This window comes from Liolophura sinensis, chromosome 8, assembly GCF_032854445.1.
Source record: "Liolophura sinensis isolate JHLJ2023 chromosome 8, CUHK_Ljap_v2, whole genome shotgun sequence".
NCBI lineage: Eukaryota > Metazoa > Mollusca > Polyplacophora > Chitonida > Chitonidae > Liolophura > Liolophura sinensis.
This window is the reverse complement of record NC_088302.1, coordinates 35,113,012-35,185,100: the sequence shown is the minus strand read 5'-3', so window position 1 is coordinate 35,185,100 and position 72,089 is coordinate 35,113,012. Positions and strand designations below refer to the sequence as shown.

Below are 72,089 nucleotides of genomic sequence, written 5' to 3'. Positions count from 1 at the left end.
AGGTTACAGCTAAGGGGCACAACTCTTCCTGGAAGGTTAACATACGATATCCGAGGCTTGTAAATCGATCATATTGTACGTATAACTGTGATGTGTTAGAGGTTACAGGTCGATATGTGTCGGAAACGATGCATAATAAAGTGGTGAGATTTGTTGCTCACCATTGGGGATCACTGATAAGAATGAAAAGATCAATCTTGGACATGAATGCGCCACTGGCAAGCAGTGAAATAGGAGATATATACGTTACCGATTTAGCATCTTATCTTTGTTAGGTTGTAACCTTCGGTCTAAACTTCCTGTGATGAAATGCTTCGTTATTCTTCAGAAGACGTAATGTCTGTCAGCTTATCTAGATACCTAACATTTGTACCATCATCTCCGCCCAACCTTACCTTATAGATGAATCTGGACAATTTTTTTCTGGACAAGGTTTAGCATACACCATGGATAAACGGTGTGTATGTTTAAAACGATGTACCGCACATATTTATGTTTTCCTAGAATATGTCACCTTTTCAACACTTCATGTGAATCTTTAAGTCAAAAAAGACATTTGTATACCACCCGTCAATCAAAATGGACGTTCCGGTTCAATAATCCTAAGGCCAGTCTCCTTAAGAGCTCAGCATAAACGTTCCATGATGATGGAAAGAGGCGAGGACTGTTCCAGGCGAATGAATTAAACCCGTCTCCAGATCGGGTATTATACATATATAAATAGTTCGTAATCAATATATGTAGCTCAGTAGCGATTCGACTGCAACTGTCCGTATATCCAACGTGACGATCTAGTCCAACTCGATGAATATACAGGCCCTAGTCTCGGGTTAAGCGGAATAAGACACAATTTTGAAGCATATGATCTCACACTCTGTATATATTAACTTACAAGAGAATTATACCAATTGTGAAACCTGTGGAACTTAGAATGAAGACGTATGATGAAATAATCTTGAAACGCACGTTTGTGACGTTGATTGAATTCGGCACACAATACACAGGATCTGACAAAATTCTACAAATCAAGATATGTATCCCCACAAATGCAGGATCCCTCGGTATATTGCTATCCATGAAAAATAATTTACCACGTCAAAACTGAAAATACCCCTCTTGTCGTAAAGTCGGCGTGACTGGAAACCGTTATGAATGTACAAATATAAACCCAGACATATCATCTGGAGAGTTTGTAGTTTCTAGCGGAGCTGGATATATATCTGTGCCATATACTAGTATGGGTTGTTTAAAGCTGACAGGTCATCAGTATACCGTTTAGTGAATGAGACAGGTCGAATCTGATGAAGATTACACTTTAATATTTTCGGCATGTGGTCGTATTCGTACGAGAACAAACATATGTCAGTCAAAAGAGGGGCATAATCTGTACCCATCGAAATACCACAATACTATTGATATATGTTTCCGTGAATGTTATGTAACCGATCACCTTTCCAGTGCTTATACCAGCAGTAGCTAGCCGGAATTTCGCTTTAGCTCAGTTGGCACAGCGCTGGAGTTCGGCTGCAGAGACCTGAGCTCGAGTCCTCGTGTGACCCACGTAGTGAAATCCTTCAACCATTACACTGGTGCCTTGACCAAACAAGTTCCAAGAAGCGTGAGGCTCTGGCCCTGTGAAGGTGGGTTTGTCTTGGGAGAGGGAAAGGATTTAAGTGGGGAGGAGTGTAATGGGAACAGCTTTCCAGTGCTCATACCATCAGTAGCTAGCAGGGAATTTCCCTTTAGCTCAATTGGTAGCGCTGGACTTCGGCTGCAGGGACCAGAGTTCGAATCCTTGTGTGATCTACGCAGTGAAATTCTTCAACCATTACGATTATATAAATGTTATTAATGAGGTTTTGCGGCTGAGGTATTGCTATAGACTTGTTCCGTTTTGATGGCCATCTGCCCGAGATGGACATCCTAGCCCATAAACAGGTAGATTTCTTTTAATGTTTTAGGTCACGAGCAGAAAAGAGTACAAATGCAAATCATTTCAGCAAAGAGCAGGAACTACTGTGTGATAGTTATGAAATGGTCACACATAACATGTGAAACCCGGCCTACTGATAATTTACCTCTGTGATGGTTTTATTCAAACTGTTGCGTAAATGCTTAAAATGTAACACCATAATATGCAGAGTTAGGTTAAAAAATGCAGTGGTATTAATTGTGATATTCAAATTTCACTACATTTAATAAACATTTATATAAAAACAAAAGAAAGAGACCAAGCATTGCGGACTGTACCAGCAGAATCCTGGTTTATGCATGTACACAATACGAAAGACCATAATATGGGGAGAAAAACCAGAGAAGCGACGACAGTGTGATAAGTGATAAATTGTCACACCTTGCTAATGTAATCCGGTCTCTTGTCAGTCTCTTGTCAGGATTTTCTTCAAACTGTTCCCCAAATACTCAAAAGAAAGCAACTTATATACCTACTAGCACCGTGGCTTAAGCATAATTAGGTTTATTTATTTATTTATTTGAATGTTCATTTCATTAGACAGGCTGTCTTTGCTTCCAGATTTGGCCAATCAAATGAAGAATCGATTTTCAAAATTTCAAAATAATTTTGCAAAAGAAATGATTCTTCACTGGAACTTCAAGGCGAAACAAGTTGTCCGTGTAAAATGTTTCCATAGCTGTCTCAACGATGGCTGTATGATTCATAGTATTTTAGGATGGGTTAAGGATTTGGGTAAAAGTTCACATCTGGTCGAAACGTGAGTGAGATTGTGCGAGATGTGATTTATGAGATTGTTAGAGGTCATTCGCTGGGTCATATCGGGTCATCTTGAAAATTAGCAATCTTAATACTTGGCGAACAGTATAAGAGACTGTTGGCACATTGGGCATCTGCATACTTGCGACTGGATGGGTTGTCATATCTGGTCTTTTCTGCATGTCGGTAGACTGAAGCAGTGAGAAAAATATTTTCGCAGCCTAAGGAGAAACAAAGAGACTGAAAAGAGAGCGGTGGGCGTTCAACATCAGGGAATCAACAGGCCACGTGCTGGTTGGCCTAGTGTCAGTGTACTGTGCGTAGGTGCACGGGATGCCATGTGTGATGTCTTCAGCATGTCTGCCCAGTGAGGCAGCACTGAACATAGTTTAGCTTTAATACAGTTGTGTAACTTAAGCAGTAACTTATACGCTACCTAGCACCACGGCTTTAGCAGAACTGGTTAATTTATTAGACCCCACCGGTCTAGAATTACTCCAAATGACGTTGTCATCACATTTAGTATACATGTACATGAACACAATGGAAAGAGGCCAAGCTTCGGGGATTAATAGTCCACCAGCAGAATCCTGGTTTATGCAGGAAAATAACACAAAAAACATCAGTATGGAGAGTAAAACTAGAGCAACGACCACGGTACTTGTAATGGTTGGGAAATTGTGACATGTAATCGGTGAATCCGGTCCATTTTAATATTACCTCATTTATTCTAACTGTCTAAATGTAAATACTCAAAAGTAACTGCTTACATCCCCTAGAAGTATTGCTTAAGCATGCAGAATTAGTTAAAAATGCACAGATGTTAAATGCAATTTATTAGATGTAACTGTGTAAAAAAATCTCAAGCTCGACTACACTTCAGTCGGTAGTCATTAGTGGTTGCACTTTTTGTGCGCTTAGATTTGTAGAGAACTCTTTCCCTCAATATATCCACCTTCTGTTCCGTTGTTTAGTTGACTGACAACATGCTTTATTTTCTAGTTGCAATAATGATGATAATCATACTTTCGGCGTGGTAATTTTGTAATTATTAAATATATAATTGTAATATTGAACTCTCAATGACGTGTTTTGTAAAAAAAAAATTGGATATATATAGCAGACGATTTTCTCGGCTTAAATACCTGAAGTTTTTTAATTGCCTTACATATACAGCCGTTTACAAGTCATCATCACCTGTCATCAACCATACAGGCTTAAAAAAAAAAAGAAGCAAATTATTTTGCCCAAGGCGCATGTAACACATTTTTACTTAATGCATTAGAAATCCTCAAAGTAACCTAAAAATAAACAGGATTATTTATCACCACGAGGCGATGATTGTAACATAGCTATGCAGTGGAGTGGCCATTCATTTTATTAATGTACATACACGGAATATTAACTGTATGACATCAAGTTATCTCAGCATTCATCGCGTAAGATTCAGATCTGTTTGCGTGATGACTGCTGGTAGAACACAGACATACACAACCCCGTCGTATATACCACTATACGTACTGCGAGTAGTTATCATCCTTTAAGGTTGAATCTCATTTCAATTTAGTTGTCTTGTTTTATTTTATTGTGAATAGTGAGGAATAGCGGGCCAAATGCCGTGTTCAATGATGTTTCAGTCATTTCACTATGTTACATAAGTTATGATACCACACCGATATATTTACGGTGCTGTCTCAGTGGAACAACATGTCAAGAACACTTGACTGCAGGGTCAGGAAGCGATCTTAGACTTAGGCTAAGTTAAAACTTTAATCATTAAATTTTGTATGATCCTTTCCGTTATTGTAACTGAAATTTGTTGTACAATAACTTATCCAGAATTTACGCTGTCAAGCAATATTTTGACCTTGTCAGATTAGAAATAAGAGTTTTAAATTGATTTGAAATTTTGACTTAAGTCTAAGATTGCTTAGTGATCCCGGGGCTACATGGGATGCTTCACGTCTCCCCACACTCTGAGTACAAAGTACAAAGTTTGCCAGTTTTAAAGTCTAATGTCAGGCCCGACCCAGATTTGGAACCTGGTCACCATAGTCATGGCCGGCCACCCTAACCACGCGTTCATCTGAAGACTGTCCGGTTTGGTTTATCAGGACACTCATTCCTAATTGTGCTGTGACACGTCAGAGGTTAAACATTCCCCTATAGACAAACGATTTCCGTCAGGAAAGCATTTATATAGGCTTGCAATTAGACATACATTACAATTTACAGCTGATGAAGGAAATTAAATGTCAATTCCTGCGCAGCTGTAAATTGAACATGCCATACACAATTTGTCTGTTAAAAACAATTTAATTTCCTCTTTCCTGGTGGCATAGTTCCCTGTTGAAAACTTACGTAACGTATTTTTTTTAACACGTAGGCCTAAAAATAAAATAAATAAATAAATAAAACTGATGTCAAAAACTGTATTATAAACACAGTATGCAAACGTGCATGTTATACGCCATTCATTAACTTGTTTTTATACAGAGAACCGTGAGTGAGCTAATCACCATAAATTTTGTACAAAATTTATCTATTCACATCGTATACTTTTCGTATTATTTTCTCTCTCATTTTAAAAACTCTTTCAGATCTTGAAATCTCTTCATTCTTCTTTACCAAGTATTTCGTTTACGTAACGCCGAAATTTTTCAATTGACCCTAACATTTTAAAATGTCTTACTGCACTCATTATACATTTGACTAATTAAGTCGATGTTTTTTTTTATCTCACCTGGTTTATTGAGGTTTAACATAATACACTTTGCGAGGTGCATAATTTGGTATTTCCTCCTATGCACTACTATATATATATATATATATATATATATATATATATATATATATATATATACATATATATATATATATATATATATATAGGTGAGATATGTATGTTATGATCAGCCAGGTGATGTATATTAACAGACGTATATGTATGTGTGGCATTTACAGAGATGCACATTTCCCAGTATAGTTATTGCACAATAAAACCCACGATTATATTAGTAGCTGACCTATGACTATAACGTGAGAAGATAGCAGACAAGCCGTGTATATACATACATGTATATATATTGGTCTGCTCCATATTACTTTTTTCATATGAGAATATTAGATTAAACTTTAGGTATTAAATTATATCAGCATTATCTTCCTTTCATTGCATATCTGTATATGATCAATATGCTTTATGCGTTCAGTTATGTTATGTTTTGTGAAAAAAAAACTTCCGGCTGTAATATATTTTTCTTTCACTCTCTCCACTCTAACAGGTGTGGCCTATTTGAGGAAGTATAGCTTAATTCAACTGTGCACATGCATTAAGTAATACATTACAGAAACATTATCTTTCTTCACACGTAGGAAAGGAAGAACGAAAGTTGGTCGTGGTTTGAAGGTCGCTTTCAATCGATGGGTCTCCCAAGACGTGGCTTAAACTCGAATTTAGGGCAGAACATTTATCGTGTAATCTTACATGAAGTTCGATGGAAACCGCTTGTCTTCCAGCAACAGGACGTATACCATATTTAGGAAAGTTTGCCAATAACATGCTCGGGCCTTTCCGGTTTGCTCTACATTAAACTGAACACCATGGTATAAGAGAAAAATAAGAGTATTGTTTTAAACAACGATCAAATAAATAAATAAGCTTACCTATTTAAAACGGTCCAGGAAACCGAATTGCCTGTAGGTAAACCACTGACCTTTGGTATGTTACTGACGAACTTTACCATGTGTGAGGTACACGAAATATACTTGTGGCATAGACAAGTGGCCTTCAACAAGACTATAACATTTAAGACTGAAAACCGCTCCAAGAGTCCCTCTGACCACTTGCTGTCACCGTGGAACGAACTATAAATTAGAGGGCGCATGGAACTCAAGAAATTCCGCGCATGCCGACGGTCAGAATTAAAGCTGTAATTCTTGTTCTTATACAGGTTATGTGTCACGTCACTTTGTAGTTTCGATTGTCACACAATTTAAGCAGATAACAATTTTAAAAAAAATTAACTAACTCAACTTGTCAAATGACCGTATGCTTCAACCAGCTATTCTAAGTATGACTATAATACATAGCTATTATGACATGCAGCTTTTTATTTTCTCTTTATCAGATCATGAATCGTATTGACTTAATTTCCTTTTCTCTTGCATTCTTGTGTAAGTGTTTGGTCGCTTTACTCCCCAAATCTTCAGCGAATAACTTGTTTACTCCCCAACTCTCCAGCGAATAACTTGTTAAGATATATGTGTGTACATTGGTTCTATTTTAAGCAGGCATTCCGTAGGTAATTTGTATCTTTTTTTCACGGAGTTCATATAGTCATTGGTGTAATGAATCCAGACCTTAAGATATGTTATCATTTTTATTTAATATTCCGAACTTATTCGGAGTTATGTATTACACAAAATTTAAATAAAGCTTGTAAATTCATGATTGAAATTCCTCGTTCTCCGTGTTGATAAATTTTATGTTTCTTTCCTCGTTCGGTTGCTCTGCATAGCTGGCATACTTTGGCATGACGGCCATACACTTCGACATGGCTGGCATGTCTCGACTCCTGGATCTGGATATAAAGGGAGATAAAAGAAGGAGATCTTCACGATGATATGTTTGGGTTCAGCTTTCCTCAGAATGAACCTCTATATATAGGGGGCGCTGGTGTGTGACTTGACTACCGTATATATAGCATGGATAGGGGCCTACATACATGTATTAAATTCTTTCACGCATGTATATATATATATATATATATATATATATATATATATATATATATATATATATATATATATATAAGTAGGTTCAAAGAGAATACGTGTTTTGAACTGATTCAATGCTTTAAGCGAGGAAGAAGAAGCAGAAAACAAAACACATGCTCTAGAAACAAATAACAAGGTACAAACTTTTTAACTATATAATTCCGTAAACTATCTAAGAACATCGCAAAATCAACAACATTTTCGCGCGCTGCGCTGTGATGCACTAGGTATTAAAATATGTGATGACGTCACTGTCATCTAACGCTGACAAGCACATGATCACGCCTATAGGAAAGACACCATGTATCCAGTGTTTACAATATCATTGCATCGACAATTAATGTTACAGACAACGATATTTGCGTGCATGTGATGTGTTCATCACCAGTAACAATTAATATTTGCAACTTTAAAAAAAAGGCATGTTTAAGTTTATTACATGAGTCAAATTTTGCCAGTACGTCATTACTCTAAAAATGAAAGTGATATGATATACATGATATACAGATACGAACATCTCTACACCTCGAGGTCTCTGACTCTGAGGTCTCTGAGGTCGTTGGTTGGAAACCAGCAATGGTCACAGCCAATTTTCAAATGTAAATCTCAAATAACTGAGAAAAATCTTGATGGTAAGTAGTTCCAAGCCCTTAAACTTACACAAGTACATTTCTTTTATGTTATTTACGTTACAAATTCGTGAAACCTTTGTGTATGCTGTAGAATAAACTGATTCTACGATAACAGAAACAAAGAGAGCGTTCATTTCATTTGATACATTGTGGGTACGGTCTGGAACTGACCAATCAAATTCAGGATCGTGCAGATTCAAGTGTCAAACCATGTCATGTTTACCGGGATTCCTTGTATGAGGAAATAAGGCGGCCATGTTAAACGTCAGGGTTGCCGTATCGGTGAAAACTGCAGGGTTTTGTCCCGGACTCTCATACATAAATTAATGGTTTCAAAATCTTGAATGTGTCCATAATTTACATTGTTATAGACATTGATATTTTTCGTATGGTCAGTGTGACCAATATGGTCATATTACATATGATCAACGTACTTCGCTGCAACCATTTCCGTGTACATTGTATCAATGGGTCCAACAAATTCACATCTGCATATACAGATCCTATATAAAAATGGATGACTGTAGATTTTTCTGTCCCTTGTTTCGACCCAGATCAGCGGGATGTTAAGTCAAGAGGCGCGGTCTTGGTGGTCTCTAACTTACGACTCCTGGGGACGGTATACTATTGGCCATCGCTGCGTGAGTCAGTTTTCTGGTCACAGCTATTGCAGCAGGGTCCCGGGAAGCTAATGACCCGAGGAGGGAGCTTTGGCAACAGCTGGTGCCATCAAGTATAGGTGTAATGTAATAAAAACATCATAATATAATCACGCGACCTTCATTTTGGCCACGTGTTTCCAATCAGGAGTAACGATTAATAACGGTGTTATTCTTAAATGCGGCGTTATTGTTTATCGACTCTGGCTACCAGGTCCTTGGCCACTATGGTCGTGGGTTCGAATCCAGCTGTCGATTTTTCGACTACGGCATTGTTAAGGTTTTGTCTCGTATAAGCAACAAGCGAAGTTCAGGGGTAATCCTGTTTCCTCCATCAATTAACCTGACCACCATTATGTAAGGCGTTAATCAACAATGAATGAAATCAAATACAACAGATTCAGTTCTTACCCAATATACACGTTCTTAAAGTATATCACATCCATATTTCCAGTAAACACATTAAAATGGCGGTAGCACGTGCATGTAGTAATTCCACCCTATATGAGTACATGTTGATAATCTGGTACTCCAAATAAATGAGAAGAACTGTCCAGTTGAAATTTTGAATTCTATTTTGTAATTCTAATATGCAGTAGCTTTAAAATACGTGGATGCGTGTCAGTTCAGCAGTAACTAGCAATTGTTACATTCTGAAATAGACAAATGGTTGTCACATCCAGCAATAACTAGCCAACTGTGACATTCTGAAACAGACAAATGGTTGTTGTATCCAACAAGAACTAGCCAATTGTGACATTCTGAAATAGACAACGTGTTGTCGCATCCAGTAATAACTAGCCAGTTGGGACAATATGAAACAGACAAATGGTTGTCGCATCCATTAATAACCAACCAATTGTGTCATTCTGGAATAGACAACGTACTGTCGCATCTAGCAATAACTAGCCAACTGTGACATTCTGAAATAGACAAATGGTTGTCGCATGCAGTAATAACTAGTGATTGTGACGTTCCGAAACAGAGCAAATGGTTGTTGCTTCCAGCAATAACTAGCCAACTGTGACATTCTAAAATAGACAACTGGTTGTCACATCCAGCAATAACTAACCAATTGTGACATTCTGAAATAGTCAATTCGTTGTTGCATCCAGCAATAACTAGCAACGTACTGTCGCATCTGGCAATAACTAGCCAACTGTGACAATATGAAATAGACAAATGGTTGTCGCATCCAGTAGTAACTAGCCAACGGTGACATTCTGAAACAGACAAATGGTTGTCGCATCCAACAATAAATAACCACTGTGACATTCTGAAATAGACAAATGTTTGTCGCACCCAGCAATAATAAACCAACTGTGACATTCTGTCGTCGCAGTCTGCAATAACAAGACAGTTCTCACATGCAAGCATGCACTCGCGTCAGTCAATTTTCACAAGTACTTGCAGTAACCTGTACAAATAAAGAAATGAACGTTATCAGTTTTAACATGGCAGGTGCTGTCTATAACCTGGATTTGAGGCAAAGAGGTATTTGTTTTTTACCTATGCATTAATTACATTTACTCGAAGATCTGTTAGGTTTATGGATTATTGATTAAAGGGTAATGAGGAACGAGAGCGTTCAGAATTCAGGTTTCAAAACCGATAGAGGCCGTTTTGTCTTCGAAGCATGCATGTGAATACTTTAATCCTCATGTGTGTGTTTTTGGACGCGTACAAGGTCTTCTTTGTAATGGTAGTTTGCATTTCTGTATTCCACACCAGGCCCATTGGTTATCCTAACCTGATCAGACCTGGCGGTTGTCACTGTTTCAGACGCTTTCAAAACCAAACAGCATCCTGAATCTAACACGTTCTCGCTACGATGTGAATGCTGCATCCTGAATCTAACACGTTCTCGCCACGATGTGAATGCTGCATCCTGAATCTAACACGTTCTCGCCACGATGTGAATGTTGCATCATGAATCTAACACGTTCTCGTCACGATGTGAATGCTGCATCCTGAATCTAACACGTTCTCGCCACGATGTGAATGCTGCATCCTGAATCTAACACGTTCTCGCCACGATGTGAATGCTGCATCCTGAATCTAACACGTTCTCGTCACGATGTGAATGCTGCATCATGAATCTAACACGCTCTCGTCACGATGTGAATGTTGCATCATGAATCTAACACGTTCTCGCCACGATGTGAATGCTGCATCCTGAATCTAACACGCTCTCGCCACGATGTGAATGCTGCATCCTGAATCTAACACGCTCTCGCCACGATGTGAATGCTGCATCATGAATCTAACACGTTCTCGCCACGATGTGAATGCTGCATCCTGAATCTAACACGCTCTCGCCACGATGTGAATGCTGCATCCTGAATCTAACACGTTCTCGCCACGAATATATATGCTACATCCTGATTCTATAATGTTCTCGCCACGATATATTCCTATAATATTTGCCACAATCATTCATCCATTCATTTTGGTCATCAGTTCATAGGCCATCTGGGTAGGTCAATTAACCGGTAGCACATTACATGAGGAGTCACAGACTAGCCATTATACGGAAGCTGTGTAACCCTAAACCCTGCAGGAGATCTGAGAGGTACAGTGTTTGGACAGGATTTATACGTCTGACCTGTCCGGAGCGGGTCCGGTGACCTTAACATAACGGTCTGTCTCCGGACGGCATTCTAACACGTCCCCGGCAGTTCGGGACGATTCGGGCAAGCTGCATCCAGGCGTCCTCGACGCGCCACCATCACATCTATCGGGGCGGTGAGAGATTACGCTGGCCCATCAAACCACCAACAGTGAAGTTTCCGTATAGCCCGGTGCCAGGCAGGAGTGGGGTTTAATGCGCTTTACAGGCCGCTTGTATTTAGTGGCCAGTTTTGTGTATATATTAACCCGATTCTTTCACATCTGGGTAGAGGGGGGGGGGGGACTTGTTGATAATCACGTCTGAGCGATAATCCGTGCCTTAATCGGGTAAAATATTAAATAACATACGTACAATTTACATAGTTGGGTAACTCCAACCCAGCACGTTCATAGCTTGTCTCAAGACGTTTCACGTTTCTACCTGCCTCATGGGTACTGTTAAGCAATACCGTATGGTTTATGTCACCTGCCAGATATATTATACCTGAAGCTCTCATTAATTAAGTGTTAATCCCATTTTTTAACTTGACGCATTAACTTTCACCCCCCCCCCCACCCACCCCTCCCCCAACCAACAGATATATCGCAGGTGTATTAAATGCATGTGATTATTTTGCATCTGTTTTAACGCGACTTATGAAAAGTTACAACCGGAACATTGTTTATCTTTTAAACAACGTCTTGTATACATATTTTTGAAGATATTTCAATCAGATATGATAAAGCACTCTATTTACATATCTCTGGATGCCGTCTCATTTATTTCAATTACGCTAGGGTTTGAGATGTCATGACATCCGCGGAAATTTGTCACTTTTCCGGAAATACCTTCATGGACGTGTTATAAGTTCTATTTGAACCTATGCGGTCTATCGCTCTCCAATCGCTCCGGTCTCATCATGGTCGCATTTCTTTCTACAGCCAGCAGAATATTTTCTGCCTGGCTGCGTATTTTACCTGTTGCTTACCTGTGACATTGTCGGTCCTTTACAGCCGTCCCTACCTGAGGCGACCAATCAGAAGCCGTGGTAGTAAGCTTGGGTAACATGCTGAATAAACCCGCCTACTGTAGTAGAACAGGTGGGACAGCGCGACTCGACGCTTGAATATAGGCCTACTTGTGTATGCGGCCCATTACAGCGCCTTTATAGGTATAGCGACACACTGGGATTAGGGCCTCTGGTATATCTACCAACATACCTACCTGGTCGTAGTACAACAAAGACATAAGAAGCTGTGTTAGCAAAGAAGGTCGCCACAGGCTTCGTCTGTACTTTCACTGCGGACTTACTCAGACGAATTAGTGAGAGTTTACCTGTACTGACCCCAAAAGTGGACAGTGTTACCGTTTGTCCGGCTGACAACATGTTTGGGATGACTGTACAACGGGTGTAACGGGTTTTTTAACTGATCCACGGTCAGCTCCACAGTATGTGATCGGCACAGTCTGAGGTGAGTTTGTGGCTTGTACTCCGAGCCGGTCGCCCGAAGTGAGGCGGTCTCGCCAGGCGGAGATGACAGTGACGGCGGGCGGACTACAAGCCCCTTGTTCACCAGACAGCATGGTAGTGCAAGTAGGATTTACCAATACATCACCGACTAGAATGGCCAATATTAATTATGCAAAATTTGAAAGTACGATTGAACGACGAAATGACAATCTCCGAGGATTATCCAAGTCCAGTTTCTCGTGTATGGATCTTACCAAAGTGGGAAAGTACAGAGCTCCGGATTTCGCTGTAACGGACGTGTGTGATCGCCGGAGATCCGGTAACTACGGGCCTGGGGAGGAGAAACTGACTTTTTCTACCCTCACCAACGGCAAGGAGTGTAATGGGTATGTGGGGGAAAGAAGTAACCACCCCCGTCTTCAGGCGACGAAAAGCTACCAGCGTAATGGTTGGGTGAAAGCTGGTTTAACCCTTTACCCGCTAAGAGATGTGACAGAGACACAACTAGACACCAGTACGGACACTCGGCCTAACAGGCTTCCACGACAGTGTCAAAGTGCGTCGGAGATTCGTGTGCGTGATGCCTGGGAGACGAACCATGTGCCGACTGGTCTGTCCACCCACCCACCCACCACAAGAAACTGTTCCGATCAGAAGGGGCGCGGAATAGCCACGGAGCCCAAACGGGACCTGGACATTGGGGAATACCTTGCAATGTCCAAACGGTACTACGATGAGTATCGGGCCAAAGAAACCGCTTTCAGAAAAGGACTGTATACCCGTCAAGACTCTAACACTAGCAGCAGTAGTCAAACGAGAAATCAACATCATCATTATCATAAGCATGTATGTGAATCATTGTCTTACACGTCCAAATCGCCCGCGTTCTCCTCTGCATCGTCTTCGTCGTCATTGCATAGAAAAGCATCCTTGTCGCGGTCGAAATCTGAGACAAACTTGACGAGTGTGACTTCGGGTAGTGCATGCGAACTGTTAAGCGAGGATGAGGATGAAGATGGCGATGACTACGGATTTCTCAGCTGGTCCTCTGCTTCTCTGTCCACAGCAATGCACAAGGCCAGGTCCCCTCTCCCCACCCGTCGGATTCTACCAAAACGATGGAGGAGCAAGACCAAGGCTATCACCACGGTGTCCTCAAGCTTGTGGAGTTCAGAGGTAAGTTGTCAAACTTCTTGGCACGTTTTTTAATTTGTCCAGTTCGTCCGTAATTGTGCCTGTTCTGTCTCAGATTTAACCACGTAGGTGTAAATATGTTCAATTTACGTAGGAAAATAATCAAACTTCTTCACAGCCCTCCAAATTAATTCTACCAATTCCCCCCAAACCGTAACCCATGTATACCTGTCTCCCTCAGGGAGGGATAGATATGTTTAATTTACGTTGGTTAATAATCATATTATATACCTTGATTGTTATACAAAACGACTAACATTCCCTTGACAATGTGACGATCTGAATATTGAAAGTTATTCTCTGAATATCTTACTTAATGTCTTCCAAAATGTCCCTGTTAGGAAACAACCGCAAAAAGGAACATTATATGTCAAAAACTTTTCTTCGATATATATATGTATTAGGGCATTTGACTTTCGCGAACTTCTAAATGCAGTATTGTTTTATACACAGTAAGATCGTCTTAAGATCGTTTACAGCGTATTTTATTATTTTTTGGGGAAAACAACAGTGCAATGATAGGCAACAAAACAATGCTGTGTTATCAGTCCGGTCAACATATATACTAACTAAGCAGAACAATCATTTGTCTATGTAGGCCAGTGGGTATAAGTTTACCCGTAAATTCCAGCTATATCTTACAGCGAGTTAGCTGATTAGGTGAAACAATAGAGCTTTATTAATGACACAGGCTGATGAATTATCGTGACTTAATCGTATTTGATTATCGTGCCTATACGTTGTACATTGTTAAGGCTCAAGTTCATTGCCAACACTATTGTCCTACCAAATAACGGAGCAAATACATAAAAAAAAATTCAGATACCATCTTAACATCATTGAGAGTGGGTGAGAGTACGAGTAGGCATTTAAGCAGTCTAATGTTTAAATTCCAGCTATCGCTGATACTATTGTACTAACGAACACATATGTACGAAATGTTAACATTTGTATTCAACAGAAACGCACTTGATCATATGCATGTCCCAACCCGATCTTGATCTTTTGGGTACAGCTGTCGCTAATACTGTGGAATATTATAGAATGTTTAATCGATCGATTGTTGATTATGTCAGCGGTAAATATAAAATGGGCTGTGGGGTTAGTATACAAGTTGAAAACAAAACAGACTTTTCAGAAAAGGCAAGTTTAGCCAAAACTGGCATTGGATGGGTATGCAAATTGCTGACCGATATCTGGCGTCTCTTTCAAGGGTGTGTAGACACACATACATACGTATATAGTGTCATCGTAATTGGGCAAGCTGCCAAAGACGTCAGTGAAACGCAAAGTGATTTAAACTGGTATCTGGTACAGATGGATTAACTCTTCGTTTCCTTTCCTACATCTGATATATACACATTTGTTGCAACTGTGATATGTGGTACTCGTGATTTGATCAAATAATTACCTATGATTTAAAATCATGTTTAATGTACATAAATGTATGTACTGCATGACTGACTGATGTGTGTAGGTATATACACGTACTTAGTGGTACAAATCTTCACAATGGTCATTCGGGCTGTGAACTGGGGACGGTAAAGGGGTACCTTCAGGGCTATAAGTACGTGTATACAGACCATGTAACGCCCCCAGGGAGGCTTCCAATGGACACTCTGCTCACACAATGATTTAATGGGCCTGGGGTAGAAAGTTAGGATAATAACAAACAGTGAAGTATTGTTATGTTAACCCTGAGAATTGTCCCGTTGCCTCGGGGGGTTGCGACCCATCCACTTCACTCAGTTTGTCATCGAACCAAACAAAGACTGTAAAGGTGACAACATGTGTTTTCTGGAGATACCCGCTTCTAAAGTACAGCGTGTGAACGGGATACCGTTAAAATGAAATATTCAGAAAAAGTAAAATATAAAGAGAGACACAGTCGACCTTTATTTGGTGGTATTTAACAAGGTGTTGGTAATCAGAGCTGTATAGAAAGGCTTTTATGATGTGTCTTTGTACGTGGTCATTTGTGTTTTTGGGTCTACCTCGTGCCGCCAACAATTAAGATCCCCACGCAAGAAGACAGCGAAAAAATGAGGAGAATGGGAAAGTAAAGTGTAATGCGGTGAGGACATGGCATATCTGATCGCTGTGGTCGGGCTGAGGATATCACACCTCACGAGGAAAGAATGTCACCCTCATTTTCACCTAGCTAACCACGAATATCTCAAATAGTTCAAATCTTCACGTCAGATAGGCAGGAGACGACATGAATTATGATTTGTGGCGTCTTCTTACGCATCTCCATGACAGACATCTGGGATTTTATTATATCGTGTAAACTCCAAAGTACAGCCAGAAGACACGCTTTGACCTCTATGAGACCAGAATATCAGATTCGCTTTCCTCGAAATTTGAGGCTGTTCGAGTATTAGAGCCAGAAGATCCAAGTCGAACAATTCTTAAGTCGTTGTTAAGCTGTACCTAAGGGGTTAACCGATACCCGTAGGTAATTCTCTCCCTCTAAACCCTTCGCCCATACCTGACATGTGTAAGCCCGTACGTGGAAAGGTCTCAACAACATGCAGATTGTCGTGGGTTTCCCACGGGATCTGCGTGGTTTCCTCCCACCATAATGCTTCCCTCGTCGTATAAGTGAAATAGTCTTAAACGCAGTATAAAACACTAAGCAAATAAGTGAAATACATATATCGTGCAAGCTTTCTGAACTAATCGGATATACGGTATGTTTACCTGTAGGGTGTATCTTACCTGTGCCGTATACGTTTTTGTGAATATCTAAAATACTATGAAAGATGTTTCCAACGTTGCCCTTGTTCTTCTATATTCACACATTTAGGTTGTTAAAACTAATCACATAATAAATAAATAAATAAATAAATAAATAAATAAATATATTTTAACACACACGTTCTCTGAAAAATTAAGTTGTCAAGCAATGAACCAACGGAGGCAATCGAGACACCTAGATTTTGTAAGATGGAGAAAACCGGAGTGCTCGGGGTAACCGAACGCTTTTATACTCTGTATGTACATGCACAATTGGATTATTGCTTGAGCATGCATACCCTGTAATTTGACATATACCCGACACTGCTTGTCCAAGCCGGTGTTGTGTTCCAACGCTGTCCAAAACCTTTAAAATGTCTTTGGACATCTGTTCTACTGACCGCTATTACGTTGCTCATGACGAAGCGATTCCCTCAGAAATCGGTCAGACTGTAATTGATACATTCGGTTGTCTATCGATACCCTGACATCATCTATGATTATAAGTCATAACGGTAATCCTATCCATCTATACAGTTCGAGGCATTCGATATCACGTCTGTATAGAACTGTGATAGGACAATAAAATAAATATTAAGATTGTCGTGGCTGTGTCATTTCTGTCACCGTCCAGTCTCCATATATACTCGTGGGACTCCACTGCAGTCCGGACACCGTGAGAACCTTGCTTTCGTGACCTGTTGTCATATAAATATAGCATATATATACATACATATATATTTGTTCCCATCTAATGTAGTTTATCTGCTCACATCGTATCAACAGTTCACACACATCTGCTTATTTCCTTTAAAAAAAAAAAACGGAATAACTAGGACAGTGTGATAATTCTAATATTGATCGAAATTGAAAGAGGAGATTGTATAGTTTTCGCCATGCATGAAATATGCATAATAGCAGTGTTTCAGATATGATTGCACATGTATTACGTTTCCGAATCAATGTGGAAGGCTTGAATATTATAACTGGTTTCCGTACACACCACACAGATGTGTAAACACAGATGCCGTCTGTTTCGGTGAAGGCTCTTGCACAAACATTCGAGGATGTATCCTGGGCCGCTACTCTGTACACTACAAAAATTAATCCGTTAATTTGAACAGAAAGTCTGTTGCCAGGGTGATGCTAAATTGCATTCTGTTATTGTAACGTGATGTCCAGATTTAACATAATATCCTGTTAGTTTAACGGAATCTTTATTTTGAATTAATAGAATATGTGTGTTATATTTAACAGATTATGTGTGTTGTAGTTAATAGAATAATCTGCTGCAATAGCAGAATGCATTCTTGCATCACTCAGACAACAGGCGCTCTGTTAAAGCCAACAGATTAGTGTTTGGAGGGTATACCTATAGTGTAATTCAGCACACGTTGACCAAAGTATTGGAGTATAACAGAAAAGCTTATCTGTACTTCAAGTACTTTCAGATATATATTTGAACTGAGCTCGAACACGGACATGGTAACATAAAATCTAAAACTTTATGTGCCGGGTACTTATAAAGGTGTATACGTATACCGGTCTAACACTATCACGTGGGTAAACATTTGTAATTGCTACATTACACGCATTGTAATGACAACACTGCGTTCATTTGCATAGTCGCGTGATTAAATTTACTTGGTTCTCCTGTCGAATTCCTGTCAAGTCTATTGATTAACTCGTCATGGCGCGTTCAGATGACCGGATGACTGTAGCTACCGGCCGTTGTGCCCCGTTGTGCCCTTGGGACTTTAATCTAATCCGGGCCGGTGTTTACGGAGTATGTAAATCTGTGTGTGTACGTGCCCTCGGCAGAATACCTCTCATTCCGGCATCAGGGATGTGGATAGGAATAGAGCGCGTCGTGTGCTATAGCCGGACGCCCTGTAGTACCGGTGCATGGTGACATCAAAGCGGGTACCTATAATTGCAACTTTCATGTACACCTTCATGGGACTAGCATAGACCACCGCATGGGTGGGGTCTTCATAGAGCATTGGGTGGGACAGCATAGATCGCCACACAGATCATTATACGAGTGACCATACTCCTCCGTGGGACCAGCATAACATTAGCATAACATTCATCAGAGACAATGTCTACAAGCCATTCTACAGGGAAAAGATGTTTTTGTGTGCCGAAAGACTGGAGCAGGGAAATCATGCTGCCATCGGTATCCTTAGAACAACAACAACGTCAACAAATCTCGATCTGTTTAAAACCTTAAGTGTTCATCTAACTACATGTACACTAGAAGAAAATTATTTATCAATCAGGCTTAGGCCTTTCAATATATTAAAACCTTTAAAAACCTTTATTTTTTTTATAAAAACCTTGATAAAACCTTTTTCAGATTGAATAACTTTCCAGATACAGCATGTCCATTTACATGTTTGCGGTTTAGTTATTATCAAAATAAGGCAAGGACATGTGGTAGTTCAAATTAACTTGTAAACCACACAAATATTTAGTGACCTCTATGCACTGATCAGTGGGTATTAAATTCTTTTCTTAATTGATTTTTAATGAGCAGGCTAAGAAAGTTTTGACTTATACAATGGTTGGTGGTCAGTTTTATTATGGTGGCAGATAAACGACTGTCCTTGTCCTGGCAAGTTGCTAGCTTACTTTCAGACTTGCATTCCACACTGATGAAAGAGGGGTGGTCCTCCTCAAATGGGAAATGGATGAATTACCCTTGGAGTACCATTTATTATCACAATAAGAGCAAGGGAATCTGGAAATTCCCTACAGTCTGGATTGAACCTGCACATCGTGTGTCAGCAATTAGATGTTCATCACCTGACCGCAGAGCGATGCCCTGTGCCCTGCTATTAAAAATAAGATACATGTAGAAGCCGTTGGTTACAGGGTGGGGCAAGGGTGTGTTTGTCCTTCCTCAGTGAAAAAGTGTTTACTGCAGAGAGGGTTTCACCCAGCCATCATTTATTTCCCATCATAATTGTACTGGCTACTCTTGTAAGTGTTTCGCCTGAATCCTGTTACTGAAGTAAACTGGGTACTCCATGCAAACGTGAAAGAGAAGTGGCGTGGCCAAGCGCTATTATACACCTGTACAGTTGATTTACACAGAGTGTACCAGGTTTATGTATTTATTTGATTGTTGTTAACCACACTCAAGAATTTTTTATGGGTAGAGGAAACCGGAGTGGCTGATGTAAACCACTGGCCTTTGGCAAGTTGCTGATGAACTTTCCCACATTTGACACACTGACGTGCACACTGTATAGATTATATATTAAGACAAAGTCCTCTTTAATAGACCGTGAAACCGGTCACATGAGCACTGTTGACCCCTATAAATTGTCACCAAGGCCCCATATACGGTGAGAGAAGGGGAATGCACATTGTGCGTTTTGTCCATCCATAAGTGGTTAGAATAAGGGATCTAATGAAAGCTGCAGACAGAAAATCACGACTTTCCATAAGGTAATGTGAGGAAATATATATTTCCACACATGACCTTAAATCAAATATCTGCTATAAGAAGATGAAATTCTGTCATCTACTGTGTGTAGTATGTGTAATTACATCAACAAACAAACATGCGAGGGACTGGACTGCCGATCGACAGCCATTCGAGCCACTTTCTGCTTGCTTGTTCCCCATTGCTGTTTGATTGCCTTGCAAATATTCTTCCTCTCTCGTATGCAGGTTTCCTTTTTCCACACAGCCTCTCCCAATTTATTCAATCGCACAGAACATGAACTGTAGATATAACCTCTCCATTTGCATCAAGAACGCCAGGGGAAGACGAGTGGAAAGGAGCTCCTTTCGAGATTTTGTTTTCTGTCGTCAAATCGCGCCTCTGTGCTACCACAACACGATTGTTCACTGTTGATATTTTTTGAGCTAAATAGATTTTACCGTATGCCTTGAAATCGACAGAATATTTTCATTTTTTTTTTGGTCTTGGACATTGAATCACATCATTGTCGTAAGCGGCTTAATGTGTCATAAACTATAGATGTCTGCAAATGCCAACTCTCATTTACTGGTCACGACTTCCCGCCAAGAGATATTATGGTCGTTTCCATTGGTCGGCCAGGATTATTTTAAATAGCTATGTGTACGTCACCGCATGCCATACGTGCAGGCTTTTCAGCAGAGGATGAGTAGACCTACGGCTCTGACTAAGGAGAGTAACCAGAACACCTATTAGGAGCACTTCAGAATCTAAATAGAATATCCACATAAACGACAGTCGCAGAATCCATATGACTGAAGACAGCAACGAATGCAACATGTAGTAACGGTATTTTTTGGCAGTTTGCAGGCGACTTTGTCAAGACATTAATATGAACATTTTGGAAAAAAAATGAATAAAAATAAATTGTACTTGTTTGCAAGGTTTTGTCTGCTAATATTTTCCATATACATACGTATGAAATGTGCTGCTTATAATCTTGTTTGCAACTCTCGTATATTAATCGAGATTTCAACTTCTGCGAACATCCTCATGACAAGTGAAATGCCCCGTTGCGTTGACCGAGAACTAGTGTATAGAACGCTTGTTTTGCTCAACTGAAATATGTAAACTAAATTTCAGGAGTATCGCTCCATCGGTAAAGGTTGGCAGGTCCTCGTGACTTATCAGTGTTTTTCAGGGGTATAAGAGGAATGCCGCGCACAATGGAGGACCAACCCCAAGCCGGTATCTATATCAGCGCCGGGCGCTGATGAGGTTATTAGTCTTTGTCATACAAACTCTGACGAAAGATAATTGTATACACTTCCGCTGGTGGTGCAGAAGGTATCAGTAATAACAGCTTTGACATGATCCCCAGTAGGGTCGGAGACTATATCGCGCTATCATCAGATACCAGCTTGTCATCCGGAGACTAAATAGTGATAGCCCTTTTTTTTTCTTTTTTTTTTTTTTGTTAAGCTCGCTCTATTGATACGATTCTATTGATACGGGCAGCCACGAGACCAGGCACGGTGAAGTACAAGACTGCCTCACACTCCAGCTGAGCAATTTCTGCTCAGTCTCCATGAAATCGTTTTCAGCTGCTGGGGTATTAACCGCCTTAGTATTCTGTACCATCCCCTCTTGTCCCCTTTTAATCTTACACAGATCTGTATGTGAGACGGTGTTATCTTAGGTATAGATCTCTATAGAAGTATAATTTATAGGCTCCGTGTGGGGAGATTATGTTGTTTTTTTTTTGAGTATTTGGATACGAGAGGAAACCCTGTCATAACTTATTAATCCTTGTACCCAGGGATATCCGGCTTAACCGTACCTGTCCCAGCTTGAGTTCCTCCTGTAGAAACCCTACCCCTCCTCACCTTTACAAAGTCCACCATGACAACTCTCTCCTTACCTCCCATATGCTGTAAGTTTAAAACATCTCAGATATAGTTTTAGCGAATCGTCTTGATTTGGGTACTCCGTCTTTACCACACATATTCAAATGTACAAAAAACCGTCTTTCCAAGGTTTACCCATGCATATTGCTGTATTTAAAGCGGTTAAAGCATTGGTACAAAATAAAAATGTCAAAGTGATCGAAGCCGGCTGTAACATATTGTCACTCCAAACCATGAATGTTTATGAATGTGTTTGTCGCAAATAAGAGTTCAAACCCGGTGGCAGTTTGTGTGGCATTACTGTTTGATGAATGTTCCGGAGCAGTTAGTCTGTCAGTCACTGAATCATTTGATCAACTTGATCGGCCGGTCAGGGTCACGTGAAACAGAAACACGTGTACCTGAAATGTTTGAGTGGAACAGTCTGTCAGAAGCCCTCAACGCGTACTGAATTCGCCCTCATACTTTAATGCAACATTGCTTTAATCGCTTTATATATAGCTGTCTTGTAAACCTTGGAAAGATGTCCTTTTGTATTTCCAGGTTGACTTTGGACTTTGCTTGTCGATTGCCAAGCTCAGGTTTTAGTAATTGCATTCAGCTGTTAATCTTTGCTACGTACATAGCAAACATGAGTTGAAAAGCTGATTGCTGCAAAACCCAAATTGCCCCTGGGAAAAATATGCAAATGAAGCCTGGCGACATGTTGAAGGCCAAGTAGGCAAGTGAACAATACTGAATATTTGACGTGGCCGGTGAATTGTCGTGCCTATGTAACTTACTTACAGAAGTCACCATATAACCTTAACTGCTTTGGAACTGCTAAAACACATGTATGTTACCCCCTTCAAGCTAGTTATTTTAGGGTTAATTTATTTCCAGCAGCCCGACTTGTTTTGTGTATATGCCATTAAGGCCTCTGCTCGGTTTCCCCTACCATAATGCTGGCCGCATTAAGTCAAATATTCTTGAGTACGGCGTAAAACGCCAATCAAATAAATAAATATAAGCCATTGATATATACATATACGTGTATGTTTGAGAGAAAAAAAAGTTTCAGAGCATTTCGACATGAGGCAAAGTATTTGTGTTATTGTTCCGGTGGCATTATCGTGTTTGCAGATATATCGCATTGGCATTGCTCATTTCTTTACGTATGCACGGCAGTATGATATCTGTATAACTGAGTAAAGGAGTGGCTTAAGGGTGCACACAATGGAATGGATAACCACCAGGGTAACCACTTTTCTTGCAAGATAACAAGACCACCATGATGTCTTCAGGGGTCACATATTGTGATGGGTCATTTTGCATAACTCTACATAGTATTTCGGTAACACTGTTTTTAAAACAAGGTACATTGGTATTTGGTTTGGTTCTCGTGACTGTGACTTTTTTTCTTAGTGTGTTTGTTTTCAAACACAAGTCTTAGTCACTTCGTCTTTCATTTGAAAGTTTTTACTATTACGGTGTAGATATATAGGAGCTCTGCCCTGTCCATTATGAAGGTCACGTATGTTTACGTACAGCTTGTTGAGTGTATTACCACCGCGATGTTCCCAGCACACCCTACAAGCCCCGGGGGTCATAACTGTACACGTATATTCAAGGTATCTCACGCAAACAAAGCTATGAGTATGTGTCAGTAACGGTGAAAGTGATAAATATAAGTGAAAAGAAAGGACAACTAATTAAACAAACAAAAAATAGAGTGATTCGTTCAGAACATCGAATCGCACCCTTAAGCTGGACAAAGGTGTTTAAGATGAGATCAAGGGTGAGTTCTGCTCTCTCACCTTTTGTGGGCGGGAGGTGAACTGTGTCACACGGCTTTAAAAGAGGCGAGCACACTACAGTACGTGGGAGCCGACACAGTACCCCTCACGTTCAAACAACGAAAACAAAAAATACCTGACCCGCTTTTTTTTACCTGTATTTACAAAACATCAAAGACATCCGTAGAAAATGAAAAGATTGCATTTTACTCATCTGTTACAGTTGTTGGTGAAGACTTTTCATGCTTGGTGGTTTCGGTGCGTCCATAGTAGATTTTAGCGGGTCAAGTTTAATTTTCTGATGGGTGTGGTATTGTGAAAGGGAATGGCTAGAAAGTGCGCGTGTCAGCTGACAATTTGTCCTACTTGGCTGTTAACACCTGTAAACACAGACCTTACCTTTAAAATGGAGAACGCTCCTGTCAGTATTTATAACCCACTTTCAATCCCATGAAACGGTCTGAACAGCCTACCTTCTCCTATTCAGGGGTCTTTAATGGCATTTACAATTTTTATCAGATATTTCTTTTCTATATTGTAAATCTTTAACGATTTATTTCTTTGCACGGACAGAAATTTATGTATGTGTTTAAAGTGGCCATATTTCAACCTCCATTGTAAAACGTATTCGGGCTGATTAACTTTTATTCTTTCTACCGTATTCCTTATAATTTGATATTTAAGGTTGAACGACTTGTATCACTGTATACAATAAAATGTCTTGAACCGAAGACTTCTGTAACGGTTGATGGGTTAAACAATGTTTTGCAAGCCGCCCAAATGTAACTCAAAGATCAAAACCCTAAGTAACTTATGTATGTGTCTCCAGGCGCGCAGAGCAATACCGTCATGCACTCGGAGAACTACTAATATGGACATGAGGCCACCTCGAAAACGTTTACTGTCCTAAATGCATAGTAAAAATAAAGAAATAGTCACATAGATCTCCCAGTGGCTATACATCATGCATATGTGATTATCTCTCGCACCCTAATGTTGTGTCGATTGAAACAAGGTTTTTTAAATCTACATCATGATTAATATCATTTATTATCGAGGATTTTTTTTCCCTGCCTTCCAGAATCTTCCGATTATAAAATACAGTCGGTGTAGATAATATTACTAGAATGATTCATTATCATAACAGATAGTCCTCTATAGCTTGGGAAGCATACGGTTTAGATAGTATGCACCCACTGACTTTCGGTCATCCGATATTTGCCGATATCTCCGGAAATCTGCCGAGTTCTTCCAGTAAGCGTGATGGGAACGCTTACCAATAATGACGCAATTAGAACGCCTGGAAATGGCGATGGAACTTTGAATGAACAGTTTCGTTTGAAGATATTCACGAATTTCCCCTAATTATAGATATTAAACATTGAAGCGATTCCCGATAACTAACATATTATCCTGTTTCAGCTGCTTGCATATAATGACGCAATTAAAACGTACCATGCAGGTGGTAGACCTATATCGAAAACTGATCAGTCGATATCGAAGTTTCTCATTTACACACTTTCTATCGTGAAACCGAGTAGGATGACGTCGATCAGCCTATCTATGTATTTTACGGGATGAGGAAATAGATGACGTGGGAACTGAAATTGATAGAAATCGCCAGTCATGCCGTCCATTAGCGCGCGCTATCGTCTGCTCATGTTTATAAGTTAACCTCGCACGTGTTAGTCTGCACAATTCTACTCATTATGATGCAGATATATGTATATATTTTAGTAAACAAGCTAAAATAAAAGCTCGTTCTCCATAGTCATATTCATTATTGACCTGTTGTGCGGGTGACTGTCGCCATTTCAGTCATTAAAGCGGTCCAGATGTCACGAGTTTTCATTAAAACCGTCCGTGGTTATGTGACATATGACACACTGGCCAGCCTTTTAACCTATTTATTAAACGACAAATTTATTTTAGCGCCTTTCCCAAAAATAATATTGTCTTAATTTAGAAAATAACAAAATTGCAAGTATATGTCCACATCGATTTGTTTGTCACCCTTTACAAAATGATGAAATTTTTTTGATGTCGCTTGTTTGAAGATAGAAAAGGTTCACATTGGTTACATACATATAGATTAACTTGGAATACATAAATAAACAGTGTAAGTTAGTATGTTAAAATTGAAAACAATAAGGTGAACTGAAAAGGCCATATATATAAATTAATTAAGTTTACACTGAAAAAGAATTGTCTTGTGCGTGGGGACAGCTTTAGAACATTGTTTTATCCAATTTGAAGATGGCATATTATTTAGTATATACGCCTCCATTTGGTCCAAAAAGCACACAAGAAGCAAAGAAAAAAAAAGGGGGGGGGAGTAACTTCAGTGTTATTTTAAATGTGCATCTTCAGGCTTCTCCAAATTAGAAAAGTGTGAAATAAGTTCAACATTATCTGAGATATTCTCAGTGTGTTGAATGACGTCCCACAGAATCTATCTAGCCCAAGATGACTAGATAGAAAAGCTTTACTTTTTTATTTCACGGCCAACCCAGTGCGATGCCGTTTCTCACACCTCCCTAACCTGCAATAGTTTAATCGATTCCATTTAGTTGTTTGGCATCTCTTTCTAAGCGTCCAAAATGACGCCTCTTGTTGCCGTTTAGGCAATTTTTTTCTGAGAACAATGGATACAACCAGAATTCGATGTTAACTCATCGCCCACTCTCTGTCCGCTTTATTGTAAACCCAGTACTGATGACAATACAGCCCATCCCTTCTGGTCTGACATTGTGATCTGACAGCTACTGTCTCCAAGCGTCGTTGTGGCTATTGGTCAAAATAACAAAATGTCCTACAGAGAAAAACACGTTTTTTTTTTTGTTTTTTCTCTCACAATGTAAATGTACTATTCTGCATAGCGTCGACACAGTGACCGGACTGCAGAAAACTGTCTGTTTTCCGGCTGACCTACATTGCCATGGTCCACTTGTTACAGTATATGCCCATTAACAACAGATTAGTTCATTCACTTTTTCTACTGAATATTTGTGTCGTTTGAATCACAAAAGAAGAAAAAAAACTACCGTTGAATGGAATAGTGATGAGCCTGTCGTACTGATGACGCATGTGTTGTCGTCAACGTGTCCGCAGCCTCCGTGAATGGCGGAGGCCATGTTGTCTTTTCATGCATTAAACCACACTGATTGTAGTCAATATTTAGCCTCTTGTAAATCGCATTTCGTCAATGTTAGTGACGAAAATGTCGCATACAGAGTGAAGTTGAATGGGATAATAATTCATTAATGTATTTGTTAAAGATTTCATTCATTAAAGATTTGTATTTTGACATTTATTGTTAAAGGTGCAATATGCATACCAAATAGAAAAAAAACCATCATGTTTTGTACCGTGATTCGTGTATAGTATTTCTAATATGTGTGTCTTCGCCTGTAGTCATAGCAAATGTGGCAAGTTTCAAATGTTCTCCATCGAGAGGCTTAGATCCACTGATGAACTTAACATGGTAAACTCAAATGGTCCACTCGTGGGATTCGGAATGTTATACTGTAAAGGCTTGGGGAGTTGATTTTTTGCCAAAAGTATGTTATTTTCAAGTCAGGAGTGATCATAAAACTAGTGAATGATTTATTTGAGCAAAATTGCTTTCTAACTTATTAACAATAGAATGGACAGAATGAATCTGCTCCGACCTGGCCAATAGGTATAGCCTTGCCTTCGGTAGAGCTTTACTTGGGAGCGTCGCGGTTATTCCCACAGACTTGTACTCCCCACACATCGTATAGATTTACGTCTAATGGTGTGAAATAGTATGGATTTGGTCGCGTTGTGTACAAAAAGGTTTAACAGAGTCCTTACCTTGGGGCTGAAGAGTTGACACTAATTGTCGGGATGTTTTCGTGGATGGATAATAGGGGGGAGTGGGGGAGGGGCCGGAACTGGTAACGGTTGAACAGAACCTAGTGGTGCAAGACGATTTATGTACCATAGCCGCCATAGTTTGGTAAAATCAACAATTCTTTACCAAGCAGTGCTGAAACACGCAAGGTTGCAACAATCATTTTTGAAACAAACCATTTCAACTTGAACAGTGCATGCTGCAACTATTCTTAGAACACAAAATCCAGAAAGAAGCAGTTTTGAAACAAGGAATCTTGAAAAGCCGAGACTACCTAGGACATATCGAATCAAGTCGGCAACATTCCAGCTAAGGATGAATTAGATAAACGACTTCGTGATCCGATAGCTGCGTGAAGGACCTAATAAGCAACTTGTAAACGAACTCATCGTGTCACTGCTGATTTTGTTCGAATTAATTCGATCGTTAAATTTTACGACGTAGTTTTGGAACTGGATCTTATCAGGATAGTCTGGTGGTGTTTGTAAGAATCGGATGGGTTCATAGATAAAGTGGTTTTAGTTACACGGGTGAAAGAGTTACATAATAGCCGAGATATTTTAAGTATACATATACCCGACACCAATCCATGTGTACATTTTTCGTACTTTTGTGCTCATGTTCTCTACCCCCCCCCCCCACCCGCCCCTCTCTCCACTGTCAAAAGTTCAAGTGGAAGACGATCTTGCGGGCTGGCTGGACCGAGGGCAGATAAAGGACACAAAATATCAGCTTATCTTCGAAACTGAACTATTTCGGGGTGATTAGATAAATATTAGATGAACAGTGTCGATATATATTCTTCATATGAAGACGCTGGAGATCGACGATTTCTGTTATTTGTCTTGTACTCTTGCCTATAACAGCTGGAATGCCCGGTGTCATATATAGACAATCGGCTGGTAAGGTAATACTTACCATGTGTACAAAAATATTTACCTTGTGTTTATTCGGGGATGTAGATATACGCTACACTACAGTCAGTCCGACGCGGTTATTTCTGTGTTGACGATGCTGACAATAAGGAAGCCTTTGCTGTAAGATAACACACTTTAGAGTTGTGTTATATTAATCAAGGCATTTGTTACATTTACACTTTATTTAGATTAAGACTTTTGTCACAAATTAACTTTCTCCACCATGTTGGAATGCGGACGTTGATACCTCTTTATATACATAACATTGACAAACACATGTTCGGACATAACGGAACAAAAGACCCCCTTGGGCACCGATTTGGGTGCAGTCGGAAGACAACAACTGGGCATCCAGGTAAATTCGAGCATTTTGACATACATGGGGAGAAAATGGTGTTAATGGGTGCTTTTTGCTTTGTTTTAAACTCCAGGTGGGCCGGATCATGCGTCCCACTCCCAGATATGTTAACCTAACCTCAAGTAACAATTATACCTTAGAGAATTTAGGTCAAGTAACTCGAACGGGACGCTTCGCCACAAAACTGAATACAGTATATATGCATACCTACCTCACCATTGTTCACGAAACACAAAGATTTGCGGTGTACGAGAGAATGTAAACATTGTTTGTTCAAATACGTGGCGATGTATCCATATTAATGCAAACGGGAGAGATCCTGGCAAGACTTTGATTAAGAACGCATACCAAACATACCTTATTGGTACACGGATTACATATTGAACCATGCAAGCTAGCTTTCTTTAAATTAAATTGTTTCTGCGTTAAAATTCATGTCTTTCATATGTAGAACTGGATTAACGTTTGGCTACAAATATACGTTGTGGTGGTTAAAGGTTAACCGCGAATCTGATTTAACACCGACGGAGGCACGTTTCCCAAGCCTGTTAGTTGCGCAGCTGTTGTTGTAGACAGTACATGCAGTATTTATAAATGGATAACACCTCCCTGAACTGAACAGTCGTTGTGTCTTATCACTTTTTGCATGGCTTTTATTTGTAAGATTTATTATGTGGATTTCGCACTCTGCACTGGAATTTGAACACTGGGATGAAGACCTACTCTATATGCAGGAACTAAATCGTTGTCACATTGTAGAAATTGCAAAATCTCTCCAGTAAAGTACACAGGGAATTCATATTTACTTGATCACAAAGATATCAACACTGCAGATTCATCTCGGTTGGAGAACATTTAAGCAAAAAGCGTCGTTTATAAGCTAAACTCAAAAAACGTCTGATAAATAGCAAATTTATACATTACGCCTTGTTGAGGAAGTTTGATATTAATGATTCATAAAGCTCACAGGGTAAGTTCTGCTCCATTAACGATACAGGTACGGATGCTGCAGATAGAGGGTTGGTCTCCGCAGAGATACGCGGTGTCTTCTAACAAGTTACCTGTGATAAGTGCAGGTGCACATTCAGGTGTGTCTTTATAAATAGACATCTGATGGAAACAAAGTCCCTGAGAGTGTCTCAAAGCATACATACGAGTGATCAATTTAAGATATATAGTAAAATTATCGGAAAATCCCTATTATAAATTCTTTAGGTATAGTCTTTGATTTACGTATTATAATCGTATAGATTCACCATGAATGTGTTGTGTCATACTATATATATACTTAACAAGATCGCTACTATGCAGATGAGGCCATCGCTGTATATAAGAGATTATCAGCTATAGGCTAGATTGGAGTAGTTTCAACACTGGATGCGATGGAAACATCTTCCAAAATGGCCACCAAAAGTTTTTCAAGCAAACCATCAATATGGACGTACATATATAATACTGCAAAATGTAGCGTAAAACGGTGATTTTTCACTTAAGCTCCTTTTAGGATGTCATACTGATGCCAACTCTTGCTTCACACTGTCTTTCCGTCTTGATAAGATTACCTGGAAGGAAATTTTGGCCTCGAGAAGCTCCTATTCGATCGATGTTGACGGATCACGTCCTAGTGGCTTATGGTCAACTTAGTATTGCGCAAGGAAACATAATCCGCTTTAGATTTCTGAGATCGGCGAATAATCTATATTTACAAGTATACAGTTACATGTGCACATGTCAGATCGTGTATGGAAAAGTACAGAGTATATACGTCAGCGGACTTCTAGATGTAGTTGTTTTGTTGCACGTTGAAACTTAAAACTTAACCTGTTTCGTCTGTGTGGACAATCAAACATATAAACCACTGACCAGCTGACGTTTTGCCCATTAATGTCTGAAGATATTTACATGACATATTTTTTGGCGGGATAAGCCGTTGTTTATTTTATTGCCATATGTGATCTGCAGATTTTTGTCGATAAATTTTGTTGTGGAAGGACGAAGTATCTTTGTGCAAACTTTCATTGATGCTAAAGTAATAAATATGAGTATAGCTTTTGGTGTAATTGATGCTTTTGGTCAATCCCCATGGCTAGTACCCGATACATATATATATATATATATATATATATATATATATATATACATACATACAGATGTATCACGTAGGGAATTAGTTGATTGTAACTACAGTCACCCGTATAAATGGTTTGAACATTTTATCCAACTGAATTTAAGATCAAAGCGCAGAATTCCGACCTGTTCTCAATAACAATGATATCAGCTGTCCCGATCGGAGCCTGTATACATTTTGTCCAGCGATGATAACTGCAATTTTCTGATATGTATTTTCAGGTTTCACCTGCCTGCTCTGATTGAAACTAACGGTACATGAAAGAGCTTGTGTCCGACGCGTGATGTATAGGTGTTTGGCCGTATAACAAAGCTATCTGTGTATAGAGTGCATGTTGATGTTGTTACACATTAGAAAACATTGGTCAGCGGAACACGTGTCGGCTAGTAGTGACTTATACTCGAGATATTTTGTTGATATCGAGACGAATTATCCACGTTCCTGTGAGTAACAATACAATTCCGCTTTTGCCCTCACGGTTGAACTTTACTTGTATTTGTATATTTGTATTCCTGCGACTTGATTGTTGTCAAGATTCCTTACGGCTCCGTGGCAGTCATTGACTTGAAATAACTTTGTATATCCAGTGTTTATGCCGTTCTGTTTCCTTCCACATTCTCACTTGACACTGATACTGTTAAAGCTCCAACACTAATATTTGCGTTCCATTTAGCCGCCTTTATTGGCGCACAAAGAACTATTACCTGTTTTGTTACGGAGGCTTGGCTGGTTGAACCTGAGATGGGATAAGGCTGACAGGCAGTGAAAGACTGACAAGGTTTATTCAACCTCAGTTATATCAACAGGTGCCCAACGGTAAACCGTATGGTGTCAACCCCTTCACATGCCAAAGACACTTAACTTGCCCTACGTTTCAATGGCTACTTTTCCTTAATAGCTCCTCGTTTGCACCGGTAACAAAATGAAGAGGTTGGGCAGAGACTTTTAAGAGCTCCAACCCACAGGACCTGTCACAGTATCTTTGCAATAGTTATTTACACAGCGATTGACTTTAGAAGCGCCATTAATGTATTGTATTGTGTCTGTTTTCAACTGCCATTATTGCAGTGCCATTATTGTATTGTGTCTAGTTCCAACTTAGTCGTATAACGTATTTAATGAATTCACTTAAGAGAAGTTTCTTAAGCACGATTGCATGCACAACGGAACGATAGGTTTGTAGGTTTTTCTTCAGTTGTGAGCATAGTCTAATCCGTTGTATACCCCCGTGTTTAGCACTCTCGTGGACAATGTGCGTGTATCTGACAAGGGAATATATGGCACCGGTAAATACCTTCGCATGCAAAATGCATATATAGCATGTGTACACTCCACATACACACCCGGCGGCTGTTTGGATAGCAAATGTTGAACAGCTTTTTGAAGCATCGGTTATGTTTGAGCCAGGTAGACAGTTTTTAACTCTCTGTTAACCACTTGTTTGTTTTACCACTTACTGGTAACCTTAAAGAAAGGTTTACAGGCGACGTTCAGGCTGTGTCGACTACAGCAACCTATACACAGCCTACAACATGAGCGCCGTGCACCTGGTCTGCATCAACTCCTGCCAAATGGCACAAGCTGTTTTGGGTCATTTAAAGAACTCTCGTGTATACACGTGCAGGCGTTGTCATAGGCCTGCAATGTAAGCTGGCTGCATCAATGTTTTGGTTCTAGTTCGATTAATAATGCGAGAAAAAACTCGTTAACCTGGTGAAAGAAAAAGTACTTAAATATGTGAAACCCATTTTTGTGACATTAGATCTGCATCAGTGTTATTAATGCTAATGTAAGGGTTGTGTTAACTTATTACTTCAATTTAGTTAGTGATATTTTTGACATTTTTTCCCGAGTCTTTTCTATTAGCTTTTCCTCCATTATTTCTACATAACGACATTACTTCCGCCTTTACCACCGTTTTTTTTTTTTTGTTTCAAATCCACAATTTCATTGTCAGGACTTTATTAACATACAATGTCAGTAAAGTGGTTTTTTTTTTTTTGCGAAAACTTCAGGAATTACAATTTTATCTTTTGTCCCCTTTTGTACAAAGAATCAAGAGATGTCCTGTTAGATACATATGTTATAAGGAAATCCGCTCTTCCGTGTATCGCCTATGGAATTATCTTTTCTTAGAAGAAAATGAATCTTATAAAAATCGCTGACATGATAGTTGGCTTTCTTTTATTTACAACAAAGCCACTTCTCGTCTCACTTTTACATATGCCTGTGAAATACCTGTGGTTTTCTCCGTTAAGAGGCTTTGTGAATGTTCTTATTTCAATGTGTTAGAGGTAGGCACTTTCTCTACCAGTGACACATTCCAGAAAACAAGAAACATAATTTCCTATTTTTATAGTTATCCACATCACGTATTTTTGCGTCTATTCTGCATGTGTCATGTTTAGCCTAGGTTGTCATGGATAAGTTTTATTCCTCGACTTCCCATCATTTAGGCAGTGCATTGTTTACCTTAGATGACCATGAGTTTTTTGTGTTATATAAATCATTGTGAATGACGACGGATAGAATAGTTTAACCCAGTTTTAAACAATGTGAACAATGTGTACTTCTGCCTGTAATTCCCCAAACAATATGACCGACTTGGCACTAATGACTTGTTGGCAGGCATGCGCATTAGCACACTGTATATATGTTTATGCCGTGATATATTGCTGCAGTTTTTTTCCATCCACAGCATTTTGGTTTCGTTAACGCGATTCTGCTTTAACCTAAATATAGATGCATGTATAAACAACGTGGCCATGGGGATTATCTATAGGATAATACCGGATTATCATGATCGGGCTTTTCCTTATACTTGATGCACACCACCAGGGCTGGTTACGGGAAAATTACCAATGGTCTGCAATGGGAAAGTTACAGGCATGAGAGCTATAACTGATAGTGAAAAATGTGTCACAAACCAATTCAATATGAACCATACACGTCATCATATACAGCACAATAATATTTATTTGTTAGTTTATTTGTCTGGTGTTTTATGCTGTACTCAAGAATATTTCAGTTATTCGACTGCGGCCAGCATTATGGTGGGAGGAAAACGGGCAGAGCCCGGGGGTTACCCACGACCATCCGAAGGGCTCTGCCCGGTTTCCTCCCAACATAATGCTGGCCGCCGTCGTATAAGTGAAATATTCTGAAGTACGGCGTAAAACACCAATCAAGTAAATAAATAAATAAAATTAAATCTTTACGTAAGTCGACTTTGCCAGCAACCGAAATCATTGCGTCTTCAGAGCTCTAATGAGTATAAAATATTGACTTATGATTGGTTATCTAATCACTTTGTAAATATTGATTGTAATAAATATGGATTGCATTAATTAACTTTGAGTATTTTGCTGAAGGATACATTTACAGTTAACCTGCGAATGATCTTGGGTTTCCTCAGGGCTCTGTCCGGTTTCCTCCCACCATTATACTGGCCACCGTCGTATAATATGAAATATTCTTGAGTAGGGCGTAAAACTCAAATAAAGAAACAATAAAGGATAATTTCTCAAATAATTTGTAGACAACGTGACCTCAAGTAGTTTTGATTCCTTTATGCCAAGGTTGTAATCTGATAGCTCTAGTCTCACTATGCATTCAATACTATCTCTAATAAAGCGTCTAACGTTACACTTGTCACGCGTGTGTGTGCTTAATTCATTTCCCTTGTTCACGCATGCTTTGTGCTGATCTCTTTGAGTCATTCTAACCTGTTAAATGAACCACCGTGTTGACTAAGAGAACAGGTATGTCATAGTTTAGAAAGGCTTTTAAGTTAGCACGCAAGCATACCATGCACACGACAGGACAGATTAATTCACCCTGCACATCACTGAGAGAAACCCAAGCTCTTCGCGTTCGTTTGGTAGGAAACCTTTACCTCAACAGGGTCACCTTGTAGTTATAAAATTACGAAGGCCTATAAAATAGGTCGTGAATCCCCTTTAAAAAAGTTCATTGTGAATGAATGGTACATAAGCATACGTCAGTCAAAGCAACCCATGAGTCTTGCCCTTTACTGAATCTGTCTCCAAATACGCAAATTCGCTTGCACTCGTTCAGTGGAACTCACAAATGTATCAGTGAGGCAATGGGTTCGATACTAGTCTCTGTCCGTTCATCTGAATGTTTTGTGTAGTTTTGATTATCAGATTTTTAATCCTGTGTGACTTTGTTTCCATGAGATTTTTTCCCACTTAAGTACGTCCGTTGCCTTATTCGTCCTATCAGTGGAATTATCTTGTATGTCAGAGTTTTACACATAAACTCAAAGCAGCCTAAATAGCGTTTAAATTAGCCATTTAAATTAGAACTGTCGGTTTATAGTGTGGTACAATTATTGCTGGCCATCGCCATTCAAGTGGCCTGTAGACTGCATCCAGCTCTCCATCACTAGATTTGGACCATGTCGCGTGTTCCATCCAAAATAATGAGCCCCTTCATCTAAATGGTATGTTGTTGGACAAAGCGTGATGAACACTAATCAAAGAAAGAAATATGCACAAGAGCCTATTGTACTACAATACAAAAGGCTCCAGAGAAAGCGGAAAAGTAGAGGATAAATCAGTCGTGTAGGATGTTGACCAAATTTGTGAATGAACACGGTCGTATTGATGTCGCTATGATAATAAAGGTCAACAAATCAACAAAGGTCTTTAATTATCCGAAACAAACCACCATTAATTCTGTTAATTCTATGCATATATGAATATGTAAATGTTCAAAACATATCCATAATATAGCAGTCACCACTGTGTTAGATTCCACATGGCCACATTCACGGTAAGTCGGAAAAAAGTAATTAATTACCAAAATATAATTACCATATTTATTGTCTGCAGTTGTCTTCAACCTTTGGCTTTGAATAAATTATCTCACTGGGCGCCTGTGCGGGGTTTATGGCCCGTATCGTGTACGTGGTTAGATTCTCATTGTTCTTCAGGTATCACACTCTTGACCTAAAAAATGCCCCTCCCCCCCTCTCTCCAAGCTTCTTTTTAGACAGAAATAAAGGTCATAAAATATTACTTCTGGGCTGTAACTCGTATTGTTCATGTTGTATACATTTGACCAAAATCAGATTTGATTTTTGTCAAACTGTACAACTTAGTCATAAACGAAATTTTGGGTCAAACACAGTATACTCTTAGCTGCTTGCACCTGCCAGGCCTGTGTACACTGACCATAGGCCATAACGGCTAGTTCATGATATCAAAGCAATAATACAGCCTATACCTGTCCTTGATGAAAAAACAAAAGTCATAAAACAGGCTTTCCGAATGACCAGAAAGTTTAATATCATTCCTAACGGTATGTGACACGAAATGCTAAATATATGTCCCTCCTATTTATATACGACTTATTCTGCATAGTTGGAGATATTTTATTACGATGACACTTTTGAAATGTTTCGTGTTCGAACTCTCAATTATGACCACTTTATCTCTCTCTTTCTCTCTGTACGTGTGTATATATATATTAAAGAATTTTGTTTTAGATCACGCGGTCATCATTTATAATAGACCCATAATTAATTCATACTATTTATATCATCAAAAAATAACAGAAATCTATAAAAAAAAAATTACGATTTAAGATCCAGTAATACTGAATAAATTCCTCAACTGGTTGCATTCAGTACAATTTCAGCGCATCATCCCATGTCCATGATACACAGTGTAAATAACCTAGAATTTCGTGGAATTTTTCACCAAACTGTAATCACCTTGCTCTATACTAAATTAATGAAAAATCATATAATATTTTATGTGATTATCTATCATGCAGTCTGCAACATATCACTTCACGTTATTTTTGTTACTGCGTTTCGTGCTAGAGTTCAAACAGCAGGGTGATTAGTTTGTGGGCAAAATGGTGATTTACGGTACGAGTCATATTCATTTACTGAAGACTCTTTTTAAAATGGCTCTCTAACCTTTGCAAAGGACGGGGGTGGAAGATGCCTCACTTTCCGTACCAAAAGAACGAAAAACAGATATTTATTTAATCTTCCTGGTGATTTGTAACTCTGTAACATTTTGAGTCAACCCTGGACACTTCATCCTCGCCCCCACACCATCCCTCAACACCCCCATCTTTTGATAAAGGTTTCGAGGTGAAAAAAAAAGCATCTGGATTTAAACCAGCTAAGTAAACCTTTACATTGGCGAGAGCATTGACTATATCCGATGATGAGCTGCGTGTAAAGATGCAAATATCAACAAAAATAGATGTGCAAACGAAAAAACAGACCCAAAAGATCCATGGAGATGATACTTTTCAATAGCCGATATCCACTTTGCAGTTTGCTGTATTTCGAAAAGATATTGCGTCCAGGTTCTAATTTAAGAAAATATCCATACATCAAAGTGCTTTATTCCTTGACCTTTATCCCGATTGTGTGACTTGTATGGGGTTGGATTAGACAGGAGTGCTGACGGATGTTTTTCTCATATACTGATCTCAATATTTAATATATATATATATATATATATATAGATCGATCATGTGGTCATGTGATTGATTATTTTCGAAAGGATTACAGATAATCTGAGTGTTTATTAGTCAGATCATTTGCTGATTGTCTTAGCTGATAATCTCCTATAAGACGCACTTAAGTCCATACCCTCACCCACAATATAATCAGATTATTATCACATGCGTTGAATGTAAATGTATACAGATGCGAGGTAAAGTTGTTTTACTGTGAAGCTATCACCATTTTTGTCACGACATACCATGTCAACTTATAACCTAGTACTAGATAACCTTGCGCGGAAATGCTAAATATGAAGGCAAATAAAATCAGTTCTAAAACTAGCCGCAAAATTACACTTTTGATTCCTGCCTTTCCAGACCAGCTTGAGGAAGATAAATGTCCGAATATATCAGGGATGTCAAGGAAACATACGTATGTTTTCAACGAATATTTAAATTATGATCACGTGCAAAAATATTTTTTTTGGCCCAAAACTTTTGAATTCTTCACTTATAATATAAAATAAAAATAATATAAAAATCGTCCTAGAAAGTAACCTTCTTGCGAAGGCGCATGTAGGAGGTGTTGCAATACAACTGTATGGTTCCATAAGCCTTAGGATGATTGTCAGCTATACATACAATTGTTTAGAGTTTGGAATGATTGTTTTATTCTCAACTGGTTGTGATTATTTTACGAGAGTTTGTTCTTGTTTCAGGGGTCGTGCACATGGTGTAGTATGAGTGGCCGGAGGGTGACCCTAAGGGGCACAACTTTGCTGCAGCTTTCGGAGAAGGAACGACTGGCCCTCCAGAAGATTGCCCTGTCTAAGCTCCAGGCTATGAACTTAGGATGCCAGATATGTGTGCCCAAAGGTCAGTATTTTCTTTATTTGGTCTGTAGGTCAGTATTTATTTACTTAGTCTCGGAGTCAGTATTTACTTTATTTAGTCTGGGAGTCAGTATTTGCTTTATTTAGTCTGTGAGCGAGGATTTACTTTAGTTAGTCCCTGAGTCATTATTTCCTTTATTTCGTCAGAAGTCACTATTTGCTTTATTTAAGTCTTGATTTTCTTCATCTTTAATTCAAGCCTGAATATTGATAAGGTTTTCCTGGTGGCCAATGACAACGGCGTTCTCCCCAAACATGATGTGATGTTTTACTTACTGGGCATGCCAGTGATGATGTGATGATGTTTTTAAAATAGGCTGAATAAAATATACCTAATATTTGGTGCATGCTTTGTTTCTGTCTCACTAAAGTTTGCTGAAATAAGCAAAGTTCTTCTTTCCATAAAGTAACATAAGGGTATCACCTGCTGAGATGAAAATCAGATCCTTATGTAAATGTCAACGGTTTTTCGAGTGGCCTCCGTGGCTCAGTTGGTTATCGCGCCAGCGCAGCGTAATGACTCAGGAGCTTTTCACCAGTGCGGTCGCTGTGAGTTCAAGTCCAGCTCATGCTGGCTTCCTCTCCGGCCGTACGTGGGAAGGTCTGCAGCAACCTGCGGATGGTCGTGGGTTTTCCCCAGGCTGTGCCCGGTTTTCACCCACCATAATGCTGGCCGCCGTCGTATAAGTGAGATATTCTTGAGTACGGCGTAAAACACCAATCAAATAAATAAATAAATTAACGGTTTTCTCATTTCAGAAACTACTCAAGTCAAAAGAGGGAAAAGAGTTTTAAAAATGCTGAAGCGTAAATCTCATTCTGCAAATCTTAGCACATTGCTGGATAACCTAAAGGAAAACCATGAAGACAAAGATTCGAGAGGTAAGACAATGATACTGCTGGACAGAAGTTGACGGATTTGTTCATGCTGCGGAGGTTACCCCAGCGTATATCTGCATTGTCCATGCTGCAGAGGTTACCCCAGCGTATATCTGCATTGTTCATGCTGCAGAGGTTACCCCAGCATATATCTGCATTGTTCATGCTGCAGAGGTTACCCCAGCGTATATCTGCATAGGTTATGCTGCAGAGGTTACCCCAGCGTATATCCGCATTGTTCATGCTGCAGAGGTTACCCCAGCGTATATCTACATTGTTCATGTTGCAGAGGTTACCCCACCGTATATCTGCATTGTTCATCAACATAGAAATATCTATGTTCTACCTCCAGGGATTTTACTTATTTCTAACTCTGTTTCTACTCAGCTCTGTCAGTGTGGTAAATGTGCGCCCTCAGTGCAGCGTTTTAACAAGCTCATTTGCGCTCCCATACCACTGCGCCCTTAGCTAGAATATGTAATGCCACATTCTGTGTACATCTGTGCACTTGTTTTACCTGCTTGTTTTATCCGTTATCCTGCAAATGCCTGTGCGCACTGCACATGAAGCAGACATTGCACCTGTTGACTTAAATCTTAAACACATGCACTTGTTCCACGGACTATCATATTCCAGCTATTCCAGTTGTACCATGATTAGTATGCCTACAGGCTAACTTTTATGATCATGCTGCATTCTAAAAATAAAAGTAACTGTAGTAGTATAGATGGTGTTATTATATGAAGTTGCTGTGTCTGTACGCAATCGGTGTTTGCACTAACTGTTAGAGTAGTATAATGCGCTAGTAACTCAATGAGTACACCAGCTAGAGTCGTCTTGAGAAGTCTTGCCTCGCCGTGGGTGGTTTTGCCAGAACAATCCGTGGTCTGTACCATGACATGTACTGGGGTTAAAACAACAGATTGCTCGTCTGTATTACCCGCGACACCTGTCTATACCTTCATCTACCTGTCAGAACATGAATAATCACCATTCTTCCTCTTAAACTCTCTCACGGTATTTGATTTGGTATTCCAAACAGTTCATTAAAGCTTCGTCAGACCTATGATTGGTGTCAAAGAGTTCAGCGCCAGCCTTCACCATAGTGACAAGAACTGATCCTCATAATATACCATCTAAAACGTTTTTGCATCAACAAAAATCTACAAAAAAGTGAAAATCATTTTATGAAACTTCGAATACTGTTTACAGCAAACAATGAAGTAAACTGGATGTTTTCTGAACACACGTATTTTGCGTCGCGCATTTATTTTAAGGCGTAATGCTATTCGGCAACACTGGACTCATGTGTCCAATGAGCTGTTACAACATTTCCAAAATTTTATGCATTATGCACACGTTTAATGACCTGGACAAAGCACAGCAGTCCCTCAGTCAGTGGCAAGCACTGTGCCCTTTCCTTAAATTTAGAAAGATGTCATTACGTACGAAACGGTAAAACTAAACATATATCCTTGGCGGAATTTGCTGAAGCAAGCGTTAAGAGCATCTTCTTATATAGTTGATATCATTTGCAAATATTTATATTTATGTATTTATATTTGTGAGGCCACAAAGATTACATAAGTTTCGAGAGTACCCTCGGGGGTTACTAGCCAGGTATCTATATTTAGGGCTTGTTTTCATTCGCTCTCCTTGCAGTTAAATAGTATACCCAGCTGTTTTATAGTAGAGATTGCCCGGCCTGACATTCTGACTATCAGTCAAAAGTTGATTTCTGCTGTGCTTGGCCTTGCTCCAGGTTCCGTCTTGAGCCATGGCGGAGTCTCTGGCACCGATTTCTGCAGTATACCCCCCAGCTTAATGCCCTGACTCGCTGGTACAGCACACTCCTTTCCCCTCCCTGCTTCACAGCATCTGTTTAGAACTGGAGGAGAGGTATTCACACATGTTACCTCTGAGACAAAGCCATCCATCTCTCCATTGTCAAGACATGCTTGCACCTTAATAAGGGTAGCCTATTAGCGGAGGAAATAGCTACAGGGTTAAGTCGTTGCAGTAATGAAGGTGCATGGGTGCGCTTTACCCGTTTGTCCATCCTTTGCAGACAGGCTGAGAACAACTACCTATTATACTTAATTGGCAGGTATTCTTTTTGAAAGGGCATTGGGAATGACTCGCGCACATATTTGCTAGTGAGGTTTGTTTTTGTTTTTAGGAAGCACTGGGAGCGCATGCTCTTAATCATCAAAACAAAAGGTGACTGCAATTATTTCGTCATTTCGCCCTTTTCTTCCACCCACTGACATGACCGCCATCGAGTACATGAAAAGTTTCTTGAGTACGGCATTAGAACACGCCAAGGAAAATAAGTACATAAAAAACACTTGTACATGTGGATAGGTTAAAGACTGATCACAAGGTGCCGTCCTGCAACAAGGAGGCACATTACACGTACATGCACCCTAATGATTCCTTCGTCGTCATATGACTGAAAAATTGTTGAGTACGACGTTAAACCCCACGCACTCACTCACTCACTCACAAGGTGCCGGATGCAATTAATGCATTTAACAACTTTTTCATGTATAAAATGGCTCATTTTAAAGGATTTTTGTACCTTGGCGTTTAGTTATCTCGCTTAAGCTGCCATGCTTGCATGGTTTTTGGATACCAGCAAAGGCCCAGTTATTTCATATTTGACATTGACATAGGCGCGCATACTTTACAATTAGAAACCATACATGTGGTATTTTGACGGTGGAAAAGTTTGTTACGCAACAATGCAAAATTTTTCATTGTTTATTAGTATATATGATAACATTATACTGTACGGTACTTTAAACAGAGAGAAACTGTAACAGTTCTTCCGAGGGAATAAAACAGGGCAATGCCAAAAGAAAAGAAAACAGGGCTGCATTTTGTTGTTGTCGATCTTCATCTGAAGATCATACATGCAGCGCATTCCTTATGGAATTCTAGAATGTCGGTAAATAATGTTAGCTGACGGTGGGATGTGAACTAACAGAGTTTTTATGGGTAGCATAATTCTGAGCCAGCATTCCGCAGATTTTGCCAGAATGGCTTCATGACAAGGTGTACCACACAAGCTAGACTGATGTTGCGACTTTCTGACAGCTCGCAGAGATGCACGACGCTTTACACGAATCCTTTAGATTACAGTACCGTTACACATGGGCTGGACCAGGTGATCCTGTCAAAACTCACCTTTTGATGTTTGGATTATTTAATAAACACTGGGCGCGGTCCAGAGATATTTTGCCTTCTGTACATAGTTTCCACTATGAATAATTGAGCATTCTAAAAATACACAATTTGTATCAAATTTGATATAATGTTTTTTATCCAAGAAGTAAGGCGTACGCCCTCTATTTGTCTTCCAACATTACGATACGGTATACATTTCTGTACGCCACACGTGGGAAAGTTCGCTAGCACCTTTACCAATTTTGATGGTTTACTCGGAAAACTGGGGTTTCATCCAGCAGTGAAACTAACCGCCACCGTATTAGTGGAAAATTCTAAAGAATGTCATTAAGCAAAATTAAATCTAATAAACAGGATTACAATTTAACAGGGAACAGCATTTGAAGAAGATATTTCACTCTGTGGTTTTGTTTACAGGAATGTTTGATAGTCCAAAGAATCATTTTGATTTTAACGTTCACAAATGACTGATGTTTTGGACATGGAATCTGTGTAGTTTCGAAAGATGGCTTTGTGTCATGTGAAGACTTTGTGTCCAATGATGGAAGTTAACAGTGGCTAATTTCACGAGAAACCTCACATCGTGTAAGCCTATAACCTTTCCTGCGTTGCCAACGTTTATCAAAAGAACACACGCAACATGTATTAGGTGAACAGAATATGTTTGTGTTTGTAAGAAGATATTTCCCTCTCTAGTTCTGGGTGAACGGCTTAGAAGACATGCCAATTTACACATGAAGACTGGGCTGTGGATCCGAGAGTGTTTTTAGTGAAAAAAGCATTGACCAGGAAAAGACGTTGTTGAACTGCAACTCATGTGAGACTCGTACACTGCTTACAGGTTGACTGAGCTGTATGATTACCAGGTGGGCCTATCTCACCAAAGTGGTTCCATCTGCTTGCCAATTTAGTTTGCTTATCTTCTAAAAAGCTAATGTAGTTTTAGGCACTTTGGCTGCGACTCTCTCATGTTTGAGCCGCAGAACGAGCCAAGGTTAAGTGAACTCTTTGTACACTAACGCACCTACATCCAGCGGGTCCCAGGCTCTTTCTCTACATCTACATATTTATATTGATTTAATTGAATAATTGCTAATGCATCCCCTGATTAATGCAGTTGAGGTTTATTAGATATTGTCAAGACATATGTGTGTTTATTATCTACATCTGACCGGTCATGTATAGCTGATTTTATCAGCGTTTGTTTCTTCATTCCTCTTCTGATGTCTAATGCTTTAATTTATATGAACCAATCAATTCCATTTCTACTTCTTTTGATACATCTACCGGCCATCATACATTATTATGCTTATCCATATTTTTGTTTCGCGTACCAGGACAGTTTTTGTTTCTTTGTTACCGTCAGCTGGTTGTTTAATTAAATTAGGATTATTATTGCAAAGAAACATCTCTCCTTTTTTGTCACTACAAATTGTTGATATTTAATCAATTCTGTTTACATCAGAAAGTCTTTCATTGCAATTTGTGTTAATTTTTCTTGATGTACTGGTATTGTATGTCTACTGAAAACATAATGAAGCTTTTCCATCTATAAGAAAAAAAAGTCGTAAAATGGTTAATCTTAATTCTGTCCGGGATGTAGGTCTCTATGTTAAGTTTCATGAAGAAGAGACCAAACATTCACATTCTCTATAATATTTGTCCCTTGGAAGAAAAAAAAATGCAAAAAGTACCTAGAATCAATTATTAACCGATCATAAATGTGTCTGTAAAAGCAATCACGAACAGGTGTTTGTGTTGTTTTATATCTTTCATTCTAAGCGTATAGCGTTTTGGTCTTTAGTTTATCGGGGGTGGTCCTCTGCGCTAATATCTAACTGACAATGCTAACGTGATCGTATATGCCATCTGTATACGGTTAATCATTACATCTTGTAGATGCGTTAGATTTTCACCAGCATCTGCAAGTCGCTAAAACATTGGATAAGCCTTATATCAGATACCACAATCTTAGCATATAAATAGCAGTCCTGACATGATTTCGCTTTCCCTATCGGAGAGCCTTGGGCAACCTGCCATTGGCTGACCACCTGTAATTCGCTTGTAAATCTTGCTCTTAGGCTTTGGCGCGTTTACCACTGTAATTTATGCATGCGATTAATTTAACTTTGAATATAATATTAATAGTATGTGCCTACATTAGTAAGACCGGACTAATACCAGATACCAATATTTCCGTCCTAATATGGCAATTGACTGGAAATATATGGGGAGGTGTGCATCAATTATCATGACTCTTCTGGATATCAACTACAGACACCGGTGTTCAAAGAAATTCTCATAAATGATAATGGACAGTTACACAAACTCTTTAACGTTTCTTTCAGACTGTCGTCCCCTGGGTCTTGTCTTTGGCATCCCTATAGCTAAATGTGTGGCCAATGATTTGGAATTACAGAAGAGAAGGTTGTCGCGGTCAGACGCTATTCCTCTAGCTCCGCACCAAAGGTAAGTTTGATAAGGTTGCGGTGCAATTCGTTACAGTCTGCTCCGATTTATTTTTTGACACTACCACAGATCCGTAAATGGAAGTAAAGTGCTATACATCGTGCACCCGTGCATACAGCACACCCGTGAATACAGCACACCTGTACATACCCGTGCATACAGCGCAACCGTGCGCACAGTGTGTACGTAAGAACAACTCGTCATGATGGGGTTGAAATACAGCCATGAAATACCTTGGCATTAAACCCCAATGATTCATTTCAAACGAACAGCAAATGGTTCCATAGGTAAATGTTTAGCTTTACAGGTGAAAAAAAGTGCATTTTTGCCATTTAAAACAAGATTAAGTATTTGTTTGTACTATCCATACCTTTGTAATTGCCCAGGTGAAACTTTTCGTTTCTTGGTCTCTCTTGCAGAAAATCCAGTAACTCTTCTGTGAACTCTCTAGACAATGCCAACCACAACGGCAACATTTCAGATAGCAGGAGTATGGAGCAGAATAAGGTGAGGTGTAAAAATATATATATTTTATATATATATATATATATATATATATGACAGAAGTCCCTTCATTATACCAGACATTCATACACCCATCGTCACTCATAATGGACATTCCAAGTCAATAATTGCATGCTATATGGAATTCTACCGTTCAACAAAAAAGCGAAAGAGTTAACAAAATAATTAAAGCTTGAAATTCTGACGGATTCGCGGAGAGAAAAGCGATCAACAGTTTTGAACGAAGCCAGAAAGGTGCAAAGAATTGTCCCAAGACCCAAGACGATTGTGCGACTTCAATTTCTTTCAAGGGATATTTTTCTTACCGGGAAACAGTTCAGATTTTGTGGATCTATACGGAGCTTTGCAGCTGATTTCCAGTTGATATCCAAATGTCTAATGCCTTCCTTCTTTTCAGAATCGAGCTGCAAGTACAGATTCCTTGTCGGAATCTGAGAGCGGGAAGTACAACTCAAGCCTCTTGGACGCCCTGTCACTGTCGTTAAGCAGTCATCAAGAAACCCCCCTTCACCTCAATACGACAGCCCCACAGGTGCCACAGATCGTCAAGACATGTTTCAAACACCTAGAGACTTACGGTGAGCTGTAGGCCTACTCGCTTGATGACTGTTTAGCATTGCCCCTGTAGTCCATTTGTGACGTATTCAGTTTACCTAATTTGCATGCACAATAGGCAATTTTCTGAATACCGGATAAGTACAACTGCACTTAATTCCTTTCGTTTTCAGCTGTTTACTCAGCATGTGTGAAGTGGATCGGGTGAACAGGTGTAGGGAAAGGTATAGGCCCGCATACATATACATGACTTCTTTTATAAGTAGATGAAAGCTACTTTTTGGACATTCTCTATGGCGTCGATCTTTTTACATTCTGTTTTAACCACTTTAGACACTTAAACCTTTAGACATATGGTGTGCTCTGATGTTGAATGTTTCTTACAACGGAGCCAAACAACAGCCGCCGCATCTCAAAATCAAGCTCAGTCAAGACATATTGAAACGTTTGGACACATCTTTGATGTAAAAAAGCCTTGATACAAGTACAAGGTAAGAACTGCAAGGTGTCGACGCTTGTTTGAAGCTATTTCGAAGTATATATAAAGTCAAAAGTTCAATGTTCGAAAAGCCTAGCTGTTTGTGAACGAGACCAGATTGGATGTATGCCGAAACTCATCGTTGGCACACACAACGTAAACATTGGGACTGACTCCAGTTTGATATATGGCAAGCTCCAGGTAAATAAATAAATATCCAGCTTTAGATAAAGACAAAAAGAGCGATTACGTGCAAAGATTTACGCGCCGACTGACAGTATCTCTCTTAAAGATAATTAATTCTCTGGTTGTTTTATTCAAGTTTTTGCCTCTTCGTCTTGCTTCTTTGCAATCAAGAACAAACAGTTCTTTGGTGCAATGTGGATAGGAAGCACATGGCATTTAGCTGTAAAAGTGATGTTCAAAAAATCCCTCTGACTGCTGTTTCATCAACATGGACTTCAAGCAGATCTGTAGTCAGAGCCAGCGTTTACCGCGTCTGTCCTAAAAATTCGAATGCAAAAATGCATTTTAGGCGACCTATAACAGTCATAGAATGCGGTGAATCTTCCATTTTTCCTACAGAATATCATCATACCTTCCAAACAAATCTTAAAACATCTTTCTAAGATCAATAAACTCTCAGAAACAGGCTAAATGAGTAACTCAGCCATGGACGAAATTTTGGGTGAAATACAGAAGTTTGCTAGACTGTCTGGGGGCATACAGACTAGTGTGTTTCCCAGGGCCTGTTATGTAACCCTTTGGCAGTAATAAGGAATGATCCAGCTGGCACTGGGTAGTCAAAACCATGGAAATAAAGACACCACACACCCCAGTGGTCTGGAACTTTATCAGTTCATTCGGCTCTTATTTATGTGCCTAAATTCTGGGTAGCTGTTGATACAACATTCAGTGTTGATTATGTACACATGCCTTTGTTTTTGTGTGTCTCTTATTTCTTTACCTGTCATATTTCATCTACTGTTATTTATATTGTCTATATCTTTATTGCAGTAAAGGGTCCTTGCAGGCCCATACTGCTAAATCACTGGATATGAGTCATAACATAAGTGAACAATTCTTGAGTACTGGTAGATATATGGCATTGAACACCAATATAGATTACATAGTTTTTTTGTTGTCGCTAAAAAGTTCAAAAAGTTCACATGCCTATATTTTTAAACAGTACAGTTTTTTTAACTATTTTTGTCCAGAGTTTTAGTGTTCAAACACAAAAATTCTGTGTTGCTTATGTAAGTTTATATTTGGTTTTCTTTTGAATGAATTTTGCAGTTTTTGTCTGAAAAACTTAATATTATACCCAATTCTGCCTAGTTGCTTTGAGAGCCCATATTTATCAAATGTCTTAAGACTTAAGTCAAATATTCAAACAAAACTACAATTAAAATGTTTTTCCCAAGAAAGTTTAAAATTTGTATGCTCGTTATTTGCTGAAGAACATTTACCAACTGCAGTTTGAGTTCTTTCCTGTTCTAAGAATAGCGCTTTAAGCAATTGCAATTTATGACAAAGGTTGCTTGATAAATTTGAACTCTGGACTGCTTGTATGCAATTAAGTGTCACTATATATCATCTCTTTCTTTCTTAATTATGAGTTTCTTTTGTTTTGTAGGTTTGCAGACTTTGGGAATATTTAGAGTGGGAAGCACTAAGAAGAGAACAAAACAGGTAACAAAATAAATTATCAAAAAGTAAAAATATATAAATTACCATGTCCACAGTTATCTGACAGGTGTAATTAATCAATAACTGCTCAACATCTGTTACTTACCCGCTTTTAAATGTCAAGCTTTGAATTAAGACTGATTTAAAGACCTAGGGGTTACCAGTTAAGAGTACAAGAGAAACCATGCCAATTAGACTGATGCTCTGAGTAGATAAGCCTTGAACAATGCATTTTAGTGTTTATAAGTATAGTTTTGTCATTTAACACGTCCATCCATTAGAACTTTTGAATATTCATGAACGTGTTGCATATGTATGATTTCAGATGAGGGATGAGTTTGACTGTGGGAAGGATGTGAGGTTAGGAGAACAACACAACCCCAATGACGTGGCTGCTCTCTTAAAGGAATATTTCAGGGATTTACCTGAGCCTTTGTTAACCCGAGACCTTTACTCACCTTTGGTGGCCACAAGAAGTGAGTTTATTTAACTTATAAACTTTACAGGGGTAGCATTTTGTATATGTGTACCTACATTTGACTTCTGATTTGCGTCTTGGTTTTCGCATGACTTTTTAATTCAGGATTAGACTAGAAAATTAAGGAATTATTATTTTTTTTTTTAAATACCAAAATTCTCCAACTTTCCCACTTCATGTGAAAGTTGTACTCCTTAATTATTTTAGTTTCAGGTAAAGCTATTTTGGCTTGCTAAGAGTGTGGATAGAATAACCCCAAGGAAAATAATTATCACTTTAAAACTTAGTCTGTTCCTATTTTCTTTGTAGATCTATATGAGAGCACCAAGCAAGCTTTAGCGGTAAAGATGCTGGTGGCCTTACTTCCTGTCCCAAACAGAGACACCCTCTGGGCTCTCTTACGATTCCTCAACAAGGTAGTTGAACATTCCACCGACACCATCGACGAGCATGGCAAACTGGTAAGTCCCGAAAATAATTTGATCAGTCAGTGAGAATCACACCACTGGCTGTGAGAGTTTAGAACATCCATAATGTAAGCAGGAAACTTTGAAATGCTAGTTATGGTGAATGATCTAAACTTTTGCCTCCCTCCCGTGCAAAGAAATATGCATTTTAATGTGCAGATATATGTCATGAAATATTAATTTTGGTGCTTAAAGATGCATTTTTCCCAGTACGAATTCATCCTTCCTTCCAAACAAACTTCTAAGCATGTTTCGGAAATCGGCAGAGCTCACAGAATCAGCAAGAGTCAAGCACTGAAAAATTTTAAGACGTTCACTGTGATTCATTGGCACTCAGCATTAGCAGATAGGCCAGATACTGGTTGGCTGAACGTGTAATATGGCTGAGTGGGGTGTCATATATGGTGTCTAAAGCATGGTGCTCCAGTGAGGCAGCACTGTTAATATGTTAGCTTTGGGGCTAGCCTGCTATGATGAGGCACCTTCATGGTAATAATAAATACAACATTTAAACTACATCTGTTTGGCACTTTAATTTGTTCTACATCAGCTGAAAGGCTCGCTTCAAAACTTTCATCATTACACATACATATAGTTCTGAAAATAATGATGACATAATGTAAGTACAGTAATCTACATGACATACCCTAAATGATTTAAAATTTCACCCACAAAAGTGCATTTTTAGAGGTAAAAACAAGTCACAAAATATTATTTTGGTGCTGAAATTTACACTTTTCTAGTAAAATGTCATCCCATGCTCCAAGCAAACCTCAAAACACCTTACTAAAATCAGGAGAACTCTCGGAATAAGAAAAAATGGGCAAGTTAGTCATGGACAAAATATATAGTATTTTAGGGTAAGTGAATAACTGAAGAAGGACTTTATATTCCCCTAAATAAATAATTTGATGATAGATCACCATGTATGCACTTGGTGCATGCATTTTAAAAAGATTCTTCTTTAGCAGACAACCAAAAATGCAGTTGTTAAAAAATGTATTAGAATTGTCATCAGACTTAAAACTAAATACATGTATCAGTGTTATCTTAATACATTTCAAATGGAGCTTTATTCCAGCTAATACTGAATTTAATTTTTAATGTACTTTCGAACAACTGGCTCCTGTACTAGGTTAGAGTCACCGTGTGATACAAGAGCTTGTTCAGCGAGGCTCCAACAATATCCCTGTGTTTTCACATCCATGGACACATAATTATCTTGTAATGGGATAAGTCAAATATACTGATAACCATCGCAGATTTGTCCACGAAATTAATTTTCTTGTAAAATTCAATGCATGTCTGTCAAAGGGCAAAATTAATAGGGGAGATTAGAGACAGTTCTTTATCTTTAATGACCTAGATAATCCGTCATGTCTTCATGTATTCTAGAGCTGTAAAGTATCTAATCATTTGATCAAGGAAGATAAAAAAAGAATTCTCACCCTGATCTGTATCAGCGTGCGTGAATGTATAAAGTTTGAATCAACTGATGTCAGCAAAATGAAGGGTTAAGTGACCCCTGTGACAGCGTGTGTGTTTGGATAAGGCTAAGTTAAAAAAAAAAGGCAGGAAGAGACATGAAAAAATAGAAACAAAAATAAACAACCTTCAAAAAAGAAATTCAATAGAAAACAAATAAAAAAACCAAAACAGTGGCATTTTGAAGGTCAGGATGAACTGATGTAGACATACTGGCGGTTGTGATGTTGATGACAAAAGGTGTATGGTTTGAACCCCTGGAGCTTCTGTCATGAAACATTGTGCATAAAACTTCTTGTAACTTTTTTCTTGAACTGACATTTGTCTCAGTTAAACGGCCATAACATGAATTATGTGAATGTGAATTATGCAGACAATTATTAAAAATTCACTTTAAAGTTTTGCGATAGTGGGCCGTGGTGTTTAGTCACCGTGACATTGAACTGTGCAGCTCAGAGATATCATACAAAGCATACTGATCATCCAAGCATGAACATTATCAGAGCAAGTATCAGGTGGATTAGCATAATCTCCCTCTGGAACACTGCTTTGAGGTTTGACTGCCTCGTGAAACCTACAGTGAAAGTGCTTCACTGAATGTTACACAGTATTCACAGATTAATTGACAACATTAACATAGTTGAAAAAGGCCTGTGATGATAAAATGTTTGATGTCAAAGAAATGCATGAAATTCCGCATTGTTAACACGAGCTATTAAGCTGGAGGATCAATAGCAAGCAGCTAACTTACAAAATTTGAGTTGGTATTTGGTTGATTAATGACGAAGAAATCTAGCAGTGTATGGGAAAAACTACGGGTAAATTTTGAATAGTGATGGTATCTCCCACAATCTAGTTTGATCATCTGTGAAGTGAATATTTTCAGCTTTGTATTGCAGTAAAATTTGCTGATACTTAAGTGTTCCAGTTCATGTGTGTCAGACATCTTGTGGGGTCTCCTTCTGAGGAAATGTCCCTTCTTTATAATTCTGTCAATAACGTGAAGGTTTTGCCTTTTGTAAATCAACAATTTATTCTCTATCCGTGACTTGATATAATTCTGATTACCAGTACTTTTTTAACTTGTCTATCTCGTCTTTTGTAACATACAAAGATAGAGTACCTTTAAATGCCCAAAGTTGTGTTATATTCGAATTTTCTTGCCTAGGATGTACATCTAACTGTAAGTACATTGGAAAAATTGAAAGATGTCTGATTTATTAATTTATTTATTTCATTGCCTGTTTTACGCTGTACTCAAGAATATTTCACTTATACGACGACGGCCAGCATTATGGTGAGAGGAAACCGGGCAAAACCTGGGAGAAACCCATGACTATCCGCAGGTTGCTGCCAGACCTTCCCACATACGACAAATATGCTGAGATTGACATATTTTTGGAGCAAAGCACAAAGCACGTTCAAGAGGATGCTGATGCAAAACACTAAATTTTAAAGTCCAAGGCTTTAGGTTTATATTAGTTGCATAATCGTTGAGGATTTTTTTTTATCAGTCACACCTGTAAGAAAAAGGATTTTGCTTGAGTTTTAAAGAAAAAGAACAGTTCTTCTGTTTTTTTTTCTTTTCTTTAATTAATGCTTTAAGTTTATAAGAAAACTGAAATATACTAGAGATGTGAGAAAACAAGTATATGTGGTTCTGAAAGTTACATTTTTGTTACATTCTTCACCCATGAACCTGGAAACTGGCATATAGACATACAGGAAAGTTTGTCCTAAAACTGATGGCCATTAATAAAGTGGAATATTCTAGAGAGAGTATGGTGTGAAACCCCAGTAAAAAAAATCAATCAAATTAGTTCAGTGTTTGAAATCATATCTATTTGATTGAATAAGTTAAAAAGAACCAAAGCACATGATATAATCCAAAACTTTAGAACGCTGGGTAAAGATTTCATTTCTCTTTTGCAGTTGCCTGGCAACAAGATGGACTCTCACAATCTGGCAACGCTGTTTGGACCAAACATCCTTCACAAGGCCAAGGTCGGGAGTGAGAAGTCCTTCGTGGTAGAGGACATGGATCGGGCTGAGGAAAGGAGTGAAGTGATTGCTGTCCTTGAGGACATGATCGACTTCCATGAAACACCTGTTCAATGTAAGTGTTCATGGGGATTTGAGAAAATAATCCACACCATCTACCCACCCTGTGAACATCCAGTAAACTATTAAAAAATCCTTGAATCTTTCATGATGTTGTATGATTAAGTTATTTAATTTGAAAGGAATATGTCCAGTCTTACCAAAGCGATGTCCAAAACAGTTTTCACATCTGTTTTCCTCCCAGCAGGTTTTCTGCCTGGAGTCAGCGTTGAGTGCAAGTCATCCCCATTAGTGCGACTTGAACAAAAGTTATTCCCCTTGATCTGCTTTCCTCCCCCGAAAGTTGCTGTTTTTCAACATAGCCCAAGCATTTTAAGAGTCAGTGTCATTTTTGTTTTGTTTTTTGTACCCATGAACTTAGTCAACACTGTATATACATGTATTTCACATCAAGCTTGCATCACCAACATGTTCTAAGTGTGCTTTGTTTCTACTTCAGGTGCCAGCTGACTTACAAGATGAGATTGTGAGGTTGTTAATGGAGACAGATCCAGACACGGCTGATATGCTCCTGAAGAAACTGGCCTCTGAATATGGGTAAGGATTTCACAATCATTATGTCTTGGTTGCTCTGAACTGTCTCTTTTAAACTACCTGGCTTCTGCCACTACCATGGTAATGCAAGTGGCAGGTGCCCTTCTGAAAGCTGTCTTTTATCAGATATAGATTGATGCACTTAATGAAGTATACATGTATATCAGTTTTTTTGTTGTACATCAAGTTGTTCTATAATTTTTTTCCCTTAACTGTACCTGTAAGATAAATAGTCAACACTTCTGGTACATTTCTTGAATATGGAAGATATCTGTAAATTTAATATTTAAAAAACAAATGAGGTTGGTGCTGAATTACATATTCAAATACGTTTATAAGTACTATAAATTTATATAATATTGACTTGCTTTGTTTGTTAATTGTGAAACTTAGGATATTCCTCAGGCTTTCATATATTGTTGTTGTTGTTTGCAGGATTGAGCCTGACCCTGACACAACCTCAAGCAGTGTGTTTGAAGATAGTGATACTGCTTCTCTTCCTCACTCCCCGGGGATTGACATGGACATGGGCCTGAGGTCTCGGGCGATGTTTGACAGTCGGCGCTCACAGGGACGACCCAATCATGCTGCACTGCGACAGGTTCAGAGTGCAGACAGTGCGAACTTCTCCGGAGGTGAACGGCTAGAAGTGCCACGACTACATAGTGACAGTGATCCTATGCAGACTGAGGACAGTAGCTCAAGCAGTGTTCCTTCCCGGGTGTTGAAGCCCCAGAGAAGTCCACGCATGCCCAAATTAAAAGTGTCTCACGATAAAACGAGTACTAACGCCCGAGGAAAAACTGGCCATGTGGGTTCGTCAGAGAATTACTGGTCCGATCCGTACTCTCATGACTTACTGACCGTGCCATCATTGGAGGGACGGAGAAAGAGCTCGGGTTCATTAACATCGCAGGAGCCCAGCCCTGTTGGGTCAGATAGTTCTGGACAGTGGTTGATGACCACTGGGTCAAGTAGCTCAGGAAACTCGAGCACAAACTCTCCCAGAACTCAGCCACCTGAATCTCCGCGGCCATCATATCGGGATTCGGCATCACCGAGGCGACAGCGATCAGACAGTGGCTCCAAATCTACCAGTTCATCCCAGCTGCGCCCCTTGTCTTCTCGACAACGTCCTCTAGGGGTGAGGAATTCTGAGGATTCGCGTAGTGACAGTTCTGATCTGGACTGTGAGCGAGAAAGGTGGAGGAATTGGGAACTAATGGCTGCAGATAAGAACGATGATTCTTACCAGCAGGAGACATTGGTGTAGCAGTAGGAGACACTGGTGTAGCAGCAGGAGACATTGGTGTAGCAGTAGGAGACACTGGTGTAGATGCAGGAGACACTGGTGTAGCAGTTGGAGACACTGGTGTAGCAGCAGGAGACACTGGTGAAGCAGTTGGAGACACTGGTGTAGCAGTTGGAGACACTGGTGTAGCAGCAGGAGACACTGGTGTAGCAGTTGGAGACACTGGTGTAGCAGTTGGAGACACTGGTGTAGCAGTAGGAGACACTGTTAGATGATTAGTACCTACATGAACTTTCTTATGCTGATGTGTGGTGGTTGCTCAATTTCAGCAAGTCTTTGGGCTTTTATCGTGTAACATATACGTGTTCGCTTTTTATCTCTCCAACTCATCATTTCTGGTAACTTCGATTTGAAACTGGTGAAACACATCGAATCAAACTTGACATCAAAACCAGTTTTCGAATATCATCATGATGAAAATGTAGTTTTCAACTTCTCATAAATGGTCAGTATATGAATGACATAAACATGCTGGACATCTTTTTAAAATTTTTTGATCACAAATTTTTTCTGGCCATCTTTTAAACATGCCAAATAAGATAAATCATAACCATTATAATATGGAAGAGTTAAGAAGGGTCACAATCACAACAAAGAACGCATTCTTATGAATATTTAATCCTTATGGATATCCTTCTGGAATTTGCCTTATTTAGTTTTGCCTTACTGATGAATTCACACCTGTATCTCTTCTAAATGCGATAATCTGTTTTGGACTAAAGATGATACAGGTATATTTAATATGCATAGTAAGTGCTATACAGTCAGTGGCCATGTAGTCCAGGGGTCAAATTATTTATTCATATCTGAGCACCCTACTACATGTTAATAAGGGCATGTGACTGATCTTGTTATAATTAGGTTGAACAGGTTGTACTTGTAGCTTAGTGTATGTTGTTTACGCAGCTAAACACGCAGCTGGTTGCTCGTGGTTCTGAAAATACTGAGACAGAGCCAGAGTTTGTTATTGTTTTTAGGTGCTTTTAAACCATTTGAGAACCATTTCTGTGCCATTTTTCTTTCAAAATCACTCAGATGGTAGCAGTTTATGGAAGAACCTGTTTCTTAAAACATAATCTTAATTCTTGTACTTTTTTAATGTTTTTGCATAATGAACTTTTTAAGTAAATATCAAGACTGTCAACCGTGGTATCCCTGAAGCAACCAGTCAGACAGCATAAGACTTGATGTTGAGCATATTGGTACGGAAGTATTTTGGTGCATGATGATCAAATATTTTATAGCGAGAGAAATAAAATTCGAGGCATTTTGATTCATCCACACCTGTCCAGCGGATCCGATTTCAATGAAATAATATTACAGTAATGTGCCTTGTCTGTGCTGCATTTATTCATTTCGTATATAAAGTGTCTGAAAACCTCTATAAGCCAGTATAGTGTGCAATATTTAAACCGATACATAACCTCCCTGTGTGCCTTCAGAGATTTGTGATTTAAGTAGAAGTATCAGTGGGATGAATTGATACATAACCAGAAGTCGGTTTCTTAACGAGGAGAATATATGCTTGTATTCAAGCTGTTCTTGTACCAGGTCTTCCAAGAGCTATGCACGATCGCTCAGTCAAATTTGTGATATACCTGCCAGGACTAAAACTCCTCTTAATCAGAGTAAATTCCAGTTAGTAGTTGTATCGTTATTGCATTGAGTGAGAGTTTATTTAGACCATGTGACAGTAATAATATGCATAACTGGAAACAATAAAGAAAAGCTGCATCTTTTATATGGACATTATCATGTAAGCTGTTCAAATTTTAATGTGATTGGGGCGACAGAGTTATCTCCCCTGTGTATACATAATATACTTGCTAGCAGTCGCTGGGTACTGAATTAATTAGACCAATATATATTCATGTATGTAGAATGTCATCTGAAATGTGAGTGTATTATTGGTGGAGTCATTTTTATACCAGTATTTCTACTTCGTGTATACATGTACTTGCCAGATTTGGCAGCTGTTAAACCAACCCAAGTAAAGTTTATATATTTACTTTAAACAGATTCTTAAGGTTTTGGTTTTTTTGTTACTCTGAGCAGCAGCAGCTGTGTCTTGATTTTTTTGATTGGTGTCTTACATGGTTCTAAATAATGGTCTACATATAGGCTTACACATTTACCAATGAAAGATATCCACGGATAATTCATTGACCAAGAGCCAGTCATTCTAGATGACTATTCAGAAGACTACTTTAGCCATTGTGGGCATGAATTTTGGCAAATGGCTGGCTTGCTTCACGTAAAGGGAACTAAACAAGACGAATGTTCTACCAATTTAATGTTTTTTGCTTCAAGCCCAGGGCCCTAACTTCGACAAAGATTCCACCAAATAGCTTGTTAGCTTCCAGGACAGGGCCATAATTTAGATAGATTTCACCAAACAGCTTGTTAACTTCAAGGACAGGGCCCTAATTTAGACAAAGATTCCACCAAATAGCTTGTTAGCTTCAAGGACAGGGCCCTAATTTAGACAAAGATTCTACCAAATAGTTTGTTAGCTTCAAGGACAGGCCCTAATTTCCAAAAATGTTCTATCAATTAGCTGGCTTGCTTCAAGAGAGGGACCTTAATTTACACAAATGTTCTAATTAGCGGACTTTACAAAACTTTTTCTGCCAGCTGGAAAGTTTTCTTCATGAGCAGAGGTCTTCTTTAGACAAATGTTCTACCAACTCAATGAGCTTAAATGGGCCCAAAGTTATAAACAAGTGTTCCACCAAATGGTTGGCTGGCTTCAAAGACAGGACCTTAAATTAAGGAAATGTTCCACCAATTGAGCTGCCTGCTATATGAGCAGTGCTCTGATCTACACATGTGTTTGGACAACTTAATCACTTGCTTCAAGAGCAGGGCCCACTTTCACAACGCAGGATATAAGGTTACATTTAAGAGAACAGACAAGATGGCTTCTGGCCAGTGTGTGAAACTGAACTAATGTGTAAATTAACAGTAAAATAATTTTTTGTTTATCACAATGTAAACAAATACAAATTTCGCAGCTTGGTGCATATACAAAAACACATAAAATCCTCACAAACAGCCGATGAATGTGAAATAATTAATGGAGACAATAAAATTTAAATTGTTAAACAATTACATAATTACATGTAAATACATGCAAATGGTTACCAGTACTGTTCAGGTACATTGTATCTACACACCCTTCAGACTGGCCTGGTTAACTTGATACTGTTCTTTTACGTTAAATATAAACATATGAAACCAGAGACGGTGCTTTTTTCCTGCTTCGGTTTTCCTCTCACCACCTGGAGGTTAAAGTAAGGAAACAGGACAGACTGGCATGGTGTCAGTATAATGTTACTACATCTGTGTGGTGATGCTTCAGAGGCGGCTACAGTACCTGCCACAAGGAGACCACAGTACGTATATGACAATTCCTCATCATCATCTTTGATGTACAACTCAAGCTTACATACACAAAAATCAAACTAGAACTTCGGTCAACTCCGTGAAGATTTAATTCATGAGATACACATAACGGCTCAGCGTTATATAAATAACTGTATATATACAAATTTAAACGTATTCATGCAGTTTGCAGTTTTGATTTTCATCTGAATGCTGGAGCCACCAGTATGTGATCCACTCTCAATATACACAAACATGTTTAGACATAAAGCAATCCTTTGGCCACCAGAGCTATGAGCAAATAATATCTGGGACTAATAAACTAGTGACAGATATAGTAGTCCCAGATAATAATTATAATATAATTATATAATTAGTATTAAGCACATTTTATGGGTATTTTCAGACAGACGTTACAAAGTCATGTTGCTATTAAGTATATCATTATTGATTGATGTACATAAATTGATCCCTTGACATAAATAATACATTAATGAAACAAAGTTTTCATTTCTACTTGGTGTAGTAAAGAGCGGTACACTTTATCAGGTACTGACCCTTACCACGCAAAGAGCTGATACTGACAGCACAGTTCAGCCTCAGTATAAGCACTTCTTTTACCCACAGTATTTTTATTTATTTAAATAGACACATGAACCTTTTTTTAACGTTATGCGCAATAAAACTTGAAAAAAAGAATCTGATCAAGTGGTGTTTTTTTTTTCTCAAAAATATACGAATACATGTTTTATACATAACTGAATGACCATTATGAGATTTGACAGTGTCTCTGATTTTCCATGCCCCTATAAAGTAGCGGAGTCGTATGAACAGTAAATCTTTCCCCATCTGAGCCCAGCTCCAGAAAGGTATCATTTGGAACCTGAAACACAAAATTCAGGTATTTACTTAATTATTTCTTTGATTGTTGTCTTGGAGTGCCCTATATAAACCACCAAGTTGGCAAGTTACTGACATCCTGTGTGTGACACACGTATATACTGGTGTGAGATGAAAGGTCTTTAACAATCATAACACTTCACAAATGACTACACCAGCAACAAGCATTGCAGGGCAAATGTCCGATTGATTCTCATCATCATAAACTTTCGCTGTGATGTGTACAGGCTCTTGTGAAGTTTAATCACAGTTGTAACAGGAAATTAAGTTAAACCTCAGCTTCAACCTTCAATTCATCATCACTCCCAAAAAAAAACTGGGTACTTTGTAGTAGAACATCCTAGGACTTTTTCCAGATCCATATTGCATACTTGGTTTATGGGTCATTCGTACTCAGACGGAACATGCTAAAAGCCTACTTACACAACTACAGGTCTGATAACAGTGACAACAGTAGTTTATAATACATGTATATAAAGATAAGCAAACAAAGATAACAATTTCATAATTGGTACATAATTGGGGTGAGAATGAAATTTAAAAGACGATATGAGAAAAGTGCAAGTTTGTTTCTTTTAACACAGTTACACATTTTGATAGAAAATTGGAATGAACATGGAATTTATAAGATTTGAAAGATACTACATGTGTTTAGCCCATTTTACATCTTTCTACTGATACAACTGAGCTTACGCAGTCAAAATCGTTAAACTAAACCTGATAATGTCCATTGTGAAAACAAACATTACAGAGCTGGGTGGAGAACTGACTCACCTTCAATTTCTTGCCATGAAACACAAACTTCTCCAATAGGAATGTGGAAGTACTGAGCCAGATACAACATGTCAACATCAAACGCCCTGACAAAAAAAAAGTCCACATTTTTGATTCATGCACTCATACACCTATTTTTGTGAGTAAAAAAAAAAAAAAATCTCCATTTCTGATATTTAGTGGTGCTTTATTAAAACAAATTCAGTTTTCATTACATTTAGGAATAGATTACGGTACATGCTGGATCAGGTAGAAGTTTTTCCACCTGCTTGTGTCTTACCATCGTTCTACGTGCATGTTGGAGAAGAGGAGAAGTGCTGCCTCACGGGTGAGCAGTTTGAAGCCACACTGTGTGTCCTTGACCCCTCTCACACAGAGGATATAGACCAGGACGTGAAAACCATACATCAAAATCGTGCGGAACAGAGTACGCTGTCAAAAAAAAAACAAATTACTTTAGTACAAAGTGCTTTAATGGTTTAAAAGGTTGAAGATCTAGTTACTTGTACTCATATTTTCAGAATTTTCCACAATGTATTTCAATGCATTCAAATGTTTGAATTCTAAGATGAGTTTTATGAGCCATACTACCTATCAGTGGCAGGGCACTCTGAAGTAATGTCCCCTCTTTTTTTTTATTCACATTTTGTGAGCATCAATATAACAAATTTTATACTCATTTGTGCTAAAGCTATTCCATCATTAAGAGTTGTGCTTAGAGTCAAAAAAAATTTCTTCCGACATAATTGTAGCTAAACATAACCAGACGTTCAATAAGCCAATGAATTCAAATATTTAATGCATTTAACACTCTTAACAAAATGTTAACAAACATGACAGTATTTTTGAGTATAATTTTCAGTTGTCTGTCTGATAAACATTACTTCATTTCTTAGTGTTTTAATCACTTAAATGTTAACCTTATGCCACCTGACTTACCTGAGCTATAGATTCCTTTTTCAGGTGTGACCGTGATCCACAAACAACAGCCATGTTGTTCTGAAAAATAAAGTATGGAACTCTTCAATGATACAACCATAGGAGGTAAAGTAACTAAAATCAATCCCAAGCAATAATGTCAACAAATTCAATGTTTATGTTTACAACATGATTTGTTACCTTATATACTTGTAAGTATGGTCTAATAAAAACAGCTTACCGAATTTTTATTGATTTTCTGCAGCTCAGCTTCTAATTTTTCAACATCACTGAACTTTGATGCTCCATCAGCGTCAGCAAACAACAGTGACTTCCCCCTGGCTACAAACATACCCTGTCAACAGAAACATTTGTCTGGGAATTAAGGAAGAACTACCGTGAAGTACATAATTTTTGTGTGGAACTAATTTTCGCGGATTTTGCAGCCAATAATTTACTGCGAAAAATTTTTCCAGCGAAAAAAATATCCAATACTAAATTATATACTGCAAGTAGTAGTAACAATGAAGTGAAATCTTTGCCAGGGTGACAGGAGTTGCGCTAAGAAAGCCCTACATTTTTTAACGGGAGGGAAAGAGGAAATTATGGTTTAAATATATACAAACCCTGGTGCTAAGGCTAAGTGAGTATAAAACAAAGTAGGAGTTTATTGGTCTTTAGTTTGATAAATCTTCGCTATGCCCGTAAAGTGAAAGAAAAGTAGATACCAGCACGTGCTGACTTTAAATGAATGTCGCTCTGATACACGCCATCCCATTGGCTGTTTTTCTCCTGTGGTCCAATGAGTGAGCTTCTAACACAGTGTGAAGTGTGTACAACAACACATTGGCCGTTTGACAGCTACGCAATGTTTGTGGTTTCTGACCTGCTACAGAGGACGATTAAAGCTGAAAACAATGCAAAACTTACCGTGTTGCTTGATAAAGAATGAGTGACAGGGGCCAATAATGGTGAATTCATATGTTTTGCGTTGAACTGCTCAAAAGGTGACAGGTCACTTTGCCAGGTGTTTAAGTGCTCATCAATGATTCGAAAAGAAGTGACACCTGTTTGATTACTGCTCATGGTAGGTGTGAAAGTAATCTTCTCAAGTAGTGATAATCCACCCCCCATTGTTTTAATCTCAAGATCAAGAGGATTAGCGACACAAAGCTTGAATAATTTCAGCCTTATTATACCTTGGAAATTTTAAAGATTTTAAGATCTGTTTTTAGTATTCCCTTAAATCCGCGAAAATTACTTCCCATGAACATATATTTGGGGAAAATGCGTGAAACTTAATTCAGCGAATATAAAGTACTTTACACTATTCCGATTTTTTACGAGCAATGGAACAAAAGCATAAGAAAATAAATATAAACTCTGGTCAACAACAATTAACAGTTAAAAAACATAGCAAGTTTTAAGCTCAAAAATAAACAAGACAAAGACAAATGTAATTGAAAAATTTGTGTCTTGGTGGTGTATTTTATACTTTAACTAACATTATTGGGCTTTAACTCAGTGACCACATTGGTGTGAGGCTCCAAGGTCAGTGCGCCACACTGGCATGTTAACTTCCTCAGTCCTGAAGGCCCCCCTATTTTATATTTATTTATTTATTTATTTGATTGGTGTTTTACGCCATACTCAAGAATATTTCACTTATACGACGGCGGACAGCATTATGGTGGGTGGAAACTGCGCAGAGCCCGGGGGAAAACCACGACCATCCACAGGTTGTTGGCAGAACTTCCCACGTATGGTCAGAGAGAAAGCCAGCATGAGCTGGACTTGAACTCACAGCGAACGCATTGGTCCCTTATTTTATAAATGAACTGACCCCACAGCTAACAGCATACTTACCAGCCTGATAGCACCTCCTTTTCCTCTATTCTTCGCTAAAGTTAAGACTCGTACTTTTGATGTTCCAAACTTTTTGAATATTCAAGAGCAACCTATAATACACGAAATATCATGGTATTGGTACTCAGGTGAACGCAAATGAATCAGTGTTAAATGAGATGCATTATTTAGTTTTTGTTTCTCACACTTTCAGAGGAAGAATGGTGATCCGAAGTTGACAATTAATTACTGGATTGGCGTTTTCAGGCTCCAATCAAGACACCATCACTTACACAACAAAGGCCTCAATTACAGGCTGTTAGCAGGACTGACATTTTTATTTTCAACTACCAGTTATCACAATGATGTCATGTTAGGTGTCAGTCTAAAATGACACCTCAATATAATATGTAAAGGAAAGGATAACAGAAAAGAGGTTACCATTATCATGCGAAATACAAATTTTTTCTAGCTTGCTGGACTAAAATAAAATGCATTTAAATATTTAAATTTTAAGGTGGACATTAAAATCTTTTTATATTGGCTATTGACAAAGTTGATGCTAAATGCATTATGTAATGTACGGTGACTCTCTCAAAACCAAAATCTTAATAAACAGACATCTGGTCAAAACTGACAACCCTTGTCTATTCTGAACACTGACAGTGGTTGTAGTAGAAACATTTCCAGTGAGGGTTAAGCTGTCTTGTCTAATTGGACACAGCCTGTCGCAAGACGGCCGATGGAGTCCGAGTTCGGCTTTGATTAGTGGGAAGGGAGGTAATCTGCTTAGATGAACTCAGCAGGGGGTGATATCCTGTCTTGATACTGTACCATACCTCCTGCAGAAATCAGTCACCGCTGTGAGTGAAAGATGAGTCAGTGGCTGAGTAAAAATGCCTCAAAGAACAGTTGCCGTCTCAGTTTCCCCTGCTATTGCACTGACAACATCCATCCATGGCCAGTAGACCAGCGAAGTGTCGCCGTGTTGAAATGAACTTAAGTGATAAAGTTCAACTTATCCAAGCTTACAAAAAATTCCTGAACAAATTGAATTAGCTCACAAGTTTTCAGTTGACCCTTCAACTGTGAGTGACATCCTAGAAAGAAAACACTTTTATTTGGACGAATACAAGAAAAGGCAATTTAAGAATGCTTGACCTCCATCACTGAAGAGATGATGGTCCGCCAGCGCATGAAGTATCAACAATCTACCCTGGATCGATTTTTAGTAAAGTAATTATGCGTATGTACTAAAGTATAGTACAGATCAGCTTCTTTCCATAGTTTGTTGCTATGTATCACTGTGCTCCTTAAGAAGTTTAATTAAACTTATATGTACCTAAAATACACGTTGTTGTTGTTGTAGGCTGCTTGCCCATGTTTAACACACTGACATTTTGTCTAAACGGACATTTTGTCTAAACAGACATTTTTGTTCAGTCCCGAGTACGGCCGGCTTACAGAGAGTCTACTGTACATATAAAGAGGTATTCTGACAAAAGATATATGGTTTACAGAATGAAAGAGAAGTTTGATGATGTGTTGTCAGCAAAACAACAATACAAATACACGTATTGTCCATGCAGCCTAAACTTTAATTTCAACTTTTAGACAAGACAGTTTAAAAAAAAATCAAAGTGCTTCACACACATTCAGCTTTGTTCTCTTTTCATTAAACAGGACACTACCTGTTCTAACGTCAAGAAACTGTTAAACATATTATATAAAAAAAGAACTTGACTAACAAACTAAGAGAACAAGGCCATACTTACTGATGAGGTCTTGTCTTTACTGCCATCATCTACAACTATGACTTCATACGTGAAGGAACGGTTTTGTTGCTGAAAACATCAATCAAGTGTACGCATCTATCATTATTACAAATTGTTCAAAAAAGATTTCAATTCACCAGTGTGTGGAATCAAAAAAAAAAAAAGAGAATATTTTTCTTATACATTAATTTCATTCTGCTATCAAGAGATGCTTGAATGCATGTTTTATTTATGAAACAAGCATCATAACAAGTACATGTGTACTCTAGGTTCCGGCCATCTAAGGCCATCCTTAAAACATGTTTTGTTGGGTGTAACTCAACCATATTGGAAAACAACAGGGGCAGTCAGTTGGTCAGTAAGGATTACTTTTTCTTCACTGAGGCTAATGAAAAAAAGAGGAATTTTAATGAAATGCATATTTAGAGAGAAATAAAAACAAAAGGTGAGTATTATACCTGATGATGGGACCAGTTGCTCTAGAAAGCTCATATTAATATTAGAACACCATGTATAAATAAACAAAAATTTCTGTAATGTATTTCACATAAAGTTAGCTTTTTTCAACTGATCTTATAGTGTCACTTTTGAACAACGTATTTTCGGTGAAGTTCATATTAATTTCTTATCAGAAAAAATATCAGTGCTTGGATCAAAGGTATCATTTTAAGGTCATTGTGTGCTTTGGAAAGTGAAAACTTCGGTTAAATTCTGGTAAAAACATTTTTTATTTGATCGTGTTACACCCAACGAACATAGTTTTAATGAGAGTCTAAAACACCTGTGGTATATAGATACAATCATACCTGTCTGCCCTCTAAATAGTCTGCAGCCTCATCCAGCATTACTGGTACTGTAAACAGAAGGTTAAATGACCTGCTAGGTGAGATGGATGAGACATTGTGTGTTATTAACCTTAAATCTACAAAGCAAGTTGTCATGCATACTTTCATATCATACTGTTCACCTTTCAATCCGTACTGATCACAGTTGTTAAATAGGTTAAGGCCCCATACCCCTAATACAGACGTTCCAAAAAAAAAACAAAAAAAAAAAAAACACTATGCCTTACAAAGTCTGATCTAAGCCAAAAATCTGCATTTGAATCGAAGATGTTAGAACATTCCATTGGTTAAAATGTTTCTCATCGATGCTAGAGATGATACATACAGGGCATTACACACTCACTAATCCAATAAAACCTTTAAAGTGCAATTCCATACAATATTAGCAATTATTTTGGAAAGTAGGACAATATCCTAGTGGAAAAAATGCAAATTTCAGCACCAAAAACAATACATTATGACATTTGTTTGCCTCTAAAAATCTGTCTATAATTTGTTATTATAGCCTCCTTGTTTGTGGACCCAAACTAGTAAAGCCCAAACCTGTACTATTATACTAGGATTCCACACCAGTCTATAGTGGGCCCTGTCTTGTTCTCCTGTGGCTCAACATAAGGATCATATCTATTATAATGAGCTTACATCTTTCCTCCTCATTGTAGGCTGGTACAATAACAGAGAGGTCCACACTGGCAGGGTCGTGAAGACTGGGGAATTTGGACTGGCTCCTCGTCTTTAGCTAGGGTCAAGGAAATACTTCTCGCTGTCCCTCCCTAGACAGGTTTGGAAATGGTACTGATGTTATGTATAATGAGACTAGGCCCTGAAATAAAACAAAGACTCAAATCAGACATTCTATACATTCGGTAGGTTTGAGTGATGACCATGCTTTGCACTATACTCAATAATACTTATATATGTATTGATTTGATAGCTGTTTTATATGACGTACTCAAGAATATTTCACTGATACAACAACGGCCCAGCCTATGATGGGAGGAAAAAGTGCAGAACCAAGGGGAAACCAACAACCATCTGCAGTTTGCTGGTAGACCCTCAAGAATATTATCACCAACATAAAGCATTAAACATCCCCAGGATGACCCAGGCAAAAAACCGGCAGTATCTAACCTAGGTTTAAGTGAACATAATAGGCCTACTCAAGGATTTCCAATTGGATGGTGACTATCAGATGGAGCAAACAAGAGAAACCTATGGTAAATGACAGATCAGTAAACTTAGGTGATACTTCAAACTCTTACAGACGCTAGCTTAAGCAAAATCTAAGCTCATAATCAGGATTCAAACACACTTTGAACGCCTGTTTCTAGTCCAACAAAAAGAAAAGAAAAAAAAGAGATGAAATGAAAAAATAATCAAACCAGTAAGAAAACAAGATATCATCATCAAGTTTTTCTGAACACTGAACAGTGTGTAAGGAGAGTCACACGAAACCAGTATGTTATCGTTTCATTCTGAATAATTTCAATGACAAATTCATTGTAAGTTAACATATGTACAGAATAACATACATCTGAAGTGTACTTCAGCCTCAGGGCATATTCCTAACCAGAATGCACTGTACATTGCACCTGAAAATATCTGCAATAATTCAGTACAGGTATTGAATAATTCAGTTAGAATAATGTGCCGGTATGTAAGAGCATAATGAATTGAATTTGAAGGCAGTTGTAAAGACTAGGGTAACCATATTGTTAGTCAATGAGATAACTGTGTTCCTTGTCAAAAGCTTCTTCTTCAATGAATTAACGTCACTTTACCACATGACAACACCCTCAAGTTAAAATTCTCAAGCTGTGCTTCAGCATGCAGCCGCAACTAAAACTGTGCTTGATGGTGCGAGTGCAAGCGAAAGGCTGTCTGTGAACAATCGGTGTTTTAAGATACAACACTCAAGTATACTTACAATGACAGCTACTATAACAATGAAGGCCAGGAGCCATCCCAGTAACATGAAAAACACAAATCCATCTAAACAACGTCGACTAAATACACTAGAATCATTTAACTTTCATCAGTCTTTGCATCAACTTGCAGAATGTCCGCCGGATGCTCTCTCCAGGTGCCCGTTGATGTAAAGCGAGCTCCGGTTGGTCAGTCAAAGAGAGTAATCCAATGAGAAGCCCGTTTACACTTCCGTGTGGTGACTTCACTGCTCGCCATGTGGCATCCACGTGGGTTTGTTTACTGTCAGCATGGAGGTAGAACAGATTCTATTCTTCTTCCATGCTGGGATCAGCATGAAGCGGGATAGTAGTGCAACGACTGGTTTCCTTCGTCGTCATATGACTGAAAAATTAGATAGGTATAGATGTCATTTAGAAAGTGGATTAAAACTGAAAAATTGTTCAGTACGACGTTCAACCTCAAGCACTCAATCTCTCTCTCACTCACCCACTCTCTCTTCCATGCTGTCAGCTAATCCAGGCGCCTGCTTGACCAACAGTCCGCGCACTAGCTGGTGAACAAGCTGTTTGTAGTCAGCTGATTGATTTTATGTGAAGCATATTTTTCAGATGGCTTTGTGTACTTCATTGTTTTAAATAAATAAGGAAAAATATATGTTTCTGTTAATTCTATATGCATACTGCTGTATTTATAACAACATTTTTGAAAGTGAAAACAAACACATCACAAATCTGACGGTGTTGAAGTTGAAGACATTGTATGGTGTCAAATTGCATCCCCCCCCCCCACATGCATGATTCAGATTGATGAATGGAGATGTACAAAGGTAGAAAGTAAAGAACTACATTATTTCCATCACCATTCGACCATCTTTGTTCTAAAAAAGTGCTCATGAATCTGGGATTAAGACAGACGTCTCTTAATCTCAGCATGAATGAAGGATATTAACTCCGTTGTCCGCTTCCGTAGAAATTTAAGTAGACCCACCGCTATTGGCGGACCAGTTCAAGTGAGTATACGTGCAGTGAAATTAAACCACTGTTTTTGTTGTCTTTTCTGCTATTTATTTAACTGTCATCAACATGGCACTTGTTTTTGACGCGTACCATATGATTGTTCATCACAGGGACTTTCTGTGTTTTTTTTTTGAATTGCTGTTTAAACAGTCTGCGAGGTCGCGAAATCTGGACCAGAAATAATGCTTGACATAGATTTATAGAGGCGAATTTAGTGTAAACATGTTATGCTGGGCCAGCTATACCCAAACCTGCAAAACTTAGTAAATACATTTCTACGGCGAAAAAGCTATAAGCCAGAGTGATTACGAAAATTTGGTTGGTGATCTTTTGACCACATATGTCCTGGACCGCGCTTCGGTGGCCTAATGGTTAGAACGTCTGCCTCGAAGTCGACAGGTGCTTCGGGACTGGTAGATCCAGGATCAATCCTTGATCGAGTCACACCTAAGACTTTAAAAGAGGAAGTTGTAACTTCCTCGCTTAGCGTTCAGCATGAAAGGGGATAGTGCAACGACTGGTTGACCCGTATCAGTATAATGGCTCGGGTGGGGCGGCTTACTTGCCTTCGGTAAGTCGTCTCAGTGAAGCAGCACTAAATAAAAGAATGGTGGAAATCCGTCCTGCAACAAGAAGGCACATTACATGTACATGCACCCTAAGGATTCCTTCGTCGTCGTATGACTGAAAAATTGTTGAGTACGACGTTAAATCCCAAGCACTCACTCACTCACTCACTCACTCACTCGAAGTCGACAGACCCGGGAATACCAAAGACTTTAAAAATGGTACCTGTTGCTGCCTCGCCTAGCGGCTCAGTATTGAGAGGTTAGAGCAAGGAAACAGGACTGGTTGATCAGGTGTCAGTAAAATGTGACTGGGCGGGTGTCATATCTGGAATGATATTTCAGTGGTGGCAGCACTCACCTTGGTATAAGAAGACACAGTATATTACACACCCCTATTGACTGAAAAATTGTTAAGTATGATGTTAAACCCCAAGCATTCATTCATTCATTCATTCCAGATCAGTCTAAACATAGCCTAGGGCTGTAAAGAGACATAACCAGGGGTAGAAAAACTACTATCCTAGCTCTAGGCCCTAGAAGCTCTGGCCTGACAGATAGCCGAAGATGAGTTCTAGGCAGTTTTTAGTAATTAAAAGTATGGGAGGATGGTGTGATAAACAGGCCTCTCTATGGTAGCTCCTTAGAGCCATTTTGAAATTTGTAACATATTGTACTCAGTTACAGTGTTTAATTATCATTATGAATCCCAGGCATCCCAGGAAGTGTATGTTCGTCAAATGAAAGGTGGTGAATATCTCATGTGGGTTTCCATGGCTTTTTTTCCAAGCTTTAGACCACAGAAAAAACCTTTCCACCGTTGAGGAAAAGTTAATGCTATGGAGAAAGCTTTTCTCTGTGGTGGAAAGGTTTACACTGCGGAAAAAACTTTTGCACCACTGAGAAAAGGTTTACACCATTCTTCACTGTTATTTGAAGTTTATAGCTGAACTATTGGCTTTTCTCAGCCAGGCATACCACATGAGTCAGAAATTCTCGTTCACAGTCTATGCTCCAGTATTACAGATCTCACGTGGTAATGTGTGCAAAGCCAATCCCGCACCTAGATCCCTTTTGGCAGTATGCCATATATAGTTTTGTGGTCTTAAGGCAGCGAATCTAGCATCCCAGCCAAAGGAGCTGCCTAGACCTCGGAAGTTGTGGGGCTTTCAGATAACCGAAGATTGATTTTGAGATTATCTTTGGTTTCTAAGTTGTCAAAGCATGTAATCCAACAACAGAGTGTCCAGCTGAGTTAAGTCTTCAGCATAGTTTATCAAGGCAGGCGACATGATAGAAATATGCCAGACGTTGTGTCTTGTGTCTTTGGCATGGTTTTCCAGTGAGGCAGCACATTGGATCTAGCCTTCTATAAGGGGTCATGGATAGGACCGAGATGATGTTAGAAGTGATGTTAAGACCCTGTAAAACCGATGAAAGCAACCAACTGATGAAACTGACCTCTGTCACAACAGTCGGAGTAAATAAATTGGTTCTCTAATTTGTAAGCCTGCTGGAGTCACTACATTATCTTATCAATTTACCTCCATCTGCAAAAGTGAATTGTATTGTATAAGTTTTAATGAAAAAGTCTTGAGTATGGTGTTAAATAATCAATCAGTCAAACAATCAATCAAATTACTCCAACTTATCAATTGTAATCAAAATCCTGTTTCACTGTTTTGTTGATTTCTTTTTTCAGAACTGCACAGCCACTTGAATATTACAGAAAGTTTTTGGTGAGTTCATCTGCTCATATATGGATCAGAGTTTATTTTACAAATATCTTGAATGATCTGAAAGTTTTAAGCAACCTGCGGATGGTCATGGGTTTCCTCCAGGTTCTGCCCGGTTTTCCTTCCACCGTAATGCTGGGAGTTGTCGTATAAGTGAAATATTCTTGAGTGCTTGATGTACCTGGTGCTGCTGGTTATTTACATAAAGAGAACATAAAGTCAGCCACTAGAGCTGAAGTACTTAACAAAAGTAGTATTCCAGAAATGTTCTAAAAATATTTTTAAAATTCTCCACCACGTATTAACAAAATAAAGAGCAAGCAGTCATCAGTACATCCCCACTCATTTGGTCACGCCATTTTGCCATCTTATAGCTATCTAGAGTGACATTGTAAAACCTAGGAGCTCTCCCGTACCATTTGGTATAAACAATGTGACAATGAGAAAATACGAACAAAAACGCGTATACCCAACCAAAGAGTATCAGCTCTGTTCTCTGTTCAAAGGGCCGGTGTTTTTTCTTTTAGTTTTGCGCTCGTTTAGGGAGATGTTCGTGGACACAAGTGTCATGTTTTAGTGGTCTTGCTCATCCTGCATGGGTGTAAGCATTTGGCTAGCTTGCTGTACCGACTTCAGGGAATTCATCCGAACATAGCAGGACTTTCTCATTGATAACAGACTGTTTCATTCAGATTTTGGGAAGATATTTTCATTATAAATCTGAAAAAATAATACAAAGTCACTATTATTTTCTTCACTGACTTCTGCGACCATTCTCCTGAGATGGTTTCCTCCAGCTATCCATTATCCACACCTGCTGACAATCGAGAACTTATAGGATTTTTGACGTTGGACAGCCAATTATTTGTGACGCTTTCACGCTAGTGATTGGCCAGGTCCATCAGGGCTTCTAGATATGGCTTCTCAGAGTGAATTGTTCGTCAGTGTCATGTCCCCAATGCTAAACTTCATCTTCTCGACTTTCAAAAACTTTATAGAATTTTTTACATACTTTTCTATGATAACTGTGTCCTATATTATTTTTTCTCTGTGTATGTAGTGGCAGAGTATATGTTCACTTTAAATAAAAATTGAAAACTACTCAACATTGCTTAGTTTCTGGTTGTAGAATTTCTAATTGGTTGTGCTTAAAGCACTATTACTTTTCTTTCAAAGCTTTTTGAAAAGGTAAAGATATGAGCATGTTGTTCATTAAAAGGTCTAACCGTGTGAGAAAAAAGAAACTGAATATTCCTGCTACATGTATGTTGGCTTAAAATAGCAGGCCAAAAATTGGAAAAATTGAAGTTACTAAAGATTCAGCTTCCAAAGATTCAAACTAAACTAAATTACATGATTAACATCTCAATAGAGATTTCTATGTTCCTTTTTTTGCAGGAGAAAAGATGTTCGGCCGGATGGACGAGAGTTGGGTGAAGTCAGACACACCATTCTTAATGTGGGTAAGTAAAACAATTCCGTCATTTGTTTATAGTTGTTGTTTTTTGTTTCTGACTGGTTTCTTTTAATCATCAGAGAGAGAAATTTCTTGGTTTACATGATACAGAATTTCTCTTGTAAAGAGGAAAAAGATACAGATTTTGATTTCAATAAGTCAAATCAG

General features: G+C 38.7%; 3 protein-coding genes across 3 annotated transcripts in view; 2 read left to right on the top strand and 1 right to left on the bottom strand.

The window, feature by feature from the left end:
- Positions 1 to 12,903: 12,903 nt before the first annotated feature.
- Positions 12,904 to 55,680, top strand: LOC135472610 (rho GTPase-activating protein 6-like). The gene is made up of 12 exons (XM_064752194.1): positions 12,904 to 14,059; positions 38,423 to 38,579; positions 39,356 to 39,478; positions 45,013 to 45,133; positions 45,553 to 45,640; positions 46,056 to 46,236; positions 48,328 to 48,383; positions 48,706 to 48,856; positions 49,168 to 49,319; positions 52,743 to 52,932; positions 53,378 to 53,468; positions 53,901 to 55,680. The coding sequence occupies exons 1-12, from the start codon at positions 12,947 to 12,949 to the stop codon at positions 54,736 to 54,738; spliced, it is 3,261 nt and encodes a 1,086-aa protein (XP_064608264.1). The 5' UTR covers positions 12,904 to 12,946; the 3' UTR covers positions 54,739 to 55,680.
- Positions 55,681 to 59,033: 3,353 nt separating this feature from the next.
- LOC135473460 (dolichyl-phosphate beta-glucosyltransferase-like) lies at positions 59,034 to 67,649 on the bottom strand. The gene is given in 11 exon segments (XM_064753311.1): positions 59,034 to 59,044; positions 59,836 to 59,921; positions 60,116 to 60,267; positions 60,775 to 60,834; positions 60,995 to 61,108; positions 62,620 to 62,696; positions 62,699 to 62,711; positions 64,374 to 64,442; positions 65,180 to 65,226; positions 65,861 to 65,957; positions 67,638 to 67,649. Coding segments are annotated over 11 exon segments (738 nt in total).
- A 1,299-nt stretch (positions 67,650 to 68,948) lies between these two features.
- Positions 68,949 to 72,089, top strand: part of LOC135473459 (exosome complex component RRP43-like) — an 11,296-nt gene continuing 8,155 nt past the window's right edge. The window contains exons 1-3 of the mRNA XM_064753310.1: positions 68,949 to 68,991; positions 70,432 to 70,468; positions 71,864 to 71,928. Of these exons, the coding sequence (XP_064609380.1) occupies positions 68,949 to 68,991; positions 70,432 to 70,468; positions 71,864 to 71,928 (145 nt within the window). The remainder of the gene's footprint in view (positions 68,992 to 70,431; positions 70,469 to 71,863; positions 71,929 to 72,089) is intronic.

What these genes read in the sequence shown, in the direction of transcription:
- LOC135472610 (XM_064752194.1), top strand. Translation starts at nt 12,947, where the DNA reads ATGACAGTGACGGCGGGCGGACTACAAGCCCCTTGTTCACCAGACAGC. An exon ending in CCTCTAGCTCCGCACCAAAG is followed by an intron (nt 45,134 to 45,552) that starts GTAAGTTTGATA and finishes TCTCTCTTGCAG; the next exon opens with AAAATCCAGTAACTCTTCTG. An exon ending in GGAGTATGGAGCAGAATAAG is followed by an intron (nt 45,641 to 46,055) that starts GTGAGGTGTAAA and finishes CCTTCTTTTCAG; the next exon opens with AATCGAGCTGCAAGTACAGA.